The following is a 71,899-nucleotide window of genomic DNA, read 5'->3' on the forward strand; positions in this document are numbered from 1 at the left end:
GTGCAGGCTTTTGGGTACGGGACCAGGCTAAGTGGCCACACAGGCTCCGGACCACCCCATGGAACGGGTTCCCATTCTTTAGAACCGGCCCCCAGGCTATCGGGCCCTCCTGCTTTCGCGAAGAGGTCCTAACCTGCAAGCCTGGCTGTCCAATTTGGATGTCATTATGTTTGATGGAACGAGAACTGCTTGGGTGGGTTAGGTAAAATAACATCCAGAAGACTGCAAGGTAAGACCATGGAGCAGTAGGACAGTACTATCATAGAGGCGCATCTGAGAGGGTAGTTTTCCTTTACAACTTATCATGCATGTGTGCGGACCAACAGGCCGGGTTTATGGGGACAGACCCCACCGGGTTGGCGTACACGTATGCGCTACCTTGTTACAAAAGGGAAACAACTCGACCCCTCAGACCTGCTTTATAGATAGAACTTACAGAGATGTTCCAGCACCGGGGGAGGTACTCCTTCAGTCGTAGCTAGACAGTCGCCCTCGGGTCAGAGTATTCCCGTTACCTTGAAGGGTCCTTCCCAGCTGGGGAGTGTTGCGGAGCCCTGATTTGGTTTGGTACTTCTGTAAGATTAGGTCCCGACCCCGGGTTTCCATCCGCATTTGACGAAGGAGCCCCCATCCTTGGCCTTGGTCACTCCTGGATAAACTTGTCAGAAGTTTGGACCCGTGGGGGACCCAGAATGGTTTTCGGAGGAAGGCAGGCTTCAGCTCCGTAGGCCGGGGGACATGGTTCCCGCCGGTGGTTCGTCTAGTCGCCATTGGAGTGGGAGTCTCTAGTGAAGACGTCCTTTAGGCCCCCCTCGGGTGACTGGTATCCGAGGTCTCGCTCAGCTGCGGCTACCTTGCCGTCGTCGACCTTTTCCTTGCCAGGGCGACGACGAGGTGGGGAGCCATCCTTGGAAAACTGCTCACGCCGCTCGCTGATGCGTTCGCTGACGCGTCTCGCGAGATCAATGATCTCGCGGCACTCCACGGCGCTGTGGCGACCGTTGGGTGTACAGGACACGAGCCGCCGCAACCCCTTTGCGGCCGTGGGTGTTTGTTGTGGTCGCCCTGGCCCCCGGTCGTAGCTGCAACGACCAGAGCGGTGGATCGCGGCTTCTGGTAGTCGCGATCCTTCTTCTTTTTCTTCTTCTCGTCCTAGGGGGCGGCACTCGAGCCGCCCGACTGGGCAGCCCCGGTTTGTGGGGCCGAGTGCCATGCATGGCCCTTGGCGGCTCTGGCGCACTTGTTAGCCAGAGCAAGTAGCGTGGGGACAGTTTCCATGTCATGTGTGGCCAACTTCTCCAGCATTTTCTTGTCACGTACCCCCTGTCGGAAGGTCGTGATGATGGAGGCATCAGAGATACGAGGTATAGTACCTCGCACCTTGGTGAAGTGTGAGATGAACTTCCAGAGAGTCTCCCCTGGCTCCTGCCTCACCGCATGGAGGTGGGCCTCCACACCATGTTGTTGGTAAGCGCTGGCGAAGTTCGCGACGAACCACGCACAGAGCTCTTCCCAGGTGTAGATGGATCCTGGGGCGAGGTTCATGAGCCAAGTCCGGGCAGGTCCAGACAAGGCGACCAGAAAATACGTTGCCATCACAGCGGTGTTTCCACCTGCTACCGTGATGGCGGTGACGTACACCTGCAGGAACTTCGACGGGTTTGATGTCCCATCGTATTTTTCCGGCAGGTGCGGCCGGAACTTGGGCGGCCATGATGCCGCGCGAAGATGGTCCGCGAGGGCGGCGCAGCCCACGCCGGCCAAGGGGACACCCGTTTGGGACCGGGTGCCCATTGGTGTCTGTGGTGTTGCCGCAGCAAAGTCCTGATCGAGGTTGCGGCCCTCGATGTTTTGGTGGCGCTCGCGCGCCCTTTCCAGGGAGATCCGGGCGTCCTCTCCCATACGCCTACGGTTGAGCTCTGCCCGGAGGTCATCAGTCTGTGCACCCCTTACAGAAGGCGAGCGCACAGACACCGTGGCTTCATGTTGGCGCCGGGATGATCGGGGCCTGGATCTGGTCGAGGTAGAATGCGCCATATCGAGTAGCCGGTCAACGTCATCACGCCACTGCTTCATGGCCCCTAGTGAAGCCGTGGAGCTAGGGGGTGGCGTAGCAACTCCCTGGCGGCAGATAATGTCGTAGGTGTTGCCCTCGACGGAGTCCGGGACACTTGCGCAGGCGTGTGCTGTTGCACGGCGTGTACAGCAGCAGCCCCAGACTCAGGGCGGTCGGGTACTCGCGGCGCAGAGGACGCAACTTCTTGCTCCATCGCCAAATCTTTCGAAGTTTCGGCGCGGTGCTCGTTGATTCGCACCATCATGCTGAGCGAGGGAACAAGCAAAAACTTCAAGCCTATGCCCCTACCTGGCGCGCCAAATGTCGGAGGGTAAATCTCTCTAGCCGGGTGGCGGATTGCACCCGCCCTAATTCCTAAAAATGAGGAGGGGCCTAAGCGTCTTGCTTGTTATGAGGTTGGTGGATGAACACATGAGAGCACATGAGGGTTTAGAGTGGTTCGGGCCGCCGGGGCGTAACACCCTACTCCACTGTGTAATGTATTGTGAGTCTGAGTCTGGATCTGTCTTGTAACGTCACATGCCTCCCCTTTTATAGCTGAAGGGGGGCATGCACAAAGCCACTGAGCCCTGACATGTGGGCCCAGGGACATAGAGAATATAACACTTGGGACTATAAATATTTGCTGTCGGGGCAATCCCCTTGTGTCCTGTCGTCCAAGATCTGTGTATCTTCGGCGTGCAGGGGAAGCTTCTTGTAGAAGGGATAACATAGTGCGCTTCTTGGCACGAGCACACTGTTCGCCAGCAGACCCAGCAGGCGCGCCGCCTACTGGATGACCTTGACGCCGCCTGCCAGCGGATGGGATGGGACGCATTAAATGCCGAGAGGGCACGTCGCCAGTCAGCGCAGTGGCAGGCGGCGCGTCCTCTCCTCAATAAATGGAGGGGCTGCACGGCTTTACGTTAGGCTCGGCCCGATGGCTTATGTCATGGGTCATAAGTAGCGGGTCTCCGCCTGAGCGGGAAGTGAAGGGCAAGTCCTGGACACGTGTCAGCCCCGGACCCCTACTCACGCCAGGGTACTCCTCGTTCTGGGACCTTGCTGAGGTTCGGACCTTACTCGGAGGCTCTAGACTTATACGTATAGGGGTCCGGTTGTGACACCCCAGTGTCACCTAGGGTTTCTCTCAAAATGCCAAACCAAGAACCATCATTTTATGTGAACCAAATTAAGCATGAACATCAATTGACTTAAGAGTAAAGAATCCACCAAGCATATACTTAAAAGTATCATGATCAAAACAAATGGGTCCTTCAAAAAGGTAATAATGTTGCAACCCTAATAAAAACCCTAAGTGAGCCCCATGAGCAAAATTAAAGAAAATAGGGAAAGGGATATGAAAAATTAAAAATCATGGCTTAAGCCAATTATAAACATTGAAGTATATTTAATAAGCAACAAGAAAGGTTGAGAAAGCTTGGCCAAAATAACTCAAACAAAACCCCAAATCAAGCTTCTCATGTGGGGACTTAATGGGGAATTCTGAATTTCAGAATTCTGAATTTCAGACCTTGAGCCAAAGATCAAGCATGTTCACCTTGATCCCTAACTCGAATCCTAATGGCCCCATTAACAAAAATGTGCCTAACTAACCCCTCTGTCGTGTGCCAGGAGATGGCATTGGGACGCATGCCTTGGACACGTCAAACCAGAGATCTTCTCCCTGTGTGTGGCAGTGAGACAAACAGGATTTCTCCCCTCTCTATCTCTTAACCCAGTCAGCAAAACCTTCTAGCCTCCACACACAAACGACAAAGGGACCTGAGAGGAAGAGATCTCTCAACGGGATCATGGCCATAATCTCAAAGATTTGGGGCCAATCCGCGCTTGAACTCGACCTCTCTCTGCGCTGCCTCGTGCTCAACGCTGTGCCAGGCACCAGAGCGCGCACTGGCGTTCGCCGCGCACGCCCCGAGCGCTTGTCAGAAGCCTCGCCCTCGGCCGTGCTCGCCCGCGCCTATAAAGCCTCCCCGGGCGCGCCTCACTTCACCCCGCGCTCACCATCACCGGCCAGCCACCCCTCCTTAGCTCCGGCGAGCTCTTTTCCGCCCGCCATTGCCGCCAGAGCTTCGGCCACCGTGGCCAGCCCACTCCAACCACCCCCAAGTCGAGCCAGTGCTTCGGCTAGCTCCGCCAGTGGCCCGTGAAGCTTTTCAAGCCCTCGGACCTGGCAGGACTTCACCGGAAGCCTGAGATCGACTTCACCGGACTTCGTTCGCCCGCCTGCGCGCGTGGACCAAGCTCTCCGGTGAGCCATTCTTCAATTCCTCGCGCACACCCCTTACTTGTTCCCTGGTGAAGCTCTCTGACCCATTCAATTGAACTATCACGCCGTGAGCAGGCCGGACTCCTCGCCGTCGACGAGCATCCCCGCCTGCGCACGTGGACCGGCCGACTCCGACCATCCCCGACGGCGACCCGCACATCGCTGAGATCCCCGAGACCTCCCCTACGTCCTCGACCACCTCACTGGAGCAATCTCGCCGCCGGTAAGCCCCTCCGCCCTTTCTTCCGCCGCGGTAACTGTTTAAGTTAGGAGAAGGACCTCGGGTTAGGATTAGAAGAACCCGAGGGGTTTTCTGTAACGTCAGTGACTCATTTGAATAGTAGCCCAGGGACTGATCCGTGAAGAAAACTTAAAACACCCGCCAGGGACCCCAATGCAAAGTAGTTTTCCATTTAATCAATTCTGTTAATCTTTTTAAATAACCAGAGAACTTAGAAAATCCATAACTTGATGAATTCTTAATCAAAAGTTGTCAAACTAATTTTGCTAGATCCTAAATATTATGAACTATCATTTAAAAATGATAAACCCTATGCTTTCTGTTCTGAATTTTAGAGTTTAAAATTAAAAACAGAAACTGGCCAAACCTTGTTTAATTAAGGAAAATTAGTTTTACTTCTGTGCTGAACCTAAGAAAATTTGTAGATATTCAAACCTCACTGAAGCACTGTTTAAAAGTAGTAGGAACCCCAGTATTGAATAATATAGTGTAGATATTCATTTAAAGCTATTTTGCTCAAAACTTAGGAAAAATCAGAAAGACATTAGAAATTAATGAACAGTGAGTGGAATTATTTTTCCTAGTTTGCTTAAGTAACAAAGAACCTAGGAAAAATAAAGAGACTTTTAGTCCAGATCAGTTTTAAAATAAAATGTCTTATTTAGCACTATTTGAACTGAAAATCAATTATTAGAATTACAAAACTAGACCCAAAATTGATAATAAAAATTAAGTGGACTTATAACCACCAGAGCCCCATTGCAAAAATAATGAACACCTCAGCCCAACATTTTAAGTAAGGAAAATAAATATAAAATGATAATGAGACATTTTCCAAATAAATCATGAATAACCTCTAATGATGCAATAATGGGCAACCAAAAATTTGCTAAGTCCATAATGAGATAAACCACCAGAGAAAAATGCAAACCCATGAAAAAGGAGCAAAATCATGCCTATTGCTAATAATTTATGAGAAAGGCCACTTAATCCAAATAATGCATACCACCCCTTCCCTTAAGCAAAAAGATGCCAAACTTAAGAATGATTGCTCTTGCGCAAAACAAAAGCTAAGAAAAATAAGAGCTCTGTTGTTTGATATTTTTCAAATATAGTGGTAGTAGAAAGCACCTCTTTGGCTAGAAACTTGAGAAAACCATAGTAAAATAACTAAAAGGTATTAATGGCTAGAAATTGGTATCAAGTCATTTTATAGCACCTAAAAGCCAGCAAAAATAAGTTTTAGAGAATTACCCACTGTTAAATAATAATTGTAGTTCAAAGCACCCCTTCTGCCCTAAAATTTGGTAATTTTTTCCAGAGAAAACTATTCACCTTCTGACCCCCAAATTTTGAGACAAAGAATTATACACCAGTACCAAGCCATTGTAATTTTTTCAGATTTTTTGGAATTTTATTTAAGCAATTTGTAGTTCAAACCCACTCCAAAACATTAAAGAGAATAAAAGAAAAGGAAAGAAGAAATAAACCTCACCCCAATAAGTCTAACTTGAGTACTTATCAATTCTCACTAAGGCTTAAAAGGAATTCAGTGGAACCCCAAAAATAAACCTACCACTTACCTTACCTAAAGTTTGACCCAATTTACCAAGTATACCACCCAAGGGTCTTACATAAGTAAAGTTAACCTTGTCTAACTCAAGTAGATCATACACCGTCAAAAGTTGTAATTTCTAAAAGCACATATCATATCATGCATATATCTTACGCATTGCATTCATTAGATTGTAATCTTGCCGACGGAGAGTACGTGCTCATCCCCGAGCAAGGATCTGTCCAAGAGGAGAACCAAGAGCAAGCTTCCGAGGCTGCTATTGAGGATCTCCACGCAGCCCCAGCAATTGAAGGCAAGCCCCGGTTTATATGCATAACCGTATTATTATATGCTACTTTACTACACTTAATGCTTGTAGAATTGTAATGTGCACTTAAGTGTAGGAGTTGCTTGAAACCCCTAGTTGCATGAACTTAGGATTCCTTTTTGAGATGAATACTAGTATGCTAGGTCGAGTAGCTGCTTGCTAATCAGGATCTCGGTAGAAGTCGAGTGATTTTTCTAGCACTCGCGCGAGGTCAGGAATTGATTGTATTCATCTTGATAATGGGATCTATGTTGGTCTATGGACTTGGATCCAGGGAGGATGCCTTGTCCATGAGACGGGAAAAAGGAATTAAGGATTAATGTGTGGATACCTGAGTCAAGCTTTTGAACGTACTAAGCACATGCCGGGAAAAATGGTAACCGGTAAACCTAGTACCTGAGTGAAGCCGAGCGTGGACTTTTATCCCTCATGCGACCTGAGACTGGGTCTCCCATGCTAGCTATGGTGGGTACAAGTGCGGTCACTGCACGGCGGCAGCCGGGGTCAGTGAAGCATTGTATGCCAAGGCGGTGAGGCCTGAACGCGAACGGGGAATCGATGGGGACGGTTGTCATGTGTGGCGTCGGAGTACCCTTGACATGCCGTGTGTTTAGGTTTACCTTGCAAGGTTAAAACTCAATTCGAATCGTCTGCTTCTCGCAGCTAATGAGACTGCTTGACCCCTTGTACTGCATCGAGTAAGAAGTGAAATGAGGTTACATGAGATAATTTGTTGATTGAACTAAATGCTTGTAACCATGGATGCTTAGAAGGAGCAAATCTAGCTAAGTTAATGACGATAGAATTTGAAAAGCTAAAAATTGATTTTAGAAACAGCTAGTGCTTTTGGCAAACCAAACCCCTCAGCCAAACAGTTGCATAGTCTAGAGGTAGAGGAGTAGACTCCTCACACCAGTTAAGTCTAGCTGAGTATTAGTATACTCAGCCTTGCTTGTGGCATAATTTTTGCAGGTACCATTCAGGAAATGGTTGATGGTGTGACTTGGCCTACCACCCTGCCACCGGGTTGGACGGTCGAGTGGGATGTTGCTCCGGCAGGAGAGGAGCACGAAGAGTAGTGGGCTAGGCCTTGCCCATTTCCTCATTACCGACGACATCGATTATCCGCTGCATTTTATTTTGTGAACTCTTATTTGCTACTCAAAAACTCCGATCTATGTAATAACTCAGCACTTATTTTGAGGTTTCCTGTTTTATTGTATTTCTTCTGTGACTCACCTTTGAGTGAGATTGTGGAATTTGATCCTGGTTAAGTGGCTCCATCAGACTAGATCTGAGGGACCGACGGGTTATTCCGATTTAAGTGTGTTACGGCCCCTAAGGCGTGACTTAGGCACTTAAGCTGGAATAATTCGGGTGGTTCCGCCACACCGATGCCCTTCTGTGGAGGTCCGGACCCCACGATACATACTGGGATGTGTTGTCTTTCCTTGCCACGTGGCGCCCTTTGGCCTGCCCATGCAGTGGGGTCAAGCACCGTCCTCCGCGTGGCCTGGAGACGTCGCATGGGTGCGGCGTCTTCATGCTCTAGAAGAGGGTACCCCTATTTTAGGGTACCTACAGTGGCCCCCGGGCCCGCCTCAGGAGAGGATACGACCCTGTTGGTGGGGCCAGAGTCTTATTCACAAGGGATCAAAGACTTGTGTTTGGGTACCCAAGGTGCTTGTTTCTAATGTGAAAGGACCCAAGACTGTTTGGGTACCTAAGAGCAAGGCCTAAACTTGTTTTGTAGGTTTATGCATCCAGGGGCTCAAGTTGGATAATTGATAGCGGGTGCACAAACCACATGACAGGGGAGAAAAGGATGGTCTCCTCCTACGAGAAAAACGAAGATCCCCAAAGAGCTATCACATTCGGGGATGCAAATCAAGGTTTGGTCAAAGGACTTGGTAAAATTGCTATATCACCTGACCATTTCATTTCCAATGTTTTTCTTGTAGATTCATTAGACTACAATTTGCTTTCTGTTTCTCAATTATGCAATATGGGCTACAACTGTCTCTTTACAGATATAGGTGTTACTGTCTTTAGAAGAAGTGATGATTCAGTAGCATTTAAGGGAGTGTTCGAGGGTCAGCTATACTTAGTTGATTTCAATAGAGCTGAACTCAACACTTGCTTAATTGCTAAGACTAACATGGGTTGGCTCTAGCATCGCCGACTAGCCCATGTTGGAATGAAGAATCTTCACAAGCTTCTAAAGGGAGAACACATTTTGGGACTAACAAATGTTCATTTTGAGAAAGACAGGGTTTGTAGCGCATGTCAAGCAGGGAAGCAAGTTGGTACCCATCATCCACATAAGAACATCATGACAACCGACAGGCCGCTTGAGCTACTACACATGGACTTATTCGGCCCGATCACTTACATAAGCATCGACGGGAGTAAGTATTGTCTTGTAATTGTGGATGATTATTCTCGCTTCACTTTGGTGTTCTTTTTTCAGGAAAAATCACAAACCCAAGAGATCTTAAAGGGATTCTTGAGATGGGCTCAAAATGAGTTCGGATTAAGAATCAAAAAGATAAGAAGCGACAATAGGACAGAGTTCAAGAACTCTCAAATTGAAGGCTTTCTTGAGGAGGAGGGAATCAAGCACGAGTTCTCTTTTCCCTACACACCTCAGCAAAATGGTGTAGTGGAGAGGAAGAATATAACTCTATTGGACATGGCAAGGACCATGCTTGATGAGTACAAGACTCTAGACCGGTTTTGGGCTGAGGCGATTAACACCGCATGCTACTCCATCAACCGGCTCTACCTTCACCGAATCCTCAAGAAAACATCTTATGAACTCCTCACCGGTAAAAAGCCCAATGTTTCATATTTTAGAGTCTTTGGTAGCAAATGTTTTATTCTTGTTAAAAGAGGTAGAAAATCTAAATTTGCTCCTAAGGTTGTAGAAGGCTTTTTACTAGGATATGATTCAAACACAAGGGCATATATAGTCTTCAACAAATCCACTGGGTTAGTTGAGGTTTCTTGTGACATTGTGTTTGATGAGACTAATGGCTCTCAAGTAGGGCAAGTTGATCTTGATGAGCTAGATGATGAAGAGGCTCCGTGCGTCGCACTAAGGAACATGTCCGTTGGGGATGTGTGTCCTAAGGAATATGAAGAGCCCACTAATGCACAAGATCGACCATCATCTTCATGCAAGCATCTCCACCAACCCAAGATGAGGATCAAGCTCAAGGTGACGAAAATGAAGATCAAGAGGATGAGCTACCTAAAGAGGAGGACAATGATCAAGGGGGAGATAACAATGATCAAGACAAGGAAGATGATCAAGAAGCACAGGATTAGATACCGCCACACCCAAGAGTCCATCAAGCGATTCAAAGAGATCACCCCGTGAACTCCATCCTCGGCGACATTCATAAGGGGGTAACAACTCGATCTCGAGTCGCTCATTTCTGTGAACATTACTCTTTTGTTTCCTCTATTGAGCCATACAGGGTAGAGGATGCACTAAGAGACTCGGATTGGGTGTTGGCAATGCAAGAGGAGCTCAACAACTTCACGAGGAATGAGGTATGTGAAAGGGAAATGTGCCCTTGGGCCATTTCTAAGTATTTTGGTGATTAAGTGTCCAACACAAATGGTTATGTGTTAAACTATGCCAAATGGTGGACAAAGTGCAAATCAATACAAAGGTATGATTCTAGACTTAGTACATTGGTTTTTGTGTGCTAACATACTTGTCTAAGTGCTAGAATTAGAGAAAAGACAAATGGAAAAGACTTGGCTCGAGCAGCCAAGACTCTGCTCAGTCTGGGTGCACCGGACTGTCCGGTGGTGCACCGGACAGTGTCCGGTGCGCCAGGCTGGCGTCTGGTGAACTGCCTGCTCTCGGGTCTCGACGGCGGCGCACGGATATAAATCACAGGACTGTCCGGTGATGCACCAGACTATCCGGTGAGCCAACGGTAGGCCGAGCCAACGGTCGGTCGCGCAATCCGGGCGTGACGCGTGGCCGGGCCAACGGTCTGAAGGGGGCACCGGACAGTGTCCGGTGCGCCAACGGCTCCAAATCGCCAACGGTCGGCTGCGCCAAAACAGGAAAGAAATCTGCACCGGACTGTCCGGTGCACCAGTCGACAGAAGGCAAGAATTGCCTTCCTGTAATGCTCTCAACGACTCCTAGCTGCCTTGGGGCTATAAAAGGGACCCCTAGGCGCATGGAGGAGTACACCAAGCATACTTTGAGCATTCTTGATCATTCTCACTCCGACTTTGCGCACTCGTTTGACATTCTTAGTGATTTGAGCTCCGTTCTAGTGGTGAACTTTGTGATACTCATTCGAGCTCAATTCTTGGCTGTGTGTGTGCGTATTTTCTGTGGATTTGAGTGTGTTGCTTCCCTCCCTTACTCTAGTGCGTTCACCTTGATTCTTATTGTAAGGGCGAGAGACTCCAAGTTGTGGAGATTCCTCGCAAACGGGAAAGAGTAAAGGAAAAAGAACACCGTGGTATTCAAGTTGATCATTGGATCACTTGAAAGGAGTTGAGTGCAACTCTCGTCCATTGGGACGCCACAACGTGGACTAGGCAAGTGTTGTACTTGGTCGAACCACGGGATAAATCTCTGTGTCTCTTGTGCTTGTTCTCAGTGTGTCAATTGTGGTTCACAAGAGCTCTCTTTAGCCACTTGATTTCATTGTGCTAACACTTAATCAAGTTTGTGGCTTTAAGTTTCAAGTTTTTACAGGATCACCTATTCACCCCCCTCTAGGTGCTCTCAATTGGTATCGGAGTCGTTCTCTTCAAGAAAGGGACTAATCGCCTGAAGAGATGGATCCTAAGGGAAAGGGGATGGTGGTCAACGACAATGAGAAGGAGTCCATCTTCAACGAGCCAAGGGACGACAAAGTCAAAGACTCTGGCTCAAGTCAAAAGAAGAAAGACGGAAAGAAGAAGAGGCGCATCAGAAAGGTTGTCTACTACGACAGCGACGAATCTTCCTCTTCTCAAAAGGACGACGAATACGAGGAGAAAAAGAAAACGGTCAACTCGAACTTTTCTTTTGATTATTCTCGTATTCTGCATAATTCAAATGCTCATTTGCTTTCCATTCCACTTGGTAAACCCCCTCACTTTGATGGAGAGGACTACGGATTTTGGAGTCACAAAATGCGTAGTCATTTGTTCTCTCTTCATCCAAGTATATGGGAGATAGTAGAAAACGGAATGCAATTTGATAGTTCGGATAATTCTATGTTTATCAATGAACAAATCCAAAAGAATGCACAAGCTACTACTGTTCTTTTAGCATCCTTGTGCAGGGAAGAATACAATAAGGTGAGCGGCATGGACAATGCCAAGCAGATCTGGGACACCCTCAAGATCTCGCATGAGGGGAACGACGTCACCATGCTCACCAAGATGGAGTTGGTGGAAGGCGAACTAGGAAGGTTCACGATGATCAGGGGAGAGGAGCCAACCCAAACGTACAATAGGCTCAAGACCCTCGTCAACAAAATAAGGAGCTATGGAAGCATGCGATGGACGGACCACGATGTCGTCCGACTTATGCTAAGGTCCTTCACCGTCCTTGATCCTCATCTTGTTAACTCTATTCGTGAGAATCCTAGGTACATCAAGATGACGCCCGAAGAAATACTTGGGAAGTTTGTGAGCGGGCGAATGATGATCAAGGAGCCGAGATATGTTGATGAGGCGCTAAATGGCCCAATCCATGAGCCTCAAGCCATTGCTCTCAAGGCAACAAGTAGCATGGAGACGCTACCTAGCAAGGTGGCGCAAATTGAGGCGGTCGGGCTAAACGAGGATGAAATGGCCCTCATCATCAAGCGCTTCAAGACGGCGCTCAAAGGTCGCAAGGAGCATCCCAACAAAAGCAAGACGAAGGTAAAGCGCTCCTGCTTCAAGTGTGGTAAGGTTGGTCATTTTATTGCTAATTGTCCCGATAATGATAGTGACCAGGATCAAGAAAAGAAGAGGGAAAAGAAGAAGACCTACAAGAAGGCTAAGGGCGAAGCACACCTTGGCAAGGAGTGGGACTCGGATTGTTCATCGTCCGACTCCGACAACGAAGGACTCGCTGCCTCGGCCTTCAACAAATCGTCTCTCTTCCCTAACGAGCATCACACATGCCTCATGGCAAAGGAAAAGAAGGTAAATACTAGAAGTGCTATTACATATGCTTCTTCAAGTGATGATGAGTCTAGTGATGATGAAGTAGACTATGCTAGTTTATTCAAAGGTTTAGATAGAACTAAAATTGATAAGATCGATGAATTAATTGATGCCTTGAATGAGAAAAATAGATTGTTAGAAAAACAAGAGGATCTTTTATATGAAGAGCATGATAAATTTGTTAATGCACAAAATTCTCTTGTTCTAGAAGTTAAAAGAAATGAAATGCTTTCATGTGAACTATCTACATGCCATGAATCTATTTCTAACTTAAAGAGTATTAATGATTTTCGCAAACACACACACTTGTCTTTTTTTGTTTAAGCAAGCGCGTATGGTGGTGCGTGCCTAATGAATGACGATGTACGGGAGAACTTCTTCCGGCAGGTGTGAGACGTGCTCTTCAATGATGAGACCAATGCAAATCGTGGCATATATTGAAGCCTGCATGATACTGATGGTTGGTGAAACAGCTAGATTAAAAAAACAAAATTTATGTATGATCAGGATCACAAATATACTATGAAACATTTTTTATATAAATTATTGTGATATTACAGGGCTGTTTGGTAGCACGCCTAATCCGCCTCGTCGTGCCACAGTTTTGCCGCCGTAGGTGTGGCGGCCGATTCAGCCGCCGCGGATTAGACGTGGCGCCCGTCGTCACACACCAAACATGCCTTATATGTTCTCGTTGCAACTTATAGTCACTCACCTACTAAATATTAAATGAGTCAAACGCACCCGTGCCTGGTCGCGTCGTGCGTTAAAAAAAAGTCCTCAGTACGCATCACAGCCCCTTTGCCTATACATGTCCAAATGGGCGTGCCGGGCTAACCCGGCCCGGGCACGGTCAGGCCCGACACGAATAGTGCCCGGGCTGGCCTGACACGCAGACAGCAACTAGCCGGGCCGTGCCCGCCCACGGGCCGGACTTAGAGCCCAAGCACGGCACGGGGACCCTCTAAACGGGTCCTGCCGGGCTTCCAGCCCGGTGGGCTTAAATGTGTCGTGCCACCCATTAGCTCAGATACCAGTAAAAATCAATTACACAAATAATGTGACAACAATTAGACATACACACATAATCTGATATGAAGATCAGAATTACACACATAATATACATAATATGACAGCAACTACATTTGCACACATAATCTGGTAACAAGATCACAAATTCACAATTACACACATAATCTGCCAGCAATTACACTTACAGTCTTACACACATAATCTGATAGACTGATATCAAGATCACAGTACCAGCAAGCAAAAATCAGAAGGCAAGATAAGTTGAATAATATTGGAGCTGTTAGTGCAATGTTGTCTCGTTAAAAACCTTCCTAGGTAAAAACTCACACCTTGAGAAAACCCTAGGAAGGAAAAGAGTACAGCCAGCTCCTAATTGTTTAAGTGTTCATTAAGTTCATTACATCAGTAGAAAAGTAAAACATAGCAGACAGAAGTAAACTAAGAAGAGTCCAACCAACTCCTAAGTTGAGGGACCAGTTTCCCCATCTTTGTCTTTCTCCCTCTTGTTTGTACTATCTTCAACATCAAGGTACATGTTCTCAAAGGTTGATTCGAGTTCCTTGGTCTCCTTCTCTACAGTATTCTGCATATGCTTATCTGCCAGCTCCCAATCCTTAATACAAGATAAGACCTCAACCATATATGTTGTAAGTCGTCGTCGTCGCTCCTCAAGCACCCTGCCAGCAAGACTAAAGGTAGATTCTGAAGATATGGTAGAAGCAGGAACAGTTAAAACATCTTTAGCAAGGAGAGCAAGAATAGGATAAGTGAGTTTATGCCTCTGCCACCAATTAAGAATATTGAAGTCTGCACCAAATTGGGTGATAGTATCGCTGTCTAGGTATGAAGACAGCTCGGAGATGGAAGCTGCAGTAGATGCAACAGGAGCAGAACTACATGATCCTCTTGCACCAGACCCACCCATAATATCATCATCACCATAAATATCATCACATGCCTCTTTTGCCTTACATTCACCTCCAGATGTTGGTACATGTTGTCCACGCAAGAGTGTTTCACCATACTTGCATTCATACAACTTAAATATCTTTGTTAATTTAGATCGAGTGGAATGTGGAAATCTAGAGTAATCAGTACCAGTAAGAGTAGACAATCGAAGAAGAAGTTTATGAAACCCCCTCATCTTTGCTCTTGGGTCCAAAATGAAAGCAAATGCATAAAGAATGGGGATTTCCCTCCAGTATTTAAGAAACTTGTTTTTCATAGGAATAATAGCTTCTCTAAACAGATGATCATTCTCAAAAGCATTTAGATGTCTACCAATTTTTAGTATATGATGCAACATTAATGGAGATGCAGGGTAGTAAAGGCCAGACAGTGCAACAGTTGAGTCATAGAACAATTCAAGAAAAGACAACAACTTATCAGCAATGTACCAATGATTATCAGTTAACAAAGGAGAACCATCTGAACTGAGTGGATGGTTGCTTTGGATAAAGATAGAAAATGTGCTTTTATATGGAACAATATGCTTAAGCATCAAGTAAGTAGAATTCCATCTAACATCCATGTAAACACCAAATTTACGAGGGCGAAAACCCTGACTCAAACAAACCATTTTGTATGCAGCAATACGTTGATTAGAAGCATTCAAGAAAGTAATAGCAGTTCTAAAATCATTAAGATAAGGTTTCAAGCGCTTCAAACTAGATTTAACAATAAGATTAATAATGTGGCAAGCACATCTTTGATGCAAAAATATAGAGTTCAAACCATCACCATCATCTAAGTCAAGTATATCATTGCAGGCAAAGTCAAGGTAACCAGTAAACATAGGTTGAAGAAGAGACATAGTAGTTTTGTTTGAAGAAGCATTGTCCAAGGTAATTGCAAACATTTTATTTACTATTCCATAATCATCTACTACCATAGAAATATGTTCAGCAATATTAGAACCAGTATGTGCAGACTCAATAGGCCTAAGACCCAGTAGTCGTTTTTCCAAACCCCAATTAGAATTCACATAATGGGCAACAACGCTAATATAATCTTCTTTGGCTTTACCAGACCAAATATCAGAAGTTAGTGCCACAGATGAAACTGAAGACTTCAAAGTTTCAATTAGTCCCTCCATTCGACCATTGTAATGTTTAATTAAATCTCTAGCAATTGTTTGCCTAGACGACTTAACAAATCTGGGGTTATGCGCATGGGTAATATACTCATGGAAAGCATCAGACTCAGCAAAACATAAAGGCAGATCCTCTCTAGCTATCAATCGACACATTTCAGTTCGTGCAACCAATGTAGAATACTCCCAACGTTGGACAGACCCATCAGGATTAAATTTAAGGACTGACTGAACTATGCCTGCTCGGTCATGTTCAATTTTAGCTTTACAATGTTCTTGGTGCCTAAGTAAGTGTCCAGTACCAGATGAAGATTTAGCAGACAAGGTACATTTGCAGTGTTTGCAAATAGCAGAGATCCTTACCTTCTTACCTTTGTCGTCGATCCCAGTTACTTCCTCGAAGTCAGCCCAAACCCTAGATGTCGCTAGCCTCTTCCTCGGCCAGTTGTCATGGGCAGTGCTACCACCAGTGGCAGTGGGGCTCGAGGAGGCAGTCACAGGCACCGCATCAACATCTACGGGATCAACATTGCTGCCAGTGGCAGTGCCAATCCCAAACAAGGCCAACTCATCCAAACGCTCGTTGTGATCCTCAAGCTCACGCTCCGTCGCCTCGGCGTCCGGATCAAGATCCATGGAGATGGAGGGATACTTGATCGTCTCCTCAACGACGTCACCGGTTCCTCAACGACCTTCAAATCGTAGAAATAAAATACAAAATATCAAAATCAAGAGCACAATGGTAGTAGATCTAGGAAAATAGAACTTCACCTGAGTGGCCGGAGCACCGGAGTCGTCGACGAGGGGCAACCAGAGGGGCAGAGCTGATGTTGTTTGAGGTCAAGGAGGATTGGATGAGTGTAGGCAGAGCAGATCAGAACAAAGAAGCGAGACGGAGAGCCGGAGAGGCACGCACAGTCGCACAGATTCGGGGAGGCACAAACCCTAAGCGAAGAAGCGAGACGGAGAGGGCGAGAGGAAACAAGAGATCTAAGAACAAATCGCAAGAGCACCGAAAAGTCACCGACGACCAACACTCACCAGTTTAGGTTTAGGGTTAGGAGAAGCCGAGAAGTAGTCGAACTTACAGACAGGGGCTATGTCGGCTCACCGGAGCAAGAGGAACACGACGGTCGACGGCCGACGAGCACAAAGCACGGATCCACGGAGCCACCGGAGCGTCCACAAAGGAGATCCAGAGAGGGCGAGTCCGCGAGTGTGACGGAGAAGGCGAGGGCCGACCGAGAGAGGAGACGGAAATGTGGAAGACTGGAATGTGCGGCAGTGGGTAACGGGGAGTCGGAGACGGGGATAGATATTTTGATGTGAGGCCGGGTCTAGAATGGGCCGAATGCTTAAACGGGCCGTGCTCGGGCTCAGCACGACGTGCCCCGACTCAGGCCCAAGCACGGCCTGGGTGTCGTGCCAGGCCGGCCCGAGCCCGTCGTATACCGTGCCGTGTACGGGTCGGGCCTAACCCGCGCCGTGCTTGGGGCTGCCCGTTAGGCCCGACCGGTTTGGACATGTATACCTTTGCCTTGTCGCGCTTGCAGCTTGCTCGTCTCCGGCGCCCGCGCGAGCTCTTCTTCCTTTCCGACGCCAGCGCGGTATCCTCGTCGTCGCCAGTGCGCGAGCGTCTCCTCCTCCTCCTTGCGGCCTCCCGCGCCTCCGCCCCCCCCCCCCCCCCCCCCCCCCCCCCCCCCCCACCCACACACACACATCCGGGAGAAGAGTAGTGGATGCGGAGCGTCTCCTGTAAGCGGTCTCCCAAACGCCACGCTTGTACTCACTTTGTTTCTAATAAAAAATTGCTGTGGTGGAGGCCATAGATTCCAAGTGGTGGTTTAGAGAAGTCCCAAACATACCCTTTGTTTGGGGAGAAGAATCGAGAGGGAGATAGCTAAACTAGGGTTAAGGGAATTAGGGGCCGAGAGGAGCGCAATGAGCATCGTGCCCAAGGAGACGATCGAGGTCATCGCTCAGAGCGTCGGCATCCCCAGCCTCGGTGCCGATGTCGCCGTCGCGCTCGCCCCTGACGTCGAATACCGCCTCCGCGAGATCATGCAGGTCAGGCCTCGCCCCCCTTGCCTAGGTTACTTTTTGATTCCGGCGCTATTTTTCATGAATTGGGAGGGTTGATTTCCGTGCCGTCGCCCTAGGGTTGTCCTTGGAATTGTAGCAGTGGCGGTGAATTTGGTTGGCTAAGCATCTCCAGCGACCTATAAAAATGTCAATTAATTTAAAATTGAGTATATTTTATAGAATTTAGGGCTTCAATAAAACTTTCTGTTCCAATAGTAAAACCTTCAATCTAGATTACAAGGCAACTCATTACGGTGTAGTATACCCGAGGCACTTGAGAGGGTGTCTTATAATTTATTGACTAAATTTTATAAAATGAGACACTGTTAGAGTAGTTTTTCCTGTGTAGAGCCCCACATTTCAATTTGAGACACCAATTTAAGGCATTGTTGGAGATGCTTTGAGCATCTCCAACAACGTGACCTATAAAAATACCCTAAATTTTAAAGTAAGTATATTTTATAGAATTTAGAGTACCAACAAAACATTCCGCTCCAACAGTAAAGCCTCAAATCTAGATTATAGGGCAGTCCACTACGGTGTAGTATATTTGAGGCACTCGAGAGGGTGCACTATAATTTTTTTGACCAAATTTTATAAAATGAGGCACTGCCGGAGTAGTTTTTCCTGCGTAGAGCCTCATATTTCAATTTGAGGCACCAGTTTGAGGCATTGTTGGAGATGCTCAAGCGATAATTTTTTTTGTACATCTGAGCTAAGTGCAGGCTGTGTGCTTCGGCCAAATTAATGACTCTATGCGATCAGCATTATTTAATTTTCCGGGATACTAAGAGTCTGGGCTGGAATTGCCCCCTGTTTTCCGTAGCTTCTCAGCGAGATTGCTTGCATTCTCACCATCTTCCCAACCAAGTACATGCCATTTGTTTGGATTCATCTCCCGACAAGGGCGAAGCTAGCTAAGAACGTTACCGGTCTCATCGCCATTAGAGTATAGGATCATGTAACTATAAAGCAGTATATTATAATGTTTCTCTATTGGTTTTACAAAATCCATCGGTGTCAGATGACACCAACAAATGCCCCTAGCTCCGCCACTGTCTCCCGAGCAACTGTATGAAATCAGTATCTTTAGTTCTAGGGTGTGCTTGTTTATGATGTGGAATGGAATTTTGAGGGCTGCATGGTGGGATGAACTTGCCAAGTGAGATGTTGTTTGTTTTTCCACTGGCACAACTGGTGAAGTCATTTTTTTATTTTCTTTCTACTGGTAATTCGAGTTATGCTGCTTAATTTGTTGAGTCTATACAATTCTTTCCCTTTAGGGATGTAGAACTTAGTTGGATCTCAAAATTTTGTCGAAGTACTAGTGGGGTTTGATAACAGAAGAGTGTCCTATGGCCTGATATTTCATTATCTAGTGTTTTCATAATTCACTTCTTTGTGGATACTGTCTGTTCCCTTTTTGCCACTTGCGCTAATTTATGCTAAGCTTATAATCATGCAAGTCTTCATGAAACCTTGCAGTTTTACTACCTCAATTGCCATTCTGATGATCCCATTTTATGTGTTTTTGCCTCAGGAATCCATTAAATGTATGCGGCATGCAAAGCGGACTGTTCTGACGGCGGATGATGTTGACAGTGCCCTGGGCCTCAGGAATGTTGAGGTGAATTACCTTTCTATGCTATTTTTTTGGATACTTGCAACATATGTTTGTAGGTCTACTATGCACTTGTGAATTGTTAGCTAATAAATTTAAGATCCTTTTTTCGTTGTATTGTTTTTCCGAATCATGTTTAGAACTTCAAAAGCGTGTAACTACATTACTACAATCCACTTTTAGATTTCGACAAGTGTCTTCATGGTATGTAAATGGTATTCAACTTACACCTTCCACTTGCATATTTGGTTCAGTAAACAATCGAACAAGTAGTTTTTGAATGATGCTTCCATATATTTGTAATCTTGAAATTTCATTTCAGAAATCTTTAGGAAAAATGGTTTTGCTTTACTGGTACATATTTGTTTTTACTACAGTTGTAATATTGGTTCCTCAGTTCATAGATGTAGTTTTCTTACTAGAATTTTCTCAGCATGTAGAGCTGTTTGATTAGCTTCTGTTTTTGTGAAACTGCCTTCCTTATGCAATTTTTGTCATACTTTTATATTGAAGTGTCTAACTCCTCTGCTACACTTTATTTTGTTTGAACTGACCCTGCTGTTTCATTACCATGGTCCATGGGTTCTCAATCAGCCCGTATATGGATTTGCCTCTGGTGATCCATTACGTTTTAAGAGAGCTGTTGGACATAAGGATCTCTTCTATCTTGATGATCGGGAGGTAGACTTCAAAGAGGTAGTGGCATTATTAATGATTATTAAATTTTCGTACCACTTATTTCAAAACCATTCATTTGAAATGTTTCTTCCTGGTTCGTGTCATGCAGATTATTGACTGTCCTCTGCCTAAAGCCCCACTGGACACATCAGTTGTAGCCCATTGGCTAGCGATTGAGGGGGTACAGCCTGCAATACCGGAGAATCCTGCTATTGACGGTCTGCCCTTTTTGTCCAGAGATTTATAGTCATTACTTTTCTCCTTAGCAAGATGTAGTCACATTCTTCTCCAATATTGAGAGAAAAATACTTGTTGTGCCAATTATCATTTTATTTCAGCAATTGTACCACCAACTGAAAATAAAAGGTCTGAGCATGGGAAAGATGATGGACTTCCAGCTGATGTCAAGCTTCCTGTTAAGCATGTATTATCTAGAGAACTACAGGTACTTTGATTATGATACCGTGCATTGTATATTACGCATATATTTTCAAGAAACTTATATGTCTATTCACTGTTTGGTTTTGCAGATGTACTTTGATAAAATAGCTGAACTTACTATGAGTAGATCTGATACGTCCCTTTTTAAAGAAGCTTTAGTGAGCTTGGCAAAAGATTCTGGTCTTCATCCTTTAGTTCCTTACTTTTCCTACTTCATTGCAGACGAGGTTGTACAGTAGCTTTCTTGCTTTTGGTGGGTTTCTTTTTATATGACATTACTTAGTGTGTATCCATTTGAATTTCAGGTTACCCGGAGTTTGGGTGATCTTCCTGTTTTACTTGCTCTAATGAGAGTAGTCCAAAGTCTTCTCCGTAATCCACATATTCATATTGAACCTTATGTAAGTAGTAAACCATAAGGTTTTGATAGTTCATGTGCGCGACTTATTTTTTTGCCATTTTATATATTCTTTTCGCCGTATTAGTACTAAATTAGCAGCATTTGTCTTGATCTGTAGTTGCACCAGCTGATGCCATCAATGATCACTTGCATTGTTGCGAAAAGGCTAGGGCATAGGCTCTCAGATAACCACTGGGAACTTAGGGACTTCTCTGCCAATTTGGTTGCCTTGGTATGTCAGAGGTGAGTGATATGTGAAGGGTGTCAGTAAATCTTTGTATAATTATCAAAATTTAATTCAATTGCATTTGTGATTTCAATTCCTTGATTCTCATATTATGACCTTAAAGAACAGTTATGTGCCCATAAAAGTGCTTTATCTTAGTTATGCTAATATGGTATCTTTTCGACAGGTTTAAGATGAAGGTCAAGTCAATAATAGTTTGACCACCATTTCATGCTCTTTCTTCCGTATATAAGATTTTACCTATTTTGCGGGATCATGTCATATGTGACATGATAAGTTTCATGGAAGCTTACATCTTAGTGGAAAACATACCAATAAACCATTGCATGGCTTTGCTACTGAGTAGACTACATAGTGTTCCTTTTAGAGACCAACTGGTAAATAGATATTTTCACTATGCTGTGTGTGGACAGAAGATTTATTTCAGTTCTATCTTCATGCATTTGTTGGGTGGGTCATGACTTGATCTTGCCTTATGTGTTTCCATGCATCCATTTTCTTTTGGAATTGATAGATTTATAGCCTTTTGCATGCTCTGCTCATGGAGTGTGTGTATTTTCTGAATGATGATCTCTAGCTCTCTTTGCTAATTGATATTTTCTGTATGTAGTATTTGGCTAATTGCCTTAATAATTTTCTCATGACATTGTTGACCAACTGAAGATGATGGTTTCAGGTTTGGTCATGTCTATCACAACCTTCAAAATCGGTTAACTAAAACATTGATCCATGCATTTCTTGATCCTGCCAAATCACTGACACAACATTATGGTGCTGTCCAAGGGATATCTGCACTGGGGCCCAGCGCGGTAGATCCCATTTGAAACTCTTTTTTTTTTGTATTAGTTATTCCTTCCTCAGATCCCACTTATGTGGGAGCCGCCAACACTGGGTCTGTCCTATGCACTGGCTGATTGTTTTTTCTGCTTACCAGATTAGACTCCTTCTTTTGCCCAACCTTGTGACATATATGCAACTTCTGGAGCCGGAACTGCAGCTTGAGAAGCAGAAAAACGAGATGAAAAGGAAGGAAGCTTGGCGTGTTTATGGTGCCTTGCTGGTCAGTTCAGAGTTCTCAGTCAATATAATATTTATCGTATTTTGGTTCACCAACTAATGCCAGGCCAAGTTTCTTACCAGTGGAATGCATTTTTTTAGTGTGCTGCAGGCAAATGCTTGTATGATCGGTTGAAACTATTTCCTGGTTTGCTTTCTCCGTCGATGCGGCCTCTTTTACAGAGCAACAAAAGGGTCTTAACCAACAACCCAAGTGAGTGTTGAATATAAGCACAGTATCAGTTGAATATATGCCACTAGACACGTGTTGACTGGCAATTAAGTGCAAAGTGGTTCTTACTGTCAGCAGTTGGATTAGTCGAGTTTGAAAGTAAAGATTATGTTGCGCTGCAAATTTCAGATAAGCGAAAATCTAGCACAGATCTCTCTGCAACTCAGCCACCTCTGAAGAAGATGGCAACGGACGCAACAGCCAACTCCATGGCCTCAGCTTCCATGGGAGGAAACATGCAAGGTGCCATGGATGGCTTTCCCAACCAGTTAGGCAACCCTGGCATGATGCAGGCCTCGTCCTCTGGGCAGACGGTGGAGAGCATCCCATCAGCTGCGGTCCGGAGGGATCAGGGCAGTGATCTCGCGCAGAGAGTTTCTGCAGTGCTTAGGCAAGCCTGGAAGGAGGACCAGGACACCGGTCATCTCTTGGGGTCTCTGTACGAGGTCTTCGGGGAAGCCATCTTCTCCTTTGTCCAACCACCAGAGATATCCTTGTTTGTGTAGAGAGAGAGAGAGAGAGGAAATGCATAGACTCTAGGTTTTATTATTCTACGCTGTTGTACAACTAGGGATGTTTTGAAGAGTTCACGAAACCCGGTTTGACATTGTCAAAGTAATGTGACTGAAGTTGTAGTTTACTCAGTTGCTGTGCTGTGCTGCTATCCAATGCATGCTATTTATGATGGCGTTGGCATTCAGATGGCATAGTTTGCTTTTGTAAGCGCTTGCCATTTTCCAACTCTATGGGAACGTCTGGTGTATTCCCGCTACAGCTGTCAGCAGGTTAACCAAATTCCGATGTTGTTGTACGCTTACCAACAGTCACTCGTTAGTATATCTGTCAGGTTAGTAAGCGTACAGAAACTTTGGAAACATTAGAAGCTCAGTTCTTGAAATTTGGGTATCATTATCATTCTCCAGTCCTTCAGGGATGGAGTGTCACTTATCTCCTGGCTATTCCACTAGTCTATATGCTCAAAGACCATATGCGCTTAGTCAAGTCCTCTTTCACCCTGTCGTCGTCTTTATGGAGGTCTTCGCCCACGAGAACGGCACCTGAGTAATGCGTCAGGTCAACGAAGAGTGGGAAGCCATGCCACGCGTGTTAATGTGTGCACTTACCACGATGTCATCAGTAGCCATGGAGGACGAGTTCGGGACGTAGTTGCGACGAACGTGGTCGGGACAACCATCACGATTCCGGTAGTAGCGTAGCTGAGCCTGTTCTTCTCTAGCGAGGACACCAGCGGCAGAACGAGCTGGCTGCCCACGAACACGAGGATCGACAGCCAGATCCTCGCTAGATCCCCTTCCAGGTACGCGCAGATCACTGCGGAAAGATCAGCAGCGCCTCAGTTTTTTTTTTTGGCTGCTGCTACCTACCTTAGTTTCTAAATAGATGATGCTTTTAACTTTTAGATATTACATGTAATTACCTATCCTACATATTTTTAAAAACAATAAAATAAACAAGTCATTATTAATGCATCATTAGTAACTAGGTAGGTGCCCGTGCGATGCCACGGAACATAAATTGCAAACCTCCAATGGACTTTATTTGAGACAAGTGATGCCCAAGAAAATGGGGGTAAACTGACACAGCTATCACTTGCATTAATTGCCCTATGCGCGGAAGAATCTGACACAGCTATCACCCATGAAGATTTCCGGTTAACTTGTGGAACCGGACTTCATTTGAGACAAGACAACAATACCAGTGTTGAGCTTGCCACTCGGCCATGGCACACGCGAGAACACGGGATGATCAAGTAAGAACTGAACAGAATGCACTAATACAAAAGGCTGTCTTGCGTTCGCTTCCTTGCTCCACAGGAAGCATAGCTGATATACAAATCGAGAAGTTTTACATATAGAGTAAAAAAGGTCCTGCTCTCGTGTTTTCGTGTAAAACTGGATTCTGTTCAGTTCTTACTGTGGAGCTATGCTTCCTAGGTAAAACTTCTCGATTTTTATAACTTCTCGATTTGTATAAAAACTTCTCCATTTACATATTGGGAAGTCTATATGTAAAACTTCTCGATTTGTATATCAGCTATGCTTCCTATGGAGCAAGGAAGCGAACGCAAGCCAGCGTTTTGTATTAGTGCATTCTGTTCAGTTCTTACTTGATCATCCCGTGTTCTCATGTGTGCCATGGCCGAGTGGCAAGCTCAACACTGGTATTGTTGTCTTGTCTCAAATGAAGTCCGGTTCCACAAGTTAACCGGAAATCTTCATGGGTGATAGCTGTGTCAGATTCTTCCGCGCATAGGGCAAGTAATGCAAGTGATAGCTGTGTCAGTTTACCCCCATTTTCTTGGGCATCACTTGTCTCAAATGAAGTCCATTGGAGGTTCGCAATTTATGTTCCGTGGCATCGCACGGGCACCTACCTATAAAATACAGAAAACACAAAGAAGTATTTATATTTGGTACTGTACTAAGCACTCACGTACGCACACTACAAAACGAATACGCTAGGCTAGGCATGTTGATTGGAAGAGCTCTTGCCATTGACGACATTGGAAGGGGTCGACTCTATTAGTCATGAAACGACCTACAGAATACAGATTGCATCACAGAAACACCAAACACCAGAAATCAAGTAAGACACTGGGCAACTTGAATGCAGGTAAACCGTACCTGGGGGAGGAGATCCCCCTCACCAGTAATAAAGTTTTAACAGTCAAGAGGACTATGTATTTACAGCGTTTATGACTGGATCAACCGGCAATGATAGATCAGGTGAATATATGGCGGAGGAGGCCTCCTGAGTAAGAGAACGACTTCTCCGTCTCCTCCAGGCAGTGGTCCTTCTCCTCCCGAGACCAGCTCTAAGGAACCAACCAGTACATGGAAAATAATTTGACAGTTAGTTTTTCCTTCGAGAATCTGCCGTTCAGTTTAAAAAGCTTTGGTACTTGTGTTTGGTTCCAGGGACTTACCGAAGCGACTTGGTTAAGCTTGTTGCGGACGTTCTGCAGCAGCTGGGAGAGATTGCCCTCCCACTTGTAGAACTCCAGGTCTTTGGAATCTTCTCGGAAACCTAAGATACCAGGAGCACATGGTACTGTGTTAAATGATACGAGATAATGGAGGAACAGGTAGTTTCAGACTTCTGAACTACCCAGATCAGCAACGAAAGGTAATCATATTCCTAACCAGAAGTGCACTGTAGTATCGACAAAGAAAAAAGGCACAAGGAATCATATTCAATAGAGAATGCATATGCATGCTTGGGGATTTGATGGCATCAGACACCTGAATGTGCCAATGCTGTGTAAATTATGCTTGCCAAAACAATGTTGTGACATGATGCCATGTACTACTCAGTATTTTGTCATTTTCTCAGAAGGGGGGAGGGTCACCTTTTTTGCCAATCATTCGGCCTCCAGCAGTATGAGCAAAGTACACGTTATAGAAATGGCAGATAAAGGCCTGGGGGTCCTCCTCAGACAGATCTTCCAGTAGAGAAGTGTATGTGGTGCCAGGGGCCGATGGTTTTGGAATTGTGTGGCCCTGTTGCCTGAACCATTCCAGATCATTTTTCAGTGCCTCTGATCTCTCCAGCCCAGTATTCCGAAACTCTGCATCTGAAACACACACCACTAAAAATCTCAGCAAGCAGCATCTTTGCAGATCCTGATGAAGCAATCGCCCATTAACTACTACTCCCTCTGTTATTATAAGACATTTTTTATAGATAAATTGTCTACAATACCAGGTTCAACGACCTGTTGCTGCGAAATGTTCAGCGTGTCCGTTCAGCTCGTCGATGTTTAGCAGATTGTCGATGTGGGTGACGATGTTTGAAGCCAAACTTTCTAACACCCTCGAATAGCTCTCGAGGATTGATTTGCCCACATCCTAAAAATTGCTCACCAGCAAGAGCCGCGTCAGTTATTTACCTGTAATTTGGTTATGGATGGAATACTGGGAGAACCAGATAAGAGATAAAAAAACCTTGTTGTACTGAATTTTGCTCATGTCCAGGCTTGTCTGTGTCAATCCAGGAAACCTTTGCTTCAAGCATATTAGCAGGCCCTCTGATTGTTCAGCTAGCAGCAGATCTCTCTTCTCCGAGTCTACCATCATGTCCTTTACCATGCCCCACGATTATCTAGCAATGCTGCTTCGGCCCAATCCATTTACTGGTTTGGCAGCAACCCTTCGGCGCCACACATACATTGACGCCTCAACACGGTTTGCGACTTCCAGGGCCTGGTACTCCGTGGACAAATCCAGGCAATCAAGAAGGCACTCAGGGGAGAACTGATCAGAGGTTATGTAGCGGTATATGATATCACCTAAGGTTGACCGTCCATTCTAAAATCAAGTTTAATGCAACATGTTGAGAACTGACACTAAGAAATTCTGTGGACACTGCACATTCATGAGTTCTGATCGCGGAAGAATGCATGGTATACCTTTGGTAGGGAGTCAAGATAAGGTTCAGGGACCTCCATCTCTGCTAAAGTATTGCTGTTGATGGCCATGGCAGCCTTCAGGATTTGGTTTGCACAATCACGCTTGTGTTGGAGCTGCTTCCTTGTTTTGTTGTGAAGGCCACCGGGAGGCACACGAGGCACCGGGAGCCACCACTTCTCATCACGGCGGTGGAAAGCCATCCTGAAGGAGGCAGAGCCGTCGCAGTCTGGTGCAGCGATACCTTGCTCAACGTACCAGAATTCCGGGTCTCTGAAGCTTTCCAGGATTTCCTGTCAGAACATGATGTTGTGAGAGAACCAAAGTTTTCGATCAACTGCACTGAAATTCTAAGTTTGGATGGATTGTCACTTCTGCTGAAACCTGCTAGTCAACCTGATGATTCTAGAATGAACTCTTCTTCTCTTCAATCTGTTCCTGTACCAACAACAACAAATAAGAAGCCTAGCAGACCAAAGTGGCTGAAAAGGTAACATTATTTGTTCGTCTTAATTGCAATATTTGTTTGGAGGCCTTTTCTAAGTTTTTTTGTGTGAATATTCTAATTCCATCCAAAGGAGAAAAAAATTCTAGAGTATTCTTCTTTCCATTGTGGTCCAATAATTAAAAGGAGAAAACCTGTCAAGTTTCTGGTGATAATTGTTATGAATAGCACTCATATCCAATATGAGGGCACTTGCTGCTCTCATGCATATTTGAGAAAAATATTTCCTTATCATCTTTTGGTAAGTTAGCATATGCACTTGCTATCCACCGTTTCAGAACATTTGTAGAGTTTGCAAGGAGCTTTAAATTGCAGTTTCATTTTAGTGCATGCATCTAATACTATTCTTATTGTTGAATCAACCCCACCACCATAGGGTATGTCTCGTGATAATTCTGTTTGCTTGAACTCACATGTGTGCTCTACTGCTCTAGCTACTTTGTTTCAGAATATATTGTGACTTGCTGGATCACGACAAAATAACTGGTACCCTCTTCTTACAGGTGATACCACTCCAGGTGTCAAGTGTGTGCCATCAACACAGAATCACTCTGTTAGGCTTCTAAACACTATTAATGGCCGAACAAGCTCAAATCTGAACAGGCTACACTGCTGTAGTACAATAATTGGATCCTCTGCTTATAGAAGCTGCAGGGGCATTAGAAATAGAATCCCACCTTTATCTAACAAATCAGCCTTGTTCCCAGCCAGAGCCACTATTGTATTCGAGTTTCCTGCATTAAAAAGGAAAGGAAAATTAAAACAAAAACTTGTAGATCAGCAGCACACTCAATGACATAATACATCCACAGATAACCCCTTCCAAAAAAAATTCACATCGTACTCGCTGAATCAACTTCTTACACAGCTCTTCGATAGGACTGAGGTAAAAAGTGCATGTATTCAGGGGTCTAAGATCCAAAATATCAATATCTTTACTTTTGAAGCAAACTTCCACCATACAAGTGCATGTTCTAATACAGCTAAAGGAGGGAGCTGGTTAAGAGCGGCTATAACCAGGAAGTATACATATGCCAACCGATTAAACTGTATGAAGAGATTCTTAGGCAAGAATGTAATCTAAGTATACTTGCTTGTCCTGATCTCATTCCCTGTAAATTCATATCGATCATTTGTCCTGTTAGGATCATTAATGTAAATTTTTCTTGGCTCTTGCTCAGATGGATCTTCAAACTGTGAGCTCTTGTTCCTGATTCTCTGGGAGCGATTTGGCTTCTCATGCGAAGAAGATACCATTCCAATCTCTAGGGATGATGGAGAATGCTGCCTCTCCATTGCGCCACCCCAAGAAACCTTCCGCTGCCTCTCCTTCTGAGAGCATTCCACTGAGAGACGATGGAAGAATTGTGAATCAGCAGACTGGAAGCGCTCTGCCACCCTACTCACATCAGACAACTCATGTAAATGTCTTGGTTGAGCCTCCCTTTCATCCATGACTGTGACAGAAGACGTTTCACAATCCTTGTACAGTGAAGAAGAGAATGAATCAGTTGCGCAGAGACAGCCTAATGAGCCTACCGAAGGCCGAGCTGGAGCCTGATGCTTTGAAGGTGAATCTGCACTTCCCGATGATGACAGGAGCAAGGGATCACCGGTAGTCATCTACTGCAACCTACCAACCACTGCATCATTGGAATAAGGAATCTGGCTACAAGAAGGATGGGTTCAGTTGCACGGTGCCCGCTTCCAGCACGCTATATGCTGAAGCCATCTCATGTTTGCACAATTTTCAGCACCAAGCAAAGCTCCACAAATACAGATTACTCCCACCTATTGAAACAAAACATATAGCAAAAGCTTTAGTCTCATCAATCAGTGCAGTCCTGTAAGGACAATAGCTAACAGGTTATGGAGCACAATTCGACGAGCACTCAAAGCGGGATTAATACTCCACAAGCTTCTACTGGATGCAGGTAACTTGAAGTAAAAACAGATAAACCAGCAACTATTGAGCTTCGAAGGGGAAACACTATTACTCACGCAAAAGGGGGAAAACTCAAAATCGTATCAATCAAAATGAGTACTCGATTCAAGCGCCTAAAATCCAATTTTTCTAAGACCAGAGTTATGTCCATACGGTGGATCGAATAATATGCAGCGGATAAACCCAAAAAATACTTTATAGAGAACATTTCCCAGATCGCGCCAAAGAGAGAAAATCGGGGACCAGGACAGGGTCGAGACACGCACCCACAGTCTACGCGCCTCCGGATCGAGCCAAACCAATGCCAAGCTAGACGTCGGCGGCGCCCTCCCTTTCGGCGCGGCGGATCCGGCGGCGCGCCTTACGCGGATCCGAAACGCACGGCGGCGCGCTCCCGGGTTCGGACCGCGCGGATCCGGGTGCGCCTGGCGGTGTACCCCTCGGGCAGCTCGGCGGCAACGTGGCGAGGAGAGCGGCGGAGACGACGGCGGCGAGGTACGTGGCGCTCTCGCTTTTTTTTCGCGCTCGTAGCTCGGGGACGGTGAGGGAGGAAGAACCTGCTGCTGTGCGCGCGACTATGGGCCGCCCAAACCTAACTGGAGTATGGGCCGCACCAAAAAAGCAGCCCAAAACGCCTGCACTGCTGTATTGTTGTATTGTCTTGCAAAAACTTAGTACCATATTGGCTAGTAAAGGAGACATGGAACGGCTTATAAGCTTTGGCGCAGTGGCTGAACTGATCAGTTTCAAATGGTGGCTGAACTGGTGGTCAGTTTCAACTCGCGCAGGCATAATAATTTTTGCTAGACACCTGCGTGTACCCCCTGTGGGGGCAGAACCAGAGCCATGGCAGAACAGGTCAAAGGCAGAACAAGTCAATGGCAGACTACTATTGCTTACTTAATAAGTAGTAGAGATAAAATACGGGACGATGCATCGTGGACGGGCATGACAAGGACTCGAGGGGTTTGCCTTCCGCACATATACGGGACGCGGGACGCCCAGACATCCAAGTATTTGAAACGTTAAGGCATCCTGCAGGGCGAGGCCATAGAGCCCTCGGCAGTTACCGCGGCAGGGCGAGATCACCTCCGATCCAGGTCCAGCTCCCCGCGGCAGTTACGCACGTCATCCTTGTTGCGCCGCCGCCGCCGTAGGTGGACGTTGATCTCCACGACCAGAAACCTCGAGTAGAATATGAAGTTGCTTGCGATTTGGCAGAGGATATTTTATCAGGTGTGTGCTTTGATTTGAGCGAGATGGGAGTTGAGGGAGCTGGTGGGGGGTTTTATAGGTGAGTGGGGGTGCTCGGGTGCGGAGTGGCGGTGATGGAGCAGGTGACACGTATGATGGGGGATGGTGTTGCTGGCGGTAATGGCGGTGGGTGCGCTGCAAAGGGGGCGTGGGCGGCAGTAGTGCGCTGCAAAGGGAGCGTGTGCGGCGGTAGTGCGCATGAAGGTGGGATACGCGTGCAGGGGGCACGGGTGAGTGGTGGGGTCGATGACCCTGATGTTTGTGGTCTCTGGTTCCAAGAATTTTTGCCTCTCTGTATGGTAATAACTTATTTTGTCCTCTTTTTCTATTTACTTTGACTCAGGGGCAGTGCTTTGGTTCTTACGGTCGATCCTTTTTGACTAAGCGGCTCGACAGGTTCCTTCTGTAGCTTATTACAGGCTTCAAGGGTAAGCTTCCCGATATCTTTTTGGGTAAGACGCTTTTCTCTTGAGATGGGTTAAGATGAGAATGGAAGCATAAGGTGAGGATTAACTCTAATTTGTGAACTATGTTTTTACAGAAAACATTTCTTAAAAAGAAAGAAAACACACAAGCCTAGCAATAATAAGCACAAACAAATCAAATGTTTTGAATAGAGGAAGAATAGAGTTTTTAAAAGCACGGACTACACACATTTGAGGGCTAAGCATAACTACTATTGCTCGGCTCCTGAACTGAGAACTATGTTAAATAGGACTTATGAGCACTGACGTTAAAGCATCACATATGCACTCAAAAGAGAAGAAAACATCAAGCGAAATTCATTTTGAAATGCCTTAGGGGGCACACAATTAGACTTTTGCAAAACATGAGTCTACACGATTACCTCTCATACATGCGGGGCTCTGGCCAAAGTGAAGAAAAACTTCACTACCCAATACATGGAGAGGACTGGACATAACTAACTCAGATCTGGAAGCTTCTCTTCTGGCGAGGCTGGTGCACAACTTAAATCTGAGGCTGGTGCACAAATTAGAGCTAATCCTCACCTTATGCTTTCATTCTCATCTTAACTCATCTCAAGAGAAAAGCGCTTTACCCAAGAATATACCGGGAAGCTTACCCTTGAAGCCTGGAATAAGCTATAGAAGGAACCTATCGAGCCGCTCAGTCAAAAAGGATCGACCGTGAGAACCAAAGCACTGCCCTTGAGTCAAAGTAAACAGAAAAAGAGGATAGAAGAAGTTATTACCATACAGAGAGGCAAAAATTCTTGGAACCAAATATCACAAACATAAGGGTCATCGACCCCACCACTCACCCATGCCCCCTGCACGCGTACCCACCTTCATGCGCACTACCGCCGCCCACGCTCCTTTTGCAGCGCACTACTGCCGCCCACGCCCTCTTTGCAGCGCACCCACCGCCATTACCGTCAGCAACACCATCCCCAATCGTACCTGCTGCCTCGTGTCACCTGCTCCATCATCGCCACTCCACACCCGAGCACCGCCACTCACCTATAACCCCCACCAGCTCCCTCAACTCTCATCTCGCTCAAAGCAAAGCACACACCTGATAAAATCCCCTCTACCAAATTGCAAGCAACTTCATATTCTACGCGAGGTTTCTGGTCGCGGAGACCAACGTCCACCTACCGCGGCGGCGGCGGCGCAACAAGGATGACGTGCGGTAACTGCCGCGGGGAGCTGGACCTGGATCGGAGGTGATCGTGAAGCCTCAACCGCGGGAACACGGCCACCTCCTTGGCGGCGCTTCCGCCGTCCTCCGCGCCACCCAGCAGCCTCGTCAGCCCGTTGCACCCGCTAAGGTTCAGCGATTCGAGGCAGGGGAGGTGCTGCACGCCTGCACCCACGTCAGGTGCGTTAGGCTGTGGCACGCGCCCATGGCGACCTCGCGGAGGGTGGACCCGGCGGCGGGGGACCAGTGGACCACTCCATGACGCGCAGCTTCGTGAGGAACGGGAACCCAAACTTGATGACCTCCAGCCTGGGCACGTGCGCGTCGGCTGTGACCTCCTCGACGTCGGACGAGTAGAGCACCAGCTCCCGCAGGCTCTCCTGCACGCCGGCAAGCTCCGGTGCGTGCTCCGCGGACAGCAGCGGCTGGGCGCGCGCCCCTTCTAACTTGCGCAGGTGGAGCGACCGGGCGCGCACGCCCGGCGCTAGCCGCGCGAAGCGCTCCACGTCGCGGGTGGTGTCAAGCCAGATGCCGAGCGACGCCATGCGCGCGCCGCTGCTCTCGAGGTCGTCAATGTCTGGCGCGACGTAGTTGTCCGCGACGGAGACGATGCTCGCGGTGAACACCTCCAAAACCTGCAGCTTCCCGAGCCGTGAGATCAGCCCCAGTGGCCAGTGGTATGGTGATCTGGATGTAGTAGTTGCCGCGCGGGTAGAAGTATTTGAGTGTTAGGTCCCTAAAGCCTAGGATCGACGGGAGCTCGATCGGAGAAGATGAATAGGGACACAGAAGCACACACGCGATGTAATTTTGGACGGTCTGAACCACAATTTGCCCAGAGCACCGCCGCCTTTTTGGTCTTTTCTATTTATATAATTATTCAGTCCGCCGCCCGATCAACCCGCTTCTACCGCGAACGGCGCCATGACCAGCACGACGCGCGCACCGTCCGGGAGCGAGAAGACCGGGCACGATCGCTCACGTAAGCACGCTCTGTTTCTGGCGATCAGGACAAGTCCCTGACTCAGCCACGGTTTTATTCACTAATGCAGAAATGTAAACAAACTAGCTACGACGCTGCAACTAACTAACAATCTTCCCCTTAGTTCAGAGTCGACTGCAGTTTGATTACACCAATCCTCCCCCGAAGGTCTTGGAATCGCACCTTCGCCAGAGCCTTCGTACTGCAAGTTGGTCTGCTGTGCTGACAGCTTCCAGGCTGATTTCTCCCTGCTCAACGCACTCCCTGATGAAGTGGAACTTCGTTTTGATGTGCTTGCTTCTCTTATGAAGAACTGGATTCTTGCTCAGTGCAATCGCAGACCTGTTATCTATCTTGATCAGTGGTGGGTTGATCTGTTTACCCAACATCTCTCCTATGAGTCGAGCCAACTAAACTGCCTGACAGGCAGCTTCAGACCCTGCAATATATTCTGCCTCACACGAAGATAGAGCCACCACACGTTGTTTCTGTGAACTCCAGGTAGTTGGGCATTTGCCGATGAAGAAAATGACACCCGACGTGCTTCTTCCATCGTCTGGATCACCTCCCATGTCACTGTCACTATAGCCTGTGAGCCTCATTTCTTCCCCAGTTCCTTTAGAATACAGCAACCCGTGGTCAGTTGTGCCAGCGATATACCGAAGCAAACGCTTGACTGCAGCCAAATGATCCTCCCTAGGTGACTCCATAAACCGACTCAAATAACTGACACTGAAGGTTAGCTCAGGTCTAGTATGTAGCAGATACCTCAAACTTCCAATTAGACTCCGGTATTCAGTTGAATCCACTTAGGATGAATCACCGGTCTTCGACAGCTTGAGTTTCGCTTCCATCGGAGTCTTGCTTGGGTTGCACTGGCTCAGTCCAACCTTCTCAAGCAGCTGCTTTGCATATTTAGTTTGACACAAACTGATCCCTTTGTCATCTTGGTGCACTTCAATTCCTAGATAGTATGATAGAGCCCCTAAATCAGTCATCTTGAACACCTTCTTCATTTCAGCCTTGAAAGCACTAAGCTCAATTCTGGACTCCCCCATGATAATAAGGTCATCCACATACACTCCTACCACCAATCTGCAGGAATTTCTGACCCTTGTGTACAGACCATGTTCAACCTTGCACTTGATGAAACCTAGATCATTCAACACAGTGTACAATTTTGAGTTCCATGCTCTAGGAGCCTGCCTTAAACCATACAAAGCCTTGTGCAGTCTCAACACCTTCTGCTCCTCACCCTTCTTGACAAAGCCAGGTGGCTGACACACATAGACCTCTTCTGCCAGATCACCATTCAGGAAGGCAGACTTCACATCCATATGGTGAACACTCCAGTTCAGATGTGCTGCAAGAATAAGTATGACTCTGACAGACTCCATTCTGGCAACTGGAGCAAAGACTTCATCAAAATCTACTCCATGCCTTTGAACATACCCTTTTGCCACCAATCTGGCCTTATACTTCACAATGTCACCCCTTTCATCATGCTTCAGCTTGTAAACCCATTTTAAACCTATTGGTCGATGTCCCTTTGGCAAAGTCACAAGTGACCAGGTCTTGTTCTCCTTGATGGACTGCAGTTCCTCCAGCATAGCTGCACGCCAAAGTGGGTTCTGGACAGCTTCTTCACTTGTAGCAGGCTCATTCCCCATGACAGCCAAGAGCTCCTCAACAAGTCCCATGTCATTTTGCACTTGTACATTGCCTGAATTCATAATGCTTTCAAGAGTTCTGTAACGACATGGTGCATCACCATGATCTGCATCAAGGTCGGGGGTCACTGTTGGTGGTGTTGCAAACTCCACAGTTCTGGTACTGCTGGGGTCTGCATTGACTGTGTACCACCTGGAGTATCTGCTGAAGATTGCACTGGCATGTGCTGTGCTGTGGGTGGCGACCTGGATGGCCCAGCCAAGTCTGTCTCCATGAATGGAGTATTGTCCAGCTGAAAATCACCATCACTCTGTATAAAATCAACACAGAAGGGATTCTCACCATCTATCTTCTCGGCATCACTCCAGTCACATGCCCGGCTTTCTTCAAACACAGCATCACGAGACACCACTACCCGCTTTGTAGCAGGGTTGTAAAACCTCCAAGCCTTGCTCCCATGCTCATAGCCGATGAACACCATCGGCGTGCTTCTGTCCTCCAGCTTCGGCAAGTGTTTGGCCCCCTGTTTGACATGTGCCACGCATCCAAACGTACGAAAGTCTTCAACAGAGGGCTTAAATCCATACCATACTTCATGAGGCGTGCGACCTTCAACACTCTGAGTTAGAGATCGATTCAATATGTAGACCGCTGTTGATACTGCTTACCCCCAGAGCCATTCTGGCAACCTCATAGCCTTGAGCATACTTCTTACCATTCCCATGACAGTTTGGTTCCGGCGTTCAACCACGCCGTTCTGTTCCGGAGTGTGTGGCGCAGTCAGGTGTCGCTGTATACCCTCCCTGGTACAGTGCTCGATGAACGAACGCGTCGTGAACTCGCCACCACGATCGGTGCGAAGAGTTCCCAGCTTCGTTCCTGCCTCAGATTGCGCCAGTGCCTGAAAGGCTATGAAGGCCCTCATGGCTTGGTCCTTCGTCGACATCAGAGTCACCCACATAAACCGGCTTAGATCATCCACAAGGAGAAAGAAATACTGGCTACCACTCGGCGTCGCTGGCGTCATCGGACCACAGAGATCCCCGTGAACAAGCTCGATCTTGCGCGCCGCTCTGTACTTCGCTTCAGTCGGGAACGGACGTCGACGTTGCTTCCCGACGAGGCAGCTGTCACAGACCTGATCAATGTGATCAATCTGTGGCAGCCCTTTCACCATGTCCTCCTCCGATAGTTGGCGCAGTCCATGAAAGTTGAGGTGGCCATACCGCGCATGCCACCTCCAGGCTGTGCTGTCGCCCTGTGCCATGAGGCAGATTGGGCGAGCGACCTCGAGCTCTAGGACATAGAGCCGATTTGCTGCGCGCGCCACATTCTCCACCAGCTGGCCCTTCACGTCCCAGATCTTGAGCTTTCCATGGAGCAGCAGTATCTTGTGGTCGCCTTCCTCAAGCTGCCCCAAACTCACGATGTTGGTCGTGAGTCGAGGAATCAAGTAGACTCCTACGAGAGTCTTATGAGAACCATTCCTGCACTTGAACAGGATTGTCCCTCGACCTTGGATGGCCGTGACAGAGCCGTCGCCAAACCGGACCGTGCCACGCACGCCGGTGTCCAACGACCAGAACGCAGCGCGCTCACTGGTCATGTGGTTCGTCGCGCCCGTGTCCAGCACCCACCGGGCGTCGGACACCCCCTTGTCGCCAAGCTGTACGAACAGCTTGTTCTCGTTGAGATGTACCTCCGGTGGCGCTGTTGCGCCTGATTTGACGTCGCTAGACTGGATCACGACGTCATCTTCAACGGGTGCGACGTCGATGCAGGCGTCCGCCACCAGCAAGGCCTCATCGCCTTCATCAGCCTGTGTAGCGTGTGCCTGCTCATCGCGCTTCTTCTTCTTGCATTCGCGAGCCCAGTGGCCCGCATTACCGCAGTAGCGGCACTCGTCGTTGGCGATTGAACGCCCACCACGACCGGATCTTGCTCCGCCACGATGACCTCCATTCCTGCCGCGCCCGCGGCCACGACCGTGTGCTTGATCGTTGCCTAGCGCCGAGGAACCTCCGGTTGAACTAGATCCGCCATTTCCCGCGATCTTGAGGCGAGAGGTGATCCGGGAGACTAGTTCGTCCTCGGTCAGATTTAATCGGGGCAGCACGAGTGCACGACACCACGTTCTTGCACCAATCTCTCCTCGGCCGCCTTCAGACGCCCGACAAGCTCGTCGACTGAAATTTCGCTCAGATTGAGCAACGTCTCAATTGACGCTGCAATCTGGTCGAAACGAGACGGGAGAGCCTGCAGGAACTTGCGGACGACCTCCTCCTCGGTGTACTCGTTACCGAGAACAGCCAGCTCACCTGTGATCCGGCCGATGCGCGCGCTGAAGTCGTCTACGGATTCGCCGTCGTTGAACTTCAGTGCGTCGAAATCTCGCTTCAACGTGCTTGCCTTGGCCTTCCTCACACGGTCGACGCCGATATTCCGTACCCTCAGCATGTCCCAGGTGTCCCTCGCCGTCGCTTTGGACGCCACAGCTCCCATGAGCTCCGGCGGGACAGCCTTGGAGATAACCTCCAGCGCGTTCCGGTCGTCGACGAAACTCCCCGCTCCGGTGCTCACTGCGTCCCAGAGATTTCTTGCCTGCAGCATCACCTTCATGAGCGCCGCCTAGTCGAAGTAGTTGGTTTTTGTCAACATCGGGTAGTTCCCTGATGGCGCCATCCTTTCGACGACTCGCTCGACGACGCGCTCGTATCCGCCTCCCCGGTTGTCGCGTGTTCCCCAGCGCGACGGAGGCGATCTTCCTCGGCGTTGACGTCGCGACGGAGTGACTGAGCGGTCGTAGCGCCCTCCAGCCGGCATGCTGGTCGCCATCGAGGCTCTGATACCACTTGTTAGGTCCCTAAAGCCTAGGATCGACGGGAGCTCGATCGGAGAAGATGAACAGGGACACAGAAGCACACACGCGATGTAATTTTAGACGGTCTGAACCACAATTTGCCCAGAGCACCACCGCCTTTTTGTCTTTTCTATTTATATAATTATTCAGTCCGCCGCCCGATCAACCCGCTTCTACCGCGAACGGCGCCATGACCAGCACGACGCGCGCACCGTCCGGGAGCGAGAAGACCGGGCACGATCGCTCACGTAAGCACACTCTGTTTCTGGCGATCAGGACAAGTCCCTGACTCAGCCACGGTTTTATTCACTAATGCAGAAATGTAAACAAACTAGCTACGACGCTGCAACTAACTAACATTGAGCTGGCTCAGGTTGCCCAGCTCCATCGGTAGCGACAGGATCTTGTTCTTGGATAGGTTGAGGTACTTCAAGCTGACCAAGCATCAGACCTCCATGGGGAAGGCGTCCTGAATGCCGGTGTTCTCGAGGTCCAGGTACGTGAGCTTGGTGAGATCCTGGATCGCCTGGAGCATCCTCTTCGGCAGGGCCTTGTTGCGCTGGAGCATCAGCGACGCCGGCTGCGCGTCCACGAGGGCGCCGCCCACCTTCGCTGGCGCCTCCTCGCGCGGGGGCTCCCTGAGCCCGGCGCCTGAGTGGACCAGCCACTTGGCGGGCGCGAACCGGAGCGCCGCGTCGCGCACGACGTCGTGCACCCTGACGTGAGTGTCTGACGGGAACATGTTGTAACGGTGGTTGTCCCCCGGCTCCAGCAGGCGCGCGGCCTTCATGATGGCAATCACCGAGAGCCCGAACCTGTAGGCCTCTTCGATGTCGCAGCAGGGCCACCACCGCGTCGGTCAGCTCCTTGACCCGCCAGTCGGTGCCGGCGAGCGGCTGCCACCACTTGCCGAAGAACAGCAGCAGCACCGCACCGCCGAGGGCGAGCGAGCCGAGCATTGCCACGAGCTGCAGCTCTATCGATCTCCGCCGATCGACCTGCAATCAACCCAAGACCGCTCGGCGGCGCACTTCGATCTCCCGTGCGTCGAGGGCACGGTAGTGATAGGGAGACTGCGGTGGCATGCGCGTGCGCAATGAGCCACTGAGGCGCGGCTGGGTTTAAGAGGCCGGACCGCCGGAGTGAGTAGGCGGGCGTCGAGGAAGGAGTAATGCGTGAGCGGAATCGGTTGGTCGAACTTCGAAGCCTGCTAGACGTCTGCCGGAGGCCCGGAGCGTGATCTGTGGTGTGGCCGTGTAGGCGTCGGAGTCACGGATGAGGAGGCTGCCTCCGATGGGTGTGGACAAAAAAAGAAAAAAAAAACCGTAACCTGTAATCCGAATTTCGTTCAAAATTTTTGAATAACAACTTACAAAACCTAAAATTATTTTAGGTAATTCAGATATTATAATCAGTTACCTGAAATAACCGAATTTAAGTGTGTATGATTTGTGACCGTAGATTATCTGTGTTTTATATGCTTGTATATCATTATTTAAATTCTGTTTTTATGAAGCTAACACAACGGTTCGGATAGTTCGGGAATATCCGGACCTAAAATGTCGGGTACCCGATTTTTTGAGTGTAAAACCAGTTAAGTAAATTCGGGTATATTTTAAAACCCAAAATTTAAATTACCTCTCTCCATTCATACTTTATACTATTTATATTTAAATAGTTCCTTCTTAACTATTTTTCATTTCCCCTTATTTCTCCCCCTCTCTAATTGTTTTTCCTATTCAGCTCACATTTACCTTTTATTGAGCTATTTGCCTTTTATACATCTATTTTTAGAGTCCCTTTAATTGAGCTATTTGTCTTTTATACATCTGTTTTTAGAGTTTTAAAAAACACTATCATATTTTTATATTTATAATACCGTAATTCACATTGTTATCTAGTAATTATACTAATAATATTAATTTTACAATTAAAACACTGATTAACAAAATAGGGAAGATTACAGGGGCGCTGGCCTCGTCGCCCTTGCGAGGGGCTCCCCGAGCGTGCGTCGTTGGACTGGAAGGGGTCAGGTCGTACTCGTACCCCTCCAGCGGACAGGAAGAGCGGGTGAGTGTGCCGTTGGAGGCAGCCTGAGTACTGAGGAGCTCAGGGTTGGAGATTCATCCCCCAAGCTGGCGGATGGCTTGCTGGCCATGATCAGTTACACACTTACACCTGTTTCATTCATTCACGCTATGGACGCGCCACGCGCGATGCTCGCTTGCTCAGCTCCTCTGTGGTCTATGCCCTCAGACTGATTCCAACCATTCCCCCTTTTATCTCTCCATATGCATATTCTATTCATTTTTAAATACCTCTAACTATTTCATTCTCCTCTTCTTTTCTCCCATCGTTCCTACTATTCAGTTGTTCGTTAACCTTTAATCGACATATTTAACTTTTTATATATTATTTTTTAGAATTTTAAAAAATATATAATATTTGTAGCACCGTAGTACACATTATAATATAATAATTAAAAATGAATATAATTACTTTCATAATTAATATTACCGTATAGTGAAGAGCTCCCCGTCACAGGGAATTTCTCTGAGGCTCACAGAAAAGAGTGAAACGTTGGAACGGATGGAAGGAAGAAGTACGTACACACGGTATAGGTATAGGCGGGACGATCGAGTGGATCGTTAAAGTGAGTCTCACTACCGCGGTGAAGACAGGCGCGCATGACACCATTTTGATCATACAGAGTATGTCCAAGTTCCAATGTGTGTGTGATAAAACCACCGGTTCTAACCTTCGCGAGGTTTCTGAGACCACTGCTTGAGCTATCTTCAGCAAACTCACCTTCTATTTTAAACTTCATATTCTACGTGAGTATATAATCTACGCGATTTGGTAGAGGCGGTTTTATCAGGTGTGTGCTTTGCTTTGAGCGAGATGAGAGTTGATGGAGCTGGTGGGGGGTTTTATAGGCAAGTGGCGGTGCTCGGATGCGGAGTGGCGATGATGGAGTAGGTGACACGAGGCAGCAGGTACGATGGGGGGATGGTGTTGCTGACGGTAATGGCGGTGGGTGCGCTGCAAAGGGGGCGCGGGCGGCAGTAGTGCGCTGCAAAGGGAGTGTGGACGGCGGTATTGCGCATGGAGGTGGGTACGCGTGCAGGGGGCATGGGTGAGTGGTGGGGTCGATGACCCTTATGTTTGTGATATCTGGTTCCAAGAATTTTTGCCTCTCTGTATGGTAATAACTTCTTCTGTCCTCTTTTTCTGTTTACTTTGACTCAGGGGCAGTGCTTTGGTTCTCACGGTCGATCCTTTTTGACTGAGCGGCTCGATAGGTTCCTTCTATAGCTTATTCCAAGCTTCAAGGGTAAGCTTCCCGGTATCTTCTTGGGTAAGGCACTTTTCTCTTGAGATGGGTTAAGATGAGAATGAAAGCATAAGGTGAGGATTAGCTCTAATTTGTGCACCAGCCTCAGATTGAAGTTGTGCACCAGCCTCGCCAGAAGAGAAGCTTCCAGATCTGAGTTAGTTATGTCCAGTCATCTGCATGTATTGGGTAGTGAAATTTTTCTTCACTTTGGCTAGAGCCCCGCATGTATGAGAGGTAATCGTGTAGACTCATGTTTTGCAAAAGTCTAATTGTGTGCCCCCCCTAAGGCATTTCAAAATGAATTTCACTTGATATGTTCTTCTCTTTTAAGTGCATATGTGATGCTTTAACGTTAGTGCTCATAAGTCCTATTTAACATAGTTCTCAGTTCAGGAGCCGAGCAATAGTAGTTATGCTTAGCCCTCGAATGTGTGTAGTCCGTGCTTTTAAAAACTCTATTCTTCCTCTATTCAAAACATTTGATTTGTTTGTGCTTATCATTGCTGGGCTTGTGTGTTTTCTTTCTTTTTAAGAAATGTTTTCTGTAAAAACATAGTTCACAAATTAGAGTTAATCCTTACCTTATGCTTCCATTCTCATCTTAACCCATCTCAAGAGAAAAACGACTTACCCAAAAAGATACCGGGAAATTTACCCTTGAAGCCTGTAATAAGCTACAGAAGGAACCTGTCGAGCCGCTCAGTCAAAAAGGATCGACCGTAAGAACCAAAGCACTGTCCCTGAGTCAAAGTAAACAGAAAAAGAGGACAAAATAAGTTATTACCATACAGAGAGGCAAAAATTCTTGGAACCAGAGACCACAAACATCAGGGTCATCGACCCCACCACTCACCTGTGCCCCCTGCACGCGTATCCCACCTCCATGCGCACTACCGTCGCCCACGCTCCCTTTGCAGCGCACTACAACCGCCCACACCCCCTTTGCAGCGCACCCACCGTCATTACCGCCAGCAACACCATCCCCCATCGTACCCGCTGCCTCGTGTCACATGCTCCATCATCGTCACTCCGCACTCGAGCACCCCACTTGCCTATAAAACCCCCACTAGCTCACTCAACTCCCATCTCGCTCAAAGCAAAGCACACACCTGATAAAATCCTCTCTACCAAATTGCAAGCAACTTCATATTCTACGCGAGGTTTCTGGTCGCGGAGATCAACGTCCACCTACCGCGGCGGCGGCGCAACAAGGATGACGTGCGGTAACTGCCGCGGGGAGCTGGACCTGGATCGGAGGTGATCGTGAAGAGCATGGCGAGTGGGGCGGTTGAGGCTGCTGGCCCTGCTGGGGCTGTCGAAGCTGGAGGTGGAGGCCATCCGGGTCGAGGGGGGAGTGCGCGTTCCCGGAGCTGCGGCTCCTTGAGACGAGGGGGTGCCCTCGGCTGAAGAGGATTCAGATGCGCCCGGCGCGCGGGCAGCAGGGTACCGTGCGGATCGAGTGCGACAAGCACTGGTGGAACGCGCTACAGTGGGCGGGCGAGGATCGTCCCCGTGCTCTGAGTCTCTGACTCACTTCACTTGCAGTAGGAGGACGGAGCTGCAATTTTTGGGGACAGCTGATATTCGACGACCACTGGAGCTGCAATTTATTGTGAAAATAGAAATCCCTTGCCAAACTAGCCATCAGTGATGGGAAAACCTGCGTGCTGGATGAGGAACTTTTTTATTAGTGTCTCTTATTGTAACTGGATTTGGTTTCAAATTAATTCATTTTAAAATGCTCGTGTGAAGGCATGAATATAATATTGGCTGTCAGAAACATCTCTCTTTTTGGAGAACAGTTTTTTTAACTGTCCTACCATTGGCCTGTAATGTGCTCTTGTAACTTTACAGAGCAAAAGGTGCCCTGCCCCTGCCCATGGTGACTTTCTGGATACCCGTCAACCTACGAATAATCACATCAATTATTCTGCCCAGGTTGGTACTCCATCCTAAATTTCATGAATGATATAGGTCGTTTTGATATTTGTGGACACTAACTTTTATTATGCACCTAGATATTATTGGGTAATCCCTCCATCTTTGAATAGAGTTGTCCTAAGGGTGTGTTTGGTTTGGCTTTTGGCTTTGGCTTTTGCCCCCTAAAAGCCAAAAGCCAACCAAAGGGCTGGATCCAGGAAGCAGCTTTTTCTAAAAGCCGACTTTCTCGTAGTGCAAAACTGAAAGCACCCCTAGACCTGCTTTTAGTGGCTTTTGGATGGAACTGTGAAAACATATATCGAAGAACTTTTAACGACTTTTAGTGGTTTCCACCAAACGATTTTTAGCTTTTTAACAGCACACAGCCTACAGCAGCTTTTTCCACAGCTCACAGCCCACAGCAACTTTTTCCACAGCCACAGCCCAACCAAACAGACCCTAAGTCAAGCTTTAACTTTGATTGATTTTAAGTAAAAAGAGTACAAACCATCTAAGACCCGAAAATGTTATATTATGAAAATATATTTCATGATCTATCTACCTGTACTAATTCGATGTCACGAATACTACTCTCTTCGTCTCATAATAGCTGATATTTTAGACTGTCTCATGGAGACCAGCGTAGGAATCAAAAGACCAAAACATCTCTTTTTTTTAAAAAAAAAGATATAGATGTATTAGGATAAGGTGCATTGAAAGAAGAAATGTGCATTGAAAAGTAAGAATGACAACTATTTTGGAATAGAGGGAGCAGTATTTTTTTAGAAAAAAACAGCCATTTATATAAAAAAAACAGGACAGCTCAAGTTGATTTATTCTAGGCCGAGGGATATAGCACCTACGATTCATCACTTTCTGTTTCGTTAATCTCATCAATCATCAGCAGTTCAGCACCGTGATTCGTTGGCTGACGCGGATCCGTTGCCTGAGTCATCTCCACACTAATTTCATCGTGCATGATCCGGAAAAGAAAACTATTCTATGGCTGCACACGTTCCGCACGCCATCAACCAAGCGAAATATCCTTCCATCCCGATCAACGCCTTTCGCTGTTACACCTCTACCTGCTCCGGGCTCCACCCTTTCCTTTCCTTTGCCGACTTGGCCTGCGGCATCAGCATGCCTGGTCCGAGCAAAGCGATAACTATCTCTTACCTGCTCTCACAGCAGATTGGTCGAGCGATGGCCTGGTGGGTCAGTGCTGTCCTTGGGTACTCTTTGCCCGCGGCCGCGTCGTGTCGTCAGTTCAAATTCCCTCTGAATCACTCCATCGGAAGCTAATATTTTAGAGTCAATATATAGGATTCATGCAGGTTACATACATCAGAAGTTCAGAACCGTCCAATCATACCCTCTGAACCACTCCAAATTCCCAATTCTGCTTGTGTTTCTCTTGGAACTGGGCGCGTTGATGCGTGCGAGTGCGATTAGCTTGAAATAAGCGCCTGTCACCGATGTAGTATGATGCGCGAGCAGACTTTGGACCAACGAGCAGCTGATATTATATGCCCCTGCAGAGGCTGGCTGATCCCTGATGCCGAAATATTTTCGGTTTAGTGTCTCTCAGTCATTTTCGACGACAAGGTCCTATTTTTTTTTATTTTGACTTGGCACACAGGCCGTAGCATTGCCCCTACCATTCAAATTTCGAGTTGCTTAGAGTTTGCTGAAATCATCTTTGTTCGTTCGATGGATTATATATGTATATCAGTGGCTTGCATGCCCTGCAGAATGTCTACTAGGTAAAATGTCTCTCGAGATATGCCCTGCCCGTTTTCTGTAGAGGTTTGGAACATGATCCTATCTTGGGCCAATCTGTCATTTCTAAGTGGCGTTCCTAACCTCGGCTCGTTGTATGATTGGTGGAAGAGATTAAGGAACCGTTGCTGCAAGGAGTCAAAGAAGATTTTCGATGGACTCATCATCTCCTTTTGGTGGAATATATGGTTGGAAAGAAATAACAGAATCTTTCAGAGACTTCAAAGATCTGCTATCCAGGTTACGCAATTGGTGAAAGATCAAATTGGGAGTTGCAGTGTATGTTAGATTGAGTTAGTATATGTTTTTTCTTCTTTTCGTTTTTTTCTTTTGCTCCGCCTTCTGAAGTCTGTTATCTATTTCTCTTCTAATATATTGAAGAGGCAAGTCTTTTGCCGCTTCCTTTCAAAAAAAAAAGAGATATCCACTACAGTTGTCATGGATTTCGTCGTTTAAAAAAACACACACACACATACACAGCTGCCATGGAAATTGGAATTGCAACTCCCAATTTCCAGCGAATCTCCTCATGTGGCACATGTCTGAACAGGAGAACAGAACGGAACGGAAGTACGGAACAGCGAAGCTCGTCCATGGCAACAATAAACAAGCAACACTACCTCACCAGATGATGCGTGCCCATATCAATTCGACATGTATATGACATGTCAAATGGGGGGGGGGGGGGGGGGGGGGGGGGGCAGTTGGATCGTCTATGCGAGCGATGAGAATATCATAGCAAGTACCCCGACCCCGAGAAGATCCATAGCTGGCTGGATTGGATTATATAAAGATCAGAGGGCGCGTTGCGCTGCAGAGACATCCGGCCCGGGGGCACCACCATCTTCCAGACACAGACAGACATGCTCTGCAGTCTGCACAAGCATCAGACTGGGATCATCATGGGCTTTGCCCCCAGCTACGAGAATAATTTGCCGAGTCCCAAACAAAGGAATCGCCATCCTCTCGATTCCTCATGCCGAATAAAAGATTGACTGTCATGTCCGTTGCCTCGGAATCCAAATGATAGAGCCATCATGCCTCTGGCACCGTCTTGGAAGCTGAGGAAGCAGGTTACTACAAGAAGACTAGCTAGCTAATCATGCATGCGCTGATGAACCAAGTGCTGAATTGGCCATTTGGTCTATAGATGTCCATCCGGGCCGCCCGGCACGGACCCGGCCCGAGCCCGGTTAGGCACGGCACGAACAGGGTCGTGCCTGGCCCGGCACGCTGTTGACTCGGGCCGTGCCGGTTCGGGTCACGTGCCAGGACATGTGTCCAAGCACGGCCCAGAGAGGCCAAAAACGTGCCGGGCTGGCCCGAAAGCCTCTGGGCCATTCCGGGCCGTGCCCTCCACTGGCCCGAAAAATCACAGAAATACAAAAAATCTGGAAACACAAGCACTAAAATTCTAAAATTCTAAATACTAAAACACAAGCACACATATAATATGGAAACAAATAATTATGGAGCTGTGTGCAATGGCTGTCTCATTAAAAACCTTCTTAGGCAAAAACTCACACCTCGTGAGAAAAAAGCCTAAGAAGGAAAAAAGAGTACAGCCACAGCTCCTAAGCCCTAAGGCATAAGTTCATACAGATACAGTACAGTCCATGAGTTCATTACAAGAATAAGCCATCAGGCATCAGGCAAACAACTAAGCTAGCCAACCACCACTCCACCAGTCCACCACCAACTACTGGTTGTGTTCTTCTGGATCATCAAGGTACAAGTTCTCATGTTCAGCTTCAAGTTCCCTTGTCTCTTCCTCCACAGTATGCTGCAGGTGAGCATCAGCAAGCTCCCAGTCTTTTATGCAAGACAAAACCTCGACCATATCTGGAGCCAGGCGATTGCAAATACTTTATCAGTTAAAGCATAATCATCTATCACAGTAGCAACCAGATTAGCAATACTAACACCACTATGTTTACCATCAATTAACCTTAGACCAAGCAACCTTTTTTCTATTTCCCAGTGAGAATTCACAAAATGAGCAACTACACTTAAATAGTCTTCCTTAGCCTTGCCAGCCCAAATATCAGAGGTTAGACAAACAGATGTAACATCAGTTTTCAAAGTACCAATTAAGTTTACCTTACGCTCATTATATAACTTAATCATGTCCCTAGCAGTAGTTTGCCTAGAAACATGCACAAATCTAGGGTTATGTGCACGAGTGATGTATTCTTGAAATGCATCAGTGGAGCCATGCCATAGAGGTAGATCATCTCTAGCTATCAAACGACAAAGTTCATTCCTTGCAACAGAAGGACAGTACTCCCAACGCTGCAAAGAACCATCGGGGTTGTACTTAAGCACGGTTTGGGTTTGGCCAGAGCGATCGTGGGCCTTCTTAGCACTACAATTGTGTCTAAGCAAGTGACCAGTACCAGAAGAGGATCTAGCACTTAATGTCTCATGACAGAACTTGCATCGAGCAGCATACCTTACACGCTTACCATTTACCAGATTGGTTAACTCGTCGAAATTGTTCCAAACTTTGGATCTCTTCCTTGAGCCGCCACCAGCAGAGGCAGTGGTAGATGCTGGTGGGCTCGTGGAGTCCGTAGCAGTGCCAGTGCCTGTTCTAGAGGCGACGAAATCCTCGAGGTCGACTGGATCTAAATGAGTGACACCAACACCCAATAAGGCTTGTCTAGCATCCATCGCCTCATTGTGGTCCTCAAGTTGTCGCTCCGCCTCCTCATCCTCTGCAGCCGGGTCAAGATCCATAGTATTGAGACCTTGACCTCGACAACGAGGACGAGGAACACACCGGTCTCCGACTCTCGGCTCTCGGCTCTCGGCACCCGTCTCCGACTCCTCAACGACTGCACGGCACCCGATTTAACCGATACCTACGTTGAGGAATACACCGGAAGAATTAGGGTTAGGACTTAGGAGAAGGGCATTAGGGTTAGGGAAAGGAGTAGGGCCCGAGGGACTCACCTTGTGCAGTCGGAGCACCGGAGACGACGGACGATGGCCGAGATCCGTGGAGCGAGGAACACCGGAGGGGATTAGGGTTAGGGAGAGGACCGGGAGAGGAAGGTAAGGACAGAGAGGAAGTATAGATGTCCAAGCACGGCGCGGGCGACCGACGTGCAACTGATTCCAAGCACAGGAGACACCGGCGGACGGCGGCGAACCGCAGATCAGAGAGGGGAGAGGAGATTAGGGTTCGGGCGGAGAGAGCAAGAGAGCGAGGCGAGGGCGAGAGAGCGAGGCGAGGGCGAGAGCGTAAATGCGACTGGCGAGGCGAGGGCGACACTGAGGCTGTGTCCGTAAATGCGGCGGCGGGGTGTGGCTGCTGGGCTGGGCCACTGGGCCACTGGGGCGCGTCGCGCGCGGCCGGTTAACCTAACCGGGCCGCCGCGTGCCTCCCCCTCAGGCGGGCCGGGTCGGGCTATACCCGACGGGCCGATTTCTGTGGCCCAGCCCGACACGGCGAACGGGCCGGGCTAGCCCAGGCACGATTGAAGCCGGGCCGTGCCGGTCCTGGGCCGGGCCACTTTCGTGCCGTGTCGTGGGCCGCCCGGTGGGCACGGCCCAGATGGACATCTATAATTTGGTCTCTATATCCTCACCAAACACCCCCAACAAACCTCTCCGAGAAAACGCAACCCCCACAACAAACTTTAACTAACGCCTAGCTAGGTACACGTACATGTAAACTAATGCTCTCGGGCTCTCGGCTCTCCTCCGGCCTGGCGTACCGCTGCATGACATGACAAAGAAACAAAGTCAAACAAAAGACCTCAGCTTCCATCCCCATCCTCAGCACAACCACCGTGACAGCACCCCGTATGCCCAAAACACCCCTACACTAATCTTTGCTAATGCCATCAGCCACACCTTTGCTTCGATTAGTATACAATGTTTGAAAACTTCACGTTGAAGGGCACGCTTGGCAAGTTCCTCCAATGTCGCCAGCCAAACCTTCTCTATCCAGTTCCAACCCTCCCTCCCTCCCTCCCTCCTCCTACAAGCAACAGCAGCAGCACACCACCCTCCAACCTCCAAGAAGAGGAACGAAGAGGGAGGAAGGTGGGGAGTTGCCTCCGAAAGCAAGCCATCACTGGCTACCAAATGCAGGCATGCATGCATGCATATAGCGAACAGGACAAGAAGAAGCAGATGATGAGGAGGAAGAATAAGTAGGAGCAGAGCTGAAGGACACCAATAAGAAACGGTTGCTCGCTGCCACCACCATGTCCTATGATCAGATGCTCTCGCCGCTTTTCGGTGCCGGCGGGCGATCGGCGTGGAGAGCGGCCCAGCACGGCGGCGGCGACGCGGTGGCGAGGCAGATACTCAAGTGCACGAGGTGGCAGCTCGAGGAGACCACCGACTTCGTCACCTGCCCCTACCACTACTACTGCGACAGCTCCTACCCGGGCGACTACCCCGCCGCCGTCGGCGCCCTCGTCGCCGCCTTCGCCGCCTACTGCTTTCTCTCCACTCTCGCGTTCACCGTCCTCGACCTCGTGCGGGGCAACGGTAGCAGCGCCTCGTCGTCGGCGGTGGCCGGCGTCAGGGGCATCAAGAGGAAGTACCTGCTCCCCTCAGGCCCGTTCCTGCTCCCCCTGGTGCTGCTCGCGCTCGCCAGGGGGCAGCGGGTCAACGCCGTGTTCCCGCTCGCGCAGCTCGGCCCGGCATTGCTCCTGCTGCTCCAGGCCTCGGCGCTGGCGTTCCGGAACGAGGCCGACGGCGACGTCCGGTACGCGGTGCTGGAGGCGTCCACGGTGTCCGGCGTGCTGCACGCCAGCCTGTACCTGGACGCCGTCGTGCTGCCGTACTACACGGGGATGGAGGCGCTCCGGTGGTCCCGCTTCTCCGGGGAGTGCGCGTCGTGCCTGTGCCGGATGGAGCCCCTGGTCGTGGGCGGCACGGCGGTGCAGTACCGGGGCCTGTCCAAGACGGCTCTGGCGATCATCTTCGCGCTATGCTCGCGGATGGTGTGCCGCATCTACGGCGAGGAGCGGCTCAGCGCCTGGACGCGGGCCGCGCTGGAAGCCGTGGGCTGGGTGTTCGTGGCCGCCGACGCGGTGTACCTCGTCGGCTGGGTCGCCGCGGAGGGCGGCGGCGTCGGCGTGGCGGCCTACAGCCTGGTTGCCGGCCTGGTGTTCCTCAGCGTCTTCGGCAAGGTCTACCGGTTCTTGGCGTGGGTGGAGGCGAGGCAATCGCAGTGGAAATCCAGCCTCTGCCATAGCGCCGTTTGATTCATGAAAGCTAATTCTCTCAGAAAATCTGTATAAAGAAAGAAAGGAATCGTTGCTTTAGTTCATCTCCTTCTTGGTGTACAATCTACACGGTGGTAAAGAAAAGGTGCGATTTTTTTTTGTTCATGATACTTGGCTTAATTTGGCGGAAGCCATTCAGATTTTTGTTGATGAACCTTCGGAGCCTGTTCTTTGCCGTTTTATTTTGGCGTTTTAAATGTGATTTTGATGGCTCGTTCCTAATCCCGCTAACCAGTGCACATATGATTCTGATCCAGTTAGGATTTGAATCAGACAACTGTACTAATTCTCATGATTATATGAAGCTATGCGACGGTTCAGGAAAAGTGGATGGATGGGACAAGCCAACATCAATAATGTGGTGGTTCAGGATTGATTCTCACAGAAAATCTGTAAAAAAAGAAGGAAATTGCTGCTTAGCTCTCAACGAATTCTATTGTGAAATAGAGGGAGTACTTTTTTCATTGTTAATGTTTAACTAGCCCAATTTTTCTGAAGCCATTTAGATTTTTTGCCGATGAAACTTAATTCAGAGCTTTTTCTTTACCGTCTCGTTTTGAAAAAAAAAACATGTTTTTAGTGGCACCTTCCTTTTTCCTGCCGACCACAACGTACACGTTGTGACGTTAGGCTTTGAATCAGACAACCGTACAGTTTGAGGTTTTTTAGTTCTTATGGTTATATACGAAGCCACGGTAGGAGTTTCATGTATCGGAATTCAGAAATAAGTGAATGGGACAAGCCAGCAGCAGGAATGTGGTGGTTCAGGACATGTGTTAGGATCACGCAATGACCTAACCCCTGGCGGGTTCATGAAGCCAGTTCTTGGAGCATCCTCTCTGAGTTCTCTCGCACGTCTGCGTTCTCGCTGCAGCCAGCCACTCTGTTTTTTCCCTTGAAGATATGGAAGATCATCAGCATGTTTTCGGTTCCCCCCTCCCCCTTGAAAGAGCAGCATCAGCATGTGTGAAAATCCATACGATTAGTTTGGAAAGTCATAATAATACATGTACTAGACACATTTCAATTGGCCCCTAGCTACACGATCATTCTTCATTCCCAGGAAACAAAAAACGCTTGTCATTGCCATTTATTTTACTTTTTGGAGACACAAAGGTGTTTGACTTCGCTTGGGCATGACCATGAATCCATGATATTGGCCAAGCTTCTTCGTTGACTAGATTTCTCTCGTTCCTCGTGCGAGTTTGCAATGTTCGAACGAAAAGGTCAGCTGCAAAAAAAAAAAAAAAACTTTTCCCCTCCTTCAGAAATGAGAGTCGCCCAGAGCCTCGAATGACGAGGTACTCTGCTGACGAGGCCGGCAGCAAACTGGAGCGGGTCATCGTCAGAGTCGTTGCGCAAATCATCGAGTGCACCCGAAGCAAGCTTAGGATAGCACGCAGCAGCATCTCGTCGCTTTCAGAACAGTGTCAAGCGTGTAGGACGGCTCATGTGTGCTACATCCTTGTCTGCCAACACAGTCGCTCGCTGGATCTCATCAGCTAGCGGTAGCGCCATGTGCATCTAAAGTGATGATGTGGGTTTTTAGTGTAACTCAAGGCGCCTAATCCTCACTGTCCAAGTGGGGAAAAGCTTCCATGGTTTTGCATGTGTCCAGTGGGGATTTTCGGTGATTGGTTTTAATCACCGGAAAAAAAGGGCTCCACTGATGGTGGTGTCGTACTGGTTGATTTTGGTGAGTGAGATGTGATGACAATCTGATTGTATTTCGGTTGTGGGTGCAGTGTCCTTTCAATGAACTTTGATGGTTTATGAGCTAGAGCTCTACGCTATCAAGATCTCGCGGTGTACTGGTGTGCGTGTGGGTGTACAGTACAGAAACTTAAATTTGATTGGATAAGATAGGGAGTGTTTATTTCAACTTAAAATCAGATTCTGACAGTTATTCTCAGGGCGACCTTATTCTGGAGGCACATGTAGTTGGCCTCTTGGCACGGTCGTGTGGTCTGCTGGTGTCTGTTGTTTTGTTTCCCATCTCTATGAAGTTGTTCTCTCTGTTTTTTTATTTCCTCTAGATAGCTGATGGTCTACTTTTCTAGGTTTTTCTTTTTCCTATCCTGCTTGCTTTCTGGTCCTTGTCGGATCTTGTACATATTTTAACTCTTCTAATATATTGTGGTGGCAAAGCTTTTGCCACTTAATTAAAAAAAAGATTTAGCAAGTTGTTAAATATATATTGGGAACAAAAGCTAGCTAGCCTCCAACATTTCGTAATTCTTAGGTTGTTAAATATTTTTAAATTATGCTAACTCGATGATAAATTCATTATTTTTACAACTTAAATCATTTAAAATACATCACTTATACACGGGTGCAAAGTTAATAGTAAACAAGTGATTTTACGGTGTGATTGATGAGCAAAACATGTTATTGGGAATGCGAAACAACTCTCCAAGTTTTAGAACTAAATATGAATATTTAGGAAAGAACCGTTAGAACATAATTTTTGAGGGATTTTTTTTCTAGAAACTACGGTACGGGAGATGTTCTAAGGGCTTGTTTGGGAGCAAGTGGAATGAAGGGTATTGATAGGACTATAATCCCTTGCTATCTAAAATTGAATAGTGGAGGATTATATGCCCTCCAATCCACTCCATTACCTTTACTCCCAAACAAGCCCTAAAGGGGATATCGGAGATCAACTCGGCGGTGACTGGTGAACTGCCAAATAATGGAAATACCTTGCGGTTCTAAACACCATGTGAAACATGTCCCATACCTGCTGATTGCTGACTGTGTACTAGTTTCTCATCCAACTTTCTGAATTATTTGCAGGTTTTTATGGTACACCTGACTAATACCATCTGAAGAAACAGAATTGCTTAATAAAACTAGTGCAGGTATTATGATTGCTCGGTTATCGAACATGTTCATCAATTACAAGTTTTTGTGCAATTTCTGTAGAAATTTTGTAGTTTTGCTATGTCACATTGCTCGGCTGTCTTTGAGATTTGCACTGTAGCATGCTGTTCTTTTACTGGAGCTATTCTCAAGACCAATTCTGGTTCATGTTATCTATTTTATATATCTAATCACATAACTGTTTTGAAGGCATATTCTGGTTCATGTCATGCATTTTATATATCTAAGTCACAAATAATCGATAGATCATATATAAGTAAGCTTGAATTTCTGTTCTTAAAAATACTACGATTGACCTGATGATGCATGGGTAGCTACCTTGTCCATTTTTTATTTTTTGGAAACGCCTTGTTCTGATGTTGCACTCAGCTAATTCTTCGTCCAAGTGACTTGGGTACCGTTTGGTTCAAATATTTGTAACGTAATGGGTAAGTGATTACGTTAAATCATGTTTGTTTTAGTCCAACAGTAATCAGATACCGTACTAAAATTTGATACCGGACTATTCAAACTTGTTACCGCCCGTAATCAAGTGTAAACCATTACCATTACCCTTTACGTTACATTTCGTGAACCAAACAGCACCTTGGATGTTTGAGTCTGTTTCCACCATTAAGTCATATGGATATGATTGAGTTGGGAATGGTAAAGCACAAGGAGCTCAAGTGACCCCGATCATATCTGGCCATGCTGATGTTTCATGGTAACAACAGAATTTGGTTGTTGTCCAGTCAATTAACGGATTAAAAGTTCACCTCAGTTCGTCACTTGTGGTTTCGGTTGTGGGCTAACAAGAGCAATACTTTATAGGATGTTTGGTTTGAGGAATGAATTAGTCCATCGTCTTCTCACTCCTCACTATTTTTGTTTGGTTTGTGTAATAGAATGAGTTGATCCATCACCATCTCATTCCTCATAGTTAGTTAGTTAGTACTAATATAAGGAATGGAGTAATCCCACCAAATCTGAGGAATGAACACATGATGCACCACCTTAATTTGGATGGTATGATTCCTCAAACCAAACACTCTATTTTGCATCAATAGAGTCACTCTATGTTTCATGAGGTGATGCATCATAAGTTCATTTGCATCAATTTTGGTGGAATCAACCCACTCCTCATGTATATACTAATTATTAGCTTATGAGGAATGAGGTGGTGATGGATCAACCCATTCTATTCCACAAACCAAATAAAAAAGTAAGGAGTGAGAAGGAGATGGATCACTTCATTCCTCAAACCAAACACACTATTAATGTCTAAAGTTTTCCATATCGGTTGCTTAGTGAAAAATGATTTGGTACGCGTTGATATACTAGATCAATAAATACTTTCAACAAGCTAGTGTTACTTAGGCTTGTTTGTTTTAGCACTTTTGACTAGTTTTTTTAGAATCTGTAAGGACAATCTGATTATCATAAGGATTATGTTCGTAGGAAGATGGAGTTTAAAGAGTTTAGGATCTAGAAAGTGATGGATTCCTACTTTCATGATGACTTGGTCGATTCTATGTTCACATTGATATTAGACGGCTTTTACCAAAGCAATTATCACAAAAGTCAGTTGAAAAGTTAAGTGTTTGACAGTCCATAGCAGCTTCTAGTGGCCAAAAGCTGGTTGGGAGTTGCACGGAGTGCAGTAGCCACACGTGAACCTACAAAATTATGAACTAAAAACTATTGTCAATCTGAAAATACATGGAATTTATAGAAATATATGTGTACTTATTAACTTTTTGTTCTCCATCTTCGTTTTGTCCATTTGTCGTTGAAATTAAGGAGCACCAGAGTAAGCAAACTGGTTTGAAGCGACATCGTTGTCGCTGGTTGGGAGTTGGGACACCATCAAGCCTGCAGGAGGACGAGCACCATATGAGAGAGGAACACCAAATAAGAGAGGGAACGAAGGAGGAGCACTATATGAGTATGGAGGAGAGTATGGTTAAGTAAAAAGGTGCAGGAGAAGGAGCGTTGTTGGTAGTATTTTTATTAGGAGGAGCATATATAGAAGGTCGATAGATAAACGATGGATGAGGATATTGGTATGGAACAAAGGTTATGGACTTAGGGAATATGGACGAGTAGAAATATCTTCCTGATGACAATGTATGGGAGAAAGGCCATCGACGAAGACCTACTCCCTACTAGCACGAGTTTTGGGATGTTGTGAAAATTAGTTGTTGAGAAAGTTGATGAAAGTTTGGAAGTTCGGACTCCATCTAGGATCCATATTGAAATAGAGAGTGTGAGACTACAATATGAAAGAAGGCAAATGAAATGGAGAGTGAGGAGTGTGAATGAAGCCAAACATTCCATCTATTTATAGGGTGGATTCTAGGATTTGTTTTTTTAACTTCAAATGGTCAAAACGACGTGAACCAATCAAAAAACGGCACGTGACAATAGGCTGTCGGTATTGTCCGATTCTCCCACAAGGTACTTGTGACGGAACCTCCCAAGTCATTAGGCCCAACTACAGTTGTCCTTGTCCAACAGACCTCAGACAACCCTGTAGGTGCACCTGATCACTTGACAAGCTCGGTATCTGAATTTCCTTACCTTCCCAAGAGCGTTTTACCCGTCACACAGACATTACAAATCATCGGAGATGCGGAAGTGCGGAAGCAGTTACAATAACTTAGTTTTATTTGAAAAGTAGGACAGAGTTAAATATTTACAGACCAGAACATAATATACGAGTGCAGAGTATTATTATTACAAACCATGGGAGGCAAAAACTCCTCCCCAAATAGATAGTAAAAAGTTTTTAATGGAGAGCCTTCCCTCCCGCAACTCTAGTCTTGGTGTTCGTCTTTGGGTACCACCTTTGAACAGAAGCAACAAAAGTTTGTCGCTTCTTCACCTAAAACAACATGGGACAAAGCCCTGAGTACGAAGTGTACTTTCGCAAGACTTACCCGACAAAGTAAAAGACTCTCAAGGATATGCTGGCTTTAAGGGAGTCAAGGTAAGGCTTATCAATAATCAATGACTCTGTTTGTAGAAATGCTTACTAAAGTGGATCCTTAAAAATCCAATTTTAATTTGTCAGGTTAAGTAAGATTACCTGTAACTAGAGTTCTTTCTACCCTAGTTCAAACACTTGACCTGCACTAGCCAATTTCTTAACAACCCTTCATCTTTACTGGATTTCTACGTATAGGGCAGTGACCAAGTCTTTATAACCGCGAAGGTACGGTGATCCGAATCGATTATACTCAGCTGAGGATCTCCAATCACACGACATATGTAGCACTTAACCCTTGCATATATCAACTCACCACCGGGGTTCTTAAGACCAGATCAGGTTCACGCCAACCGAGAGCACAGATACACCATCGTCCAGCCTCTTGCCACGGAGGGTACACGCTACTCTCGCCATCTCTCCATGCCCATTGCGTGTTATATTATTCTGGTATTAGTCTGCCCGAGGCAAAGCTTACCCATGACGAGGCATGTGACCAGTTAAAGGGTCCTCGGTCAGCAAGCCTACATCGAGACGGTCCTTAATCGACTCAGATGGAGACACTACACTGAGACTCTCTTCTCGTGCAAGTCACCCGCCCGGTCTCAGCTTAATTATTTCGAACCCAAAGTTTGGTACCTGGCAGAGGTACATCTTTTCCGATGTTGAACCCATCATGGCCATGATGGATCCACCATCAAGTTTTATTTTCAAAAACATCCCTCCCACTTTGCAACATCATCTTTTTGTAAAAACAAAACATTTTGTTTTGCTAGAGCAAGACTAAGCATAGGAAAAACCTTTTGTAAAACAGGGATTCAAAGGAAGGTAATCAAATTCAAGGAAGGAAATGTAGGAATTGTTTTAGCACTCAACTCCTATCACCTAATGCATCAAGCAAGTGAGAAAGATTTTAAAAGAAATCAAGGAGGTGGCAAATGCACCGGGGCTTGCCTTGTTTTACTGGTGAATCAGGCTCGGACCCGCAGATGTCAAAATAGAAACAGCTGCATGCCTGATGTTCCTCAGGTGGTGGTGGTGGTGGTGTCCTTTCTTCTTCAACTTCAACTTCTTCGTTTGCTATATATAGCCAAGTATAATAATGAATGCTCATGTAGTGCTCATGAAGATGCAAAAACAATAGAAATTGGTTATCTAAAGTCTTGAGTACAATTTTCCTTCACGGTTCTCCGAGAACCTAGGGTTTTCGGAGTCCATAGTGAAGTTCATAGGGCAGGGGGTAGGGTTTTTGGGTTCTAAGTATCAAACAAGGTCCAAATCATACCAAACTCTATCCAAAGCTTCTAAATAATAAATATGGGTCATCCAAAAAGTTTGGGGATTTTTGGAATCATTATCTATTTTCTAAAAATCCAAAAACAAGATTTTAGCCTGTTTTAAATACTCTATAATTTCCTATTTGGATTAAAAATCCTAAAATTATTTTTATTAAATTATGTAGGAAATTAGAAACCTAGCAAAATTGGTTTGACATTTTAGGATTTTTCTATAATTTTCTAGAATTGTTTTAACTCTGGCAGAAAAAGAAAAGGAAAAAAGTCAGGAATAGTACTAGACCGAATCTAGCCTAGGTCGGCCCAACAACAGCAGATACGTGCCCGCGCGCGCGCTTGAAGACTTTACGAAAACTCCCACGAGGTCTTAACTAATTTGTAAAACATTCTACAGAATATTCTAAGGGTCACTGACATCTTACACCGAGGTCCTTGGAACTTCGTTTCTTCACCAAATAGGTCCCTGACCACAACACGCTCGCCGTTCATCACAGACGCGGCCCGTACTAGCCATGGCCGGTGACGGCTGCCTAGTCTAGCTACAGGGGAGGCATAACCGACCAAGGGTGACCTAGGAACACTCGTCAATTTGGCTTGAACACTTTGAGAACGGTCTACCCACGTGCACGGCGGAAACCGTGACATCAAGCTCGCGTTCCCGTTCAATCATGCTTGAATTGGTCCAACGGTTGCCACGGCAAGCCTCACGAGCATACAGAGCTACTAAAACAATACTCGAGATGGACAGAGCCTTACCAGAGTGGGCTGCCCACTGAGCGTGGAGAACTGTGGCTTGTCGGTGACAGAGTAAGGGGGAAAACGGTGTCGCGACGGCTCTGGGTGAAATTGGGGGCGGGATTGGGGCTATACGGCCGTAAGAGACTGTAGTTTCACCGTGCTCAATCAATTTGGGAGGAGGGGGCAGAGGCAGTGCGAATTTTGGACTTTGATCAACTCACTGGGTGGAGGTGTGCATACCCCGTCGTGGATTATAGTGCTATTTATAGCCACGACGACCCGGCTAGCGATTTCCGGCCACGGATAACTTCGCTAACGCATGCTTACCATGTAGGGAAGAGACACAGTGAGGGAGATCGAGGCATGGGTGACACCGCGGCAAAAGTTAACTGAGTCACGGTGGCCGCCGGTGACTAACTCCGGCCACGCTCGACTGGGTTCGCGGGATTGCGCCACGTTCGAAGTTATTCATTCTCGGATCGATTCTCATCACTGGATCACGCGAGCCCATCCGATTCAACAGTGGCCCTGATCTTATTGCGTTCATCAGATATTTGTCAGGATTCGATCTTCAGCGTTCTTCTGAATCGACCACCTTCTACCCTCTTTATCTCTAGATTTTTGTTAAGAACAGAGCAACTTCCCTTAATAAAATTTGTTCACTAACCATCAGTCTACAAACTTACTATAGGATTCTTGGGTCAAAACCGAACGAATTCAAAGTTATGGCGTGCTCAAATTGGTCCCATATCACTGTGACCATTTCTGTCTTCAGGTTCAGTTTCAATTACTTGATACAAGTCTGACAGAGCAACTTTGGGCAACAATTTCTTTGATTTTTGTATAACAACTAGAGTGACTGTCTGCATCAAAGTTATTCTCCCATAATAGCTCTACCAAATTGATGTGGTGCCATAGAACAAAATCCTCATATTTTGGGAGATATAGGGCTTCAAAGTGGGGCCAATATCACGGGTTTCAGACTTAACCTTAGAACTCAAATAGGGCCTTTTTGCAAATAGGTCCAAAACTCAGGGTTCAGGTTGCAAACCTTCATAATTGTGAACCATATAACTTAAGACATCTTAACTTCATAGTTTTTGCACTTTAGTCCAAAAGTGCATAAATTTTGCACATAGCCCCCTAGGGTTTAATGCTAGGGTTTTCTAGGGTTCCAATTAGGGTTTCTTGCACTCTTAGGGTTTGGATCCCACTTAAGTTCATCCACGGTGACACTTTATGACTTCTTCAATTGAATTTTGAAGTTTTCTCTGGTTTAGGTCTTGTTTGCTCTATTAAACCCAATCCAGGGTGGAGTATTCTACTCTAGCGTTTGATTCACAAAATGTCATATCAACACAACTTGTTTGAAATTTTTGCCTAGTGAATGCACTCTAGGTGTAACAAACATATGGAATGCCAATGCTTATGATGTTATGCTCAAGTTTTAGTGACAATAACACCAGGGATGTTACATCCTTCCCCCCATAAAAGAATCTCGTCCCGAGATTAAAAGTCCTAGGGCAAGTAATGGAAAAGGAAACACGTCATGTCTTTATTTACTTATTCTTGGTACAAGGCAGGGGTGGTTTGGGGCTCACTCCTTTATTACAACAATTGTATACACTTTACAAATTACATGAGGCTAAAAAGCCTGGGAAATTCTTTTCTAAAAAGTCCTGAGTTTCCCATGTAGCCTCATCTTCTGAATGTTGGTTCCACTGTATCTTATAAAACTTGAGAGTTTTTCTTCAGGTAATTCTGTCCTTTTGATCCAAGACTCGAATAGGATGCTCGGAATACGTCAAGTCTGGTTTTAAGGCAACATCTGTTACTTCAATGGTTCGATCGGGAACCCGAAGACATTTCTTCAATTGAGACACATGGAACACATTATGTACTGCAGACAAGGTTTCGGGTAACTGAAGTCGGTATGCCACTGGTCCATATCTTTCAAGGATAGAAAAAGGACCAATGTACCGGGGTGCAAGCTTCCCTTTTACCCCGAAACGTGATATACCCTTCATTGGTGAAACTTTTAGGTAGACATAGTCTCCAACTGGAAAGTACAAGGGTATCCAGTGCGTATCTACGTAACTCTTCTGACAAGCTTGAGCTTTCTTCAAATTCTGAATTATTCGTTGAACCTTCTCTTCTGTCTCTTTTACCATATCAGGCCTGAAAAAATATCTTTCACCAGGTTCAGACCAGCTTAACGGAGTGCGACATCGTCGTCCATATAAAGCTTCGAAGGGTGCCATCTTAATACTTTCTTGATAGCTATTATTATATGAGAACTCCGCTAATGGTAAACAATCATCCCATTTCTGTGGGAACTCCAGAACACATGCTCGCAACATATCTTCGAGTATCTAATTTACCCTCTCAGTCTGCCCACTGGTTTGAGGATGATAGGCCGAACTATGGAGCAACTTAGTATCCAAAGCCTTGTGAAGTTCTTCCCAAAATTTGGACACGAATTGCGGTCCACGATCCAACACTATAGTCTTCTAAACACCATGCAAACTGAGAATACGGGCAATGTATAATTCTGCATACGTGGCCACTGTATATTTTACCCTGACTGGAAGGAAGTGGGCAATCTTTGTAAGTCGATCAATGATAACCTAGATAGAATCATACCCTTTGGCGGTCCTGGGCAATCCCACAATAAAGTCCATACTAATATCCTCCCATTTCAATGTTGGAATCGGTAATGATTGCAATGGCCCAGCAGCTTTCATGTGTATGGCCTTGACACATCTACAAGTGTCACATCTTGCCACATAGCGTGCGATTTCAATTTTCATTTTTGTCCACCAATAATGTTGTTTCAGATCATGATACATCTTAGTGTTTCTGGGATGAATAGAATAGCGACTAAGATGTGCTTCATCCAAAATTTGCTGGCGGAGCTCATCATTTTTAGGCACAACTATGTGGTTGTTGAACCATACAACACCTTGATCATCTTTTCGAAAGCAGTCGGCTTTTCCAGCTTCTATCTTCTCATGAATGTGCTTCATTCCCTCATCATTTTTTTGTGCGTCAATTATTTGTTGCAGGATGACTGACTCAAGCTTCAAATGATTTGAAGTTCCATGTTGAATCATTCCCAGGTTCAACTTCTGCATTTCTTGGCATAATGTTTTGTCAGAAGTCTTCATGGTAAGACAATGGCAGAAAGCCTTACGACTCAACGCATTTGTCACTACATTAGCTTTGCCTGGGTGATAGTGAATCTCTAATTCATAATCCTTGATCAGCTCAAGCCATCTCCTTTGCCTCATATTGAGCTCTGACTGGGTAAAAATATAATTTAAACTCTTATGATCTGTATAAATGTGACAGACATTCCCCGGCAGATAGTGACGCCATATTTTGAGGGCATGAACCACCGCAGCTAACTCCAGGTCATGAGTTGGATAATGTTCCTCATGCCGGCGCAACTGCCTTGAAGCATAAGCTATTACTCGGCCTTCTTGCATTAGAACACAGCCGAGACCACTGCCTGATGCGTCACAATACACATCGAAGGGCTTTTCAATATCCGGCTGAGCCAATACCGGAGCAGTGGTTAATAATACCTTCAATTGTTCAAAGGCTTCATTACACTTCGAAGACCAATTGAATTTAATATCACTCTTCAATAAACTTGTGATTGGTTTCACAAGCTTAGAAAAATCCGGAATGAATCGGCGGTAATAACCAGCCAGCCCAAGGAAACTTCGGACTTGATGTACAGTGGTTGGGGGTTTCCACTCCAAAATATCCTTGACTTTGCTGGGTTCTACCGCAATCCCCTTAGCGGATAATACATGTCCCAGAAATTGAATCTCCTCCAGCCAAAATGCGCACTTACTGAACTTAGCATACAATTGGTGTTCCCTTAAGCGCGTTAATACGATCCGCAAGTGCTGAGCACGCTCCTCTTCATTCTTGGAGTATATTAAGATATCGTCAATGAAGACCACCACAAACTTGTCTAACTCGGGCATAAATAACGAGTTCATCGGATATGTGAAGTGGGCAAGAGCATTCGTCAGTCCGAAAGACATAACCAAATATTCAAATAGTCCATACCGCGTGGTGAATGCGGTCTTTGGTATATCTTCGGGTCGGATACGGATCTGATGATAACCCGACCTGAGGTCAATTTTAGAGAATACCCGAGCTCCGGTAAGTTGATCAAATAGAATGTCAATCCGGGGAAGAGGGTACTTATTCTTGATAGTGACCTCATTAAGGGGCCTATAGTCCACACACATCCGCAGCGTTTGATCCTTCTTCTTGACGAAAATGGCTGGACAACGCCAAGGCGAAGAACTTGGTCGGATAAATCCTTTTTCAAGTAGATCTTGCAATTGGGTCTTGAGTTCTGCCAGTTCATTTGGAGGCATTCGGTATGACCTTCTAGAAATAGGAGCCGTACCGGGCTTCAACTCAATCACAAATTCTACATCTCTTTCTGGAGGCAATCCTGACAGATCTTCTGGGAAGACATCTGGGAACTCACATACTACCGGAATATCTTGGATCTCCGGTATGATAGCTTCATACACTCTACCAGTTGGTCTAGTCGGAATGGCTACGGGGATAGACAAAAGAATCTCTTCTTGGCCATAACTCAACCTGATTGTTCTCAGATCAGTGTTGAGGATTGCTTTATGTTGGGCTAACCAATTCATGCCCAAAATTACATCTATGTCTTGGCCTTTTAGAACAATCATGTTTGTTGGAAAGTCCCATTCAGCCAAGGTTACGGGCACTTGGTAAGCCACTTCTTTAGTAAATATTTGCCCCCCAGGCGAATGAATAGTAAACCCTTCCCTTGATTCAGTATATGGAATGCAATGTTTTTCCAAAAATTTCTTGCTCATGAAAGTATGCGAAGCACCAGAATCAAAGAGAATAAGTGCAGGGTGATTGGCCATGAGGAACGTACCCATCATCACCGGTTCGCCTTCCGGTGTTGTGGCCACTTGAGTGTAATAGATCCGTCCTGTTTTCCTTGTATTTTTGGCCACGGTATTGGTTGCCGCATTTCCCTTGGAACTCCCGGAACTCTATTGAATATTTGATTGATTCTGCCTCGGGTATGGACAGTCCTTAATAAAATGCCCGGACTTTCCACAGTTGAAGCAGTCGGTTGATGAGTTGGGAAGAGCAGGGAAACAAGTGCCAGGGGCACCCGGCTGATTTGTAGCGGTGGGGGCAGCGGTAGGACGGATGAAAACTGGTTGCTTGAAAGGGAAGGAGGGTGGGCGCGATGAAGAACGATTCTGATTGAAAGGTCGGATGACCAACCTTTGTCTCTTTTCAGGCCCCTGGTTGGGCCTGTCACCTCCATTTCCCTTTGATTTGCCGGAGCCTGCATATTTAGCTTCTACTGCCAGCGCTGTGCTGACAACCCTTCCATAGGTAAGATCGATGCAGGTGGCCATCTTTCTTTGCATTCGGTCGTTCAAGCCTCTCATGAAGCAATTCCTCTTCTTTATATCCGTGTTGACTTGATCGATTGCGTACTGGGATAAGTGGTTGAATTTATTGAGATACTGGGTGACAGTATCCCCGCCTTGCTTTAGCTTCATAAACCCCTCCTGCTTCATATGGAGGACTCCTTCAGGTATATAATGCTCTCTGAAGGCCAACTTGAACTCATCCCACGTGATTTGATGACCAGCCGGCTGAATGGTAACAAAATTTCTCCACCACGTACTGGCAGGGCCACACAATTGCTGTGCTGCGAATAGGGGCTTTTGAATCTCCGTGCACCGGAGAAGCCCGAACTTCTGCTCAATAACGCGGATCCATTCATCCGCTTCCAAAGGATCTTTGGCTTTGACAAATAAGGGAGGGCGTGTCTCGGAGAAATCCATATATGATGTTTCATGGGGGCCTTGTGGATATGCCCGCCCGCCTTGTTGCTGCATCTGCTGCCCTGCCATTTCCCGCAGGAAACGGGTATTGTCAGTTGTAGCATTCACCAAGGCAGTGATGGCCTCGGCTAGCGTCGGAGGTACTGGGGGTGGATTCAGAGTTGGTTCCCTCCCACGGGAGGTGCCCGCCCCATCCTGTGCGCGAGTCTTGGACGGCATCTGAGGCAAAGAATATTTAAAAATATGATATGCCAGGACAAACCATCCATTTCACATTATTGAAAAAGGTAATGTTACAGACTCGTATATACAACAGGATTACATTACCTATTACACACTACTACTACTTCTATACTATACTACTCTTGCTTCTTGTCGCTTTTGGTAGCCTCACTGTCAGGCGTAGGAGACCACTGGTCGACCAAATTCATTGAAGGAGGGGGCCTGAAAAGGTCAAGTTCTCCTCCAAAGGCTTCTCCTAGTGTTCCAGATGGTCCGGCTCCCATCCCGACAGGATCCGCAGGGACGTTCGGGTGTAATTGTGAATACAACACATGAACTTCTTCATGTAATGTATTACAATATACCTGCAAGTTATCAACAGCTGAGCTAAGCTCTTCCACGCGGGCTTGAGCTCTAGCTTCCTTTGTCCAGGCTAGTGAACGAGAGCTCACAGCCCAGTCGAGCACTAGATCCCGATCCGCTAGCTGGTCTTGCAGGTGGCGGATTTCTGTTCTCAATTCATTGATTCTTTCGCCATCCACAACCCATAGATCGTTCCTATGTCGGAGTTCTGCTCGAAGCTGATCAACTTGTGCTTCTAAATCCCTGATCGGATCGTTACTACCACTTCTGCTACCTTCATGTTGTGGGGTAAGTTGATGACGGGGCACGCCAAACGGCTCGGTTGACTTGCGCGCGGTCTTTCTCATGCGCGGCGGCATATCTCCATAAGGGGAAAAACCTTATTAGCATAGTTTTTAGCATGATGCATGTATAATTACAGAATCAACCTTAGTTGATTCACACCTTCTATACATTGCACTCTTACAATCTGGTCTTTAAAATAAACTCTTCAGAGATACTTAGGTAAGAAGGGAAGAAATTTTCTAGATAAGTCTTGAAAAATTCTTTTTGAAGATGCCTCATAATATCTGCAGAGATGGGCTTCGCTCCGATACCAGCTGTGACGGAACCTCCCAAGTCATTAGGCCCACCTACAGTTGTCCTTGTCCAACAGACCTCAGACAACCCTGCAGGTGCACCTGATCACTTGACAAGCTCGGTATCTGAATTTCCTTACCTTCCCAAGAGTGTTTTACCCGTCACGCATACATTACAAATCATCAGAGATGCGGAAGTGCGGAAGCAGTTACAATAACTTAGTTTTATTTGAAAAGTAGGACAGAGTTAAATATTTATAGACCAGAACATAATATACGAGTGCAAAGTATTATTATTACAAACCATGGGAGGCAAAAACTCCTCCCCAAATAGATAGTAAAAAGTTTTTAATGGAGAGCCTTCCCTCCCGCAGCTCTAGTCTTGGTGTTCGTCTTTGGGTACCACCTTTGAACAGAAGCAACAAAAGTTTGTCGCTTCTTCACCTAAAACAACATGGGACAAAGCCCTGAGTATGAAGTGTACTTTCGCAAGACTTACCCGACAAAGTAAAAGACTCTCAAGGATATGCTGGCTTTAAGGGAGTCAAGGTAAGGCTTATCAATATCAATGACTCTGTTTGTAGAAATGCTTACTAAAGTGGATCCTTAAAAATCCAATTTTAATTTGTCAGGTTAAGTAAGATTACCTGTAACTAGAGTTCTTTCTACCCTAGTTCAAACACTTGACCTGCACTAGCCAATTTCTTAACAACCCTTCATCTTTACTGGATTTCTACGTATAGGGCAGTGACCAAGTCTTTATAACCGCGAAGGTACGGTGATCCGAATCGATTATACTCAGCTGAGGATCTCCAATCACACGACATATGTAGCACTTAACCCTTGCATATATCAACTCACCACCAGGGTTCTTAAGACCAGATCAGGTTCACGCCAACCGAGAGCACAGATACACCACCGTCCAGCCTCTTGCCACGGAGGGTACACGCTACTCTCGCCATCTCTCCATGCCCATTGCGTGTTATCTTATTCTGGTATTAGTCTGCCCGAGGCAAAGCTTACCCATGACGAGGCATGTGACCAGTTAAAGGGTCCTCGGTCAGCAAGCCTACATCGAGACGGTCCTTAATCGACTCGGACGGAGACACTACACCGAGACTCTCTTCTCGTGCAAGTCACCCGCCTGGTCTCAACTTAATTATTTCGAACCCAAAGTTTGGTACCTGGCAGAGGTACATCTTTTCCGATGTTGAACCCATCATGGCCATGATGGATCCACCATCAAGTTTTATTTTCAAAAACATCCCTCCCACTTTGCAACATCATCTTTTTGTAAAAACAAAACATTTTGTTTTGCTAGAGCAAGACTAAGCATAGGAAAACCTTTTGTAAACAGGGATTCAAAGGAAGGTAATCAAATTCAAGGAAGGAAATGTAGGAATTATTTTAGCACTCAACTCCTATCACCTAATGCATCAAGCAAGTGAGAAAGATTTTAAAAGAAATCAAGAAGGTGGCAAATGCACCGGGGCTTGCCTTGTTTTACTGGTGAATCAGGCTCGGACCCGCAGATGTCAAAATAGAAACAGCTGCATGCCTGATGTTCCTCAGGTGGTGGTGGTGGTGTCCTTTCTTCTTCAACTTCAACTTCTTCTTCGTTTGCTATATATAGCCAAGTATAATAATGAATGCTCATGTAGTGCTCATGAAGATGCAAAAACAATAGAAATTGGTTATCTAAAGTCTTGAGTACAATTTTCCTTCACGGTTCTCCGAGAACCTAGGGTTTCCGGAGTCCATAGTGAAGTTCATAGGGCAGGGGTAGGGTTTTTAGGTTCTAAGTATCAAACAAGGTCCAAATCATACCAAACTCTACCCAAAGCTTCTAAATAATAAATATGGGTCATCCAAAAAGTTTGGGAATTTTTGGAATCATTATCTATTTTCTAAAAATCCAAAAACAAAATTTTAGCCTGTTTTAAATACTCTATAATTTCCTATTTGGATTAAAAATCCTAAAATTATTTTTATTAAATTCTGTAGGAAATTAGAAACCTAGCAAAATTGGTTTGGTATTTTTAGGTTTTTTCTACAATTTTCTAGAATTGTTTTAACTCTGGCAGAAAAAGAAAAGGAAAAAGTCACGAATAATACTGGACCGAATCTAGCCTAGGTCGGCCCAACAACAGCAGATACGCGGCCGCGCGCGCGCCTGAAGACTTTACGAAAATGCCCCCGAGGTCTTAACTAATTTGTAAAACATTCTACAGAATATTCTAAGAGTCACTGACATCTTACACCGAGGTCCCTAGAACTTCGTTTCTTCACTAAATAGGTCCCTGACCACAACGCGCTCGCTGTTCATCACCGACGCGGCCCGTACTGGCCATGGCTGGTGACGGCTGCCTAGTCTAGCTACAGGGGAGGCATAACCGACCAAGGGTGACCTAGGAACGCTCGTCAATTTGGCTTGAACACTTTGAGAACGATCAGCCCACGTGCACGGCGGAAACTGTGACATCAAGCTCGTGTTCCCGTTCAATCATGCTTGAATTGGTCCAACGGTTGCCACGGCAAGACTCACGAGCATACAGAGCTACTAAAACAATACTCGAGATGGACAGAGCCTTACCAGAGTGGGCTGGCCACGGAGCGCGGAGAACTGTGGCTTGCCGGTGACAGAGGACGGGGAAAACGGTGTCGCAGCGTCTTTGGGTGAAATTGGGTGGCGGGATTGGGGCTATACGGCCATAAGAGATTGTAGTTTCACCGTGCTCAATCAATTTGGGAGGAGGGGGCAGAGGCAGTGTGAATTTTGGACTTTGATCAACACACTCGGTGGAGGTGTGCATACCCCGCCGTGGATTATAGTGCTATTTATAGCCACGGCGACCCGGCTAGCGATTTTCGGCCACGGATAACTTCGCTAGCGCATGCTTACCACGTAGGGAAGAGACACGTGAGGGAGATCGAGGCAAGGGTGACACCGCAAAAGTTAACTGAGTCACGATGGCCGCTGGTGACTAACTTCGGCCACGCTCGACTGGGTTCGCGGGATTGCGCCACGTTCGAAGTTATCCATCCCCAGATCGATTCTCATTACTAGATCACGCGAGCCCATCCGATTCAACAGTGGCCCTGATCTTATTGCGTTCATCAGATATTTGTCACGATTCGATCTTCAGCGTTCTTCTGAACCGACCACCTTCTACCCTCTTTATCTCTGGATTTTTGTTAAGAACAGAGCAACTTCCCTTAATAAAATTTGTTCACTAACCATCAGTCTACAAACTTACTATAGGATTCTTGGGTCAAAACCGAATGAATTCAAAGTTATGGCGTGCTCAAATTGGTCCCATATCACTATGACCATTTTTGTCTTCAGGTTCAGTTTCAGTTACTTGATACAAGTCTGACAGAGCAACTTTGGGCAACAATTTCTTTGATTTTTGTATAACAACTAGAGTGACTGTCTGCATCAAAGTTATTCTCCCATAATAGCTCTACCAAATTGATGTGGTGCCATCGAACAAAATCCTCATATTTTGGGAGATATAGGGCTTCAAAGTGGGGCCAATATCACGGGTTTCAGACTTAACCTTAGAACTCAAATAGGGCCTTTTTGCAAATAGGTCCAAAACTCAGGGTTTAGGTTGCAAACCTTCATAATTGTGAACCATATAACTTAAAACATCTTAACTTCGTAGTTTTTGCACTTTAGTCCAAAAGTGCATTAATTTTGCACATAGCCCCCTAGGGTTTAAGGCTAGGGTTTTCTAGGGTTCCAATTAGGGTTTCTTGCACTCTTAGGGTTTGAATCCCACTTAAGTTCATCCATGCTGACACTTTATGACTTCTTCAATTGAATTTTGAAGTTTTCTCTGGTTTAGGCCTTGTTTGCTCTATTAAACCCAATCCAGGGTGGAGTATTCTACTCTAGGGTTTGATTCACAAAATGTCATATCAACACAACTTGTTTGAAATTTTTGCCTAGTGAATGCACTCTAGGTGTAACAAACATATGGAATGTCAATGCTTATGATGTTATGCTCAAGTTTTAGTGATAGTAACACCAGGGTTGTTACAATACTGGCCAGATTGATCGGTCGGCATGCACATTGATTGATCGAACCGATTAATATTGAATTTGGGACAGTCGGTACTGACAACATGTTCACCCATGTCACTGGTGTCATCCATCATTGGAACCAGCCTTCTCAACTAGTTGCTCCTGCACGTCCATGTGTTTCCCTTAGAGCATGAGCACTAGGCGATTCGTCCATGACAACACTATCTCAAGCATATACCACTCCATACCTTGTAGGGGTGTAATCGAATCGAATACATACGGATATCATCGAAATTATATTTGTTTTCATATTTTTTTCTTCAGATTCAAATACAAATATGTATACTATCGGATACAAATATGGTTAGATGTGTATCGAATATGAAACTGGTCAAACACAAATAATATCGGTAACAAAAAAAAATTACCGGATACCGCGAGTAATACATCATTCCACACATATCCTAATAGTATAGAGTTAAGACGATTTCATGAAGAAATATGGAATTGGGTAGCAAACAAACATTTCCTGATAGTCTACTAAGTTAATTTACATTCTGATGTCATATTCCTAAGGGCTAAGGGCCTAAGGCAATCCTTTGTTGATTCGGTTCAGATAACAGCGTCAATTGGAGCTAACACAGCGTCAATTGGAGCTAACTTAGGTGGCGATGGCACTACTTATTTGTTAAGCTAACTTCTATATTGTTCCTCATCCTATGATTAAGCGGATAGCACCTATAAAATCATTTTTGCTAATTTAGAGTATAAGTAGAGTTGTTCTCTATTTTTAAAAATTTCGGAACCTGTTTCAAGGGAGAAAGGAGTCTATAGCTTTTATTGTGATAAGGCAACTATATAACTTTAGCAACTTATATAAGCTAAATATATGTTGTACCAAAGTTAACTTTGTATTCTATAGCACATGGGAGTATGCAAGACTTCGATAAGAAATGTAAAATCATTTCGCTAGTTTAAAGTAGAAGTACAATTGTTTTCATTTTTTAGTTTCTATCAGAACATTTACGAACATAGAATGGACTCCAATATCTTTTATTGTGGTATTGAGATGAGTCAACTATGTAAACTTAGTGATGTATATAAGCTAAATGTATTGTTGTATCAGACTTACCTCTATCATGTAGTGGATGAGAATATGCAAGACTGTTTGAGCGAACAACGTGATTGTTGCTCCAAAAGTGATGTACAAACATGTATACAAACAAGAAAAGAAGATCAATTGCGTCTAAGGTGCTTGTCAGTTATTATATACAAACTATATTGTCGTTAAGCTTTATAAAACAGAGGATCATAGATGATGTTGTACCTTCATGCCATTCAGGGTGGTCTAATGGTCATGGGTTTCGGCGCCTATAGAATCTGATTGAGGTTTGTGAAGATGGGTAGTCTGCATCCTATATATGCTTCGTGCTATCGGTATGAATTATAGCATGTAGTTATAAAAAGGAAACTAAATTTTTTGGGATAATCTTTTATAGCACATACTACTTAGACGGCGATGACACGACTTCTTTGTTAAGTTGATTTCTATATTGTTTATCATCGTGTGATTAAGCGAATAGGAACTCTAAAATCATTTTTGCTAATTTAGATGTTAAGCAACAGGCCAACAGTAGTAGTGAGAGTTAGTATAAACCAATAAAGTGCTATTAGATATTGTTAACACTTTTTTAGGGCGCCAATCACTCAACAAAAACCAGTGGCGGTGCTCTCTGGTCAGGCGCGGACGGTCCGCGGCACAGGGCCGGACGGTCCGCGACCTGGCGCAAGGCTAGAGTTCCCTGCCTGACGGCCGGACGGTCCGCGCCCTAGGGCCGGACGGTCCGCGCGTGTGCAGGGGCGGCGGAGGATCGCCGGCGGCGCCTGGATCTCGTTCCCGGGAGGGACCCCGTCGGGGAGTAGAGATCCTAGGTAATGTCTAGGCTCAGGTAGACCGACCTAGACTCCTCTAATCAATGTAGAGTCGAAGAGAAGCGGAAGATTTAGGGATTGGAAGACTAAACCTAGACTAGACTAGAACTATTCCTAGGATAAAATGTAAATTATACTGATTGAAGGTTCGATTGATTATTTAAAATCGGTCGTATACCTCTCTATTTATAGAGGAGGGGGGCTGGACCCTTTACAAACTAATTTCCGAGCTTATCCTGAGATTCTCACCAACAAATATAGCAAGAAACTCAGAACCCTACTCTGTTCTGCGCTTGTGCGGACCGTCCGACCCACAGGCGCGGACTGTCCGGACCGCGGACCATCCGGCCCAGGGCCGGACTGTCCGGACCGCGGACCATCCGGCCCAGGGCCGGACCGTCCGGCCACTCATTTTGGTGCCCAACATATGCCCCCTGCCTTTTGGTGGAGCTGAGCAAACCAAAAGCATCTTAACTCGATGTGATCACATCGGTTTTCTTAAGCGTCTTGCCACATACTAGGATGGTACTGCTTGAGGAAACGCCCATTCAAAGCTTTGGGTAAATCCTTGCCTTGTAATGTTTGTAGTAAATAGGCTTATCAGACATTACCTGTTTTACTTTATAAGGACCCTCCCAGCTTGGCGACCATTTTCCAAACTTCCGGTCTTTATTCCTTAGAGGCAGGATGGTCTTCCACACCATGTCCCCTACTTGAAATGACTTTGCTTTGACCATCTTGTTGTAGGCCCTGGCTACCATGGTCTTGTCCTTTTCTATTGCTCCCAAAGCTATCACCCTCTTGTCGGTCACCTCATCAATATTATCCATCATTGAATTATAATAGTCAGTGATGGTTATATCATTTTGTCTGGCAAACCTGACAGCAT

General features: G+C 46.2%; 2 protein-coding genes, 1 long non-coding RNA gene and 3 pseudogenes across 4 annotated transcripts; 3 read left to right on the forward strand and 3 right to left on the reverse strand.

The window, feature by feature from the left end:
• The first annotated feature begins 17,493 nt into the window (after positions 1-17,493).
• LOC100217288 (uncharacterized) lies at positions 17,494-23,177 on the forward strand. The gene is made up of 12 exons (NM_001348793.1): positions 17,494-17,844; positions 19,400-19,486; positions 20,075-20,176; positions 20,268-20,376; positions 20,497-20,603; positions 20,689-20,826; positions 20,905-21,000; positions 21,118-21,242; positions 21,923-22,055; positions 22,181-22,306; positions 22,405-22,516; positions 22,664-23,177. The coding sequence occupies exons 1-12, from the start codon at positions 17,719-17,721 to the stop codon at positions 23,038-23,040; spliced, it is 1,638 nt and encodes a 545-aa protein (NP_001335722.1). The 5' UTR covers positions 17,494-17,718; the 3' UTR covers positions 23,041-23,177.
• Positions 23,178-25,049: 1,872 nt separating this feature from the next.
• Positions 25,050-25,566, reverse strand: LOC103639346 (uncharacterized). Its single transcript, XR_559383.2, has 2 exons — positions 25,482-25,566; positions 25,050-25,370 (listed from the first exon to the last, which is right to left on the reverse strand). It is a non-coding gene; the product is annotated as an uncharacterized lncRNA (long non-coding RNA).
• A 696-nt stretch (positions 25,567-26,262) lies between these two features.
• On the reverse strand, positions 26,263-27,185 carry LOC103640375 (rop guanine nucleotide exchange factor 7-like; annotated as a pseudogene).
• Positions 27,186-31,946: 4,761 nt separating this feature from the next.
• On the reverse strand, positions 31,947-42,165 carry LOC118473472 (uncharacterized; annotated as a pseudogene).
• Positions 42,166-42,228: 63 nt separating this feature from the next.
• LOC100278241 (uncharacterized) lies at positions 42,229-42,936 on the forward strand (annotated as a pseudogene). The gene has a single exon (NR_157574.2). The product of NR_157574.2 is annotated as an uncharacterized protein (transcript).
• A 5,935-nt stretch (positions 42,937-48,871) lies between these two features.
• On the forward strand, positions 48,872-50,229 carry LOC100276872 (uncharacterized). Its single transcript, NM_001374071.1, has one exon. It carries the CDS (start codon positions 49,094-49,096, stop codon positions 50,102-50,104), a length of 1,011 nt encoding a protein of 336 aa, NP_001361000.1. The 5' UTR covers positions 48,872-49,093; the 3' UTR covers positions 50,105-50,229.
• Positions 50,230-71,899: the final 21,670 nt, after the last annotated feature.

Source organism: Zea mays, chromosome 9, assembly GCF_902167145.1.
Source record: "Zea mays cultivar B73 chromosome 9, Zm-B73-REFERENCE-NAM-5.0, whole genome shotgun sequence".
Lineage (NCBI taxonomy): Eukaryota > Viridiplantae > Streptophyta > Magnoliopsida > Poales > Poaceae > Zea > Zea mays.

Coding starts and splice junctions, on each gene's coding strand:
- LOC100276872 (NM_001374071.1), top strand. CDS start 49,094: ATGTCCTATGATCAGATGCTCTCGCCGCTTTTCGGTGCCGGCGGGCGA.
- LOC100217288 (NM_001348793.1), top strand. CDS start 17,719: ATGAGCATCGTGCCCAAGGAGACGATCGAGGTCATCGCTCAGAGCGTC. Junction 19,487..20,074: donor TGGGCCTCAGGAATGTTGAG/GTGAATTACCTT, acceptor GTTCTCAATCAG/CCCGTATATGGATTTGCCTC. Junction 20,827..20,904: donor CCTACTTCATTGCAGACGAG/GTTGTACAGTAG, acceptor TTTGAATTTCAG/GTTACCCGGAGTTTGGGTGA.